Source organism: Dasypus novemcinctus, chromosome 18 (genome assembly GCF_030445035.2).
Source record: "Dasypus novemcinctus isolate mDasNov1 chromosome 18, mDasNov1.1.hap2, whole genome shotgun sequence".
NCBI lineage: Eukaryota > Metazoa > Chordata > Mammalia > Cingulata > Dasypodidae > Dasypus > Dasypus novemcinctus.
This window is the reverse complement of record NC_080690.1, coordinates 54,614,875-54,682,754: the sequence shown is the minus strand read 5'-3', so window position 1 is coordinate 54,682,754 and position 67,880 is coordinate 54,614,875. Positions and strand designations below refer to the sequence as shown.

At 53.4% G+C, this 67,880-nt stretch overlaps 5 protein-coding genes across 6 annotated transcripts in view; 3 read left to right on the top strand and 2 right to left on the bottom strand.

The window, feature by feature from the left end:
• The first annotated feature begins 20,097 nt into the window (after positions 1-20,097).
• On the top strand, positions 20,098-32,722 carry ATP4A (ATPase H+/K+ transporting subunit alpha). Its single transcript, XM_004483294.3, has 22 exons — positions 20,098-20,109; positions 20,199-20,339; positions 20,445-20,504; positions 20,978-21,181; positions 22,352-22,465; positions 22,682-22,934; positions 23,195-23,463; positions 24,057-24,255; positions 24,585-24,694; positions 24,775-24,909; positions 25,451-25,643; positions 26,283-26,458; positions 27,553-27,689; positions 27,775-27,925; positions 28,015-28,183; positions 28,276-28,430; positions 29,524-29,647; positions 30,076-30,221; positions 31,271-31,404; positions 31,761-31,862; positions 31,951-32,042; positions 32,285-32,722. Exons 1-22 carry the CDS (start codon positions 20,098-20,100, stop codon positions 32,311-32,313), a joined length of 3,105 nt encoding a protein of 1,034 aa, XP_004483351.1. The 3' UTR covers positions 32,314-32,722.
• A 3,175-nt stretch (positions 32,723-35,897) lies between these two features.
• Positions 35,898-37,725, bottom strand: TMEM147 (transmembrane protein 147). Its single transcript, XM_004483292.5, has 7 exons — positions 37,505-37,725; positions 37,363-37,432; positions 36,828-36,887; positions 36,613-36,749; positions 36,397-36,481; positions 36,185-36,306; positions 35,898-36,100 (listed from the first exon to the last, which is right to left on the bottom strand). The coding sequence occupies exons 1-7, from the start codon at positions 37,579-37,581 to the stop codon at positions 35,977-35,979; spliced, it is 675 nt and encodes a 224-aa protein (XP_004483349.1). The 5' UTR covers positions 37,582-37,725; the 3' UTR covers positions 35,898-35,976.
• A 300-nt stretch (positions 37,726-38,025) lies between these two features.
• GAPDHS (glyceraldehyde-3-phosphate dehydrogenase, spermatogenic) lies at positions 38,026-48,134 on the bottom strand. 2 transcript variants are annotated; one of them, XM_004483291.3, is made up of 11 exons: positions 48,007-48,132; positions 45,259-45,424; positions 44,450-44,546; positions 44,173-44,279; positions 41,032-41,122; positions 40,831-40,949; positions 40,331-40,412; positions 39,906-40,057; positions 39,562-39,724; positions 38,339-38,436; positions 38,026-38,248 (listed from the first exon to the last, which is right to left on the bottom strand). In XM_004483291.3, the coding sequence occupies exons 1-11, from the start codon at positions 48,071-48,073 to the stop codon at positions 38,176-38,178; spliced, it is 1,215 nt and encodes a 404-aa protein (XP_004483348.1). In that variant the 5' UTR covers positions 48,074-48,132; the 3' UTR covers positions 38,026-38,175. The 2 variants fall into 2 exon arrangements, with proteins under 2 accessions (XP_004483348.1, XP_058135231.1); XM_058279248.2 differs by lacking the exon at positions 38,026-38,248 and having other exon boundaries at positions 38,345-38,651; positions 48,007-48,134.
• A 4,037-nt stretch (positions 48,135-52,171) lies between these two features.
• On the top strand, positions 52,172-57,336 carry SBSN (suprabasin). Its single transcript, XM_058279247.1, has 8 exons — positions 52,172-52,579; positions 52,739-53,160; positions 53,593-53,896; positions 54,221-54,340; positions 54,395-54,790; positions 56,113-56,178; positions 56,285-56,329; positions 57,185-57,336. The coding sequence occupies exons 1-8, from the start codon at positions 52,172-52,174 to the stop codon at positions 57,206-57,208; spliced, it is 1,785 nt and encodes a 594-aa protein (XP_058135230.1). The 3' UTR covers positions 57,209-57,336.
• Positions 57,337-65,289: 7,953 nt separating this feature from the next.
• The window catches only part of DMKN (dermokine), a 13,165-nt gene continuing 10,574 nt past the window's right edge, over positions 65,290-67,880 (top strand). The window contains exons 1-6 of the mRNA XM_058279246.2: positions 65,290-65,652; positions 65,904-66,113; positions 66,214-66,276; positions 66,504-66,554; positions 66,674-66,829; positions 67,448-67,495. Coding sequence (XP_058135229.1) covers positions 65,290-65,652; positions 65,904-66,113; positions 66,214-66,276; positions 66,504-66,554; positions 66,674-66,829; positions 67,448-67,495 — 891 coding nt within the window. The remainder of the gene's footprint in view (positions 65,653-65,903; positions 66,114-66,213; positions 66,277-66,503; positions 66,555-66,673; positions 66,830-67,447; positions 67,496-67,880) is intronic.

Here is a 67,880-nt window from a genome sequence, read left to right as displayed (position 1 = left end):
TGAAATCTCTTTTTTGTTAGGGGAATCTAGGAAATTCACATTCAGTAAAACTGACTTGCTTATTTTCACTTGTTCCATCTTAGTTTATGCATAGAATGTTGCTTCTCTTTTCTACTTTTCATTATTTTTCCTAGCATGCTCAGATTGTTATTCATTTCTCCCCACCCCCTGATCATTTGAAATGTCTACTGAGATATTAAATACCCTGACATTTGCTCTCAATAGTCTATAATTTGTTTAATTAGAAATAACATTATTTGTTCAATCCACAAGTTTGTCAACTATCCTTAGAATTCAGGATTTTGATGACAATATGGCTAGATGTATGTGTGCACATCTATATTTGTAAGAACTCTCAATTTGAATTGAGGTAAGTGAAATTGTCTTTTACTAGTTTTTTCCACTTGCTTTTGGAAATAATGTCTTTTTGTAAAAAAGATTTATTTTTATTTATTTATTTCTCCCGCTCCCCTCCCTCCCCCCGCCCCTTGTCTGCTCTCTGTGTCCATTAGCTGTGTGTTCTGTGTCTGCTTGTATTCTCATTAGGCTGCTCTGGGAACCGATCCTGGGACCTTCCAGAGTGAAAGAGAGGTGATCTTCTCTTGTGCCACCTCGGTTCCCTGATCTGCTGCGTCTCTTATTGTCTCTCCTCTGTGTCTCTTTTTGTTGCATCATGTTGCTGCGCCAGCTCTCTGCGTGGGCTAGCACTCCTGCACAGGGCAGCACCCCTGTGCCAGGCAGCACTTCTGTGCAGGGCAGTACTCTGTGCAGGCCAGCACTCCACATGTGCCAGCTCAGCACACAGGCCAGCTTGCCTTCACCAGGAGGCCCTGGGCATTGAACCCTGGACCTCCTATATGGTAGATGACAGCCCAATTGCTTGAGCCACATCCACTTCCCAGTTTCTTTTTTCTCACTTTCTTGAAACTTTCTTGACTTTCATCATGGGTTTCTCACAATTTCCTGTTCTGTTTTCGCCAGGCCTCCAAAGCCACATCCCCTTGATCTCAGGCCTCTTGATGGGGCCCAAGACAGGAGAGGCACAGCGTAGGGGCACACACCAATTGTTAATGGAAAAGCTTGCAAGAGCCCAGCCAAAATCAGCTACAAAAATTTAAAAATAAAAAAGAGGGGGGAGCGCATGTAGCTTGGTGGTTGACCACTTGCTTCCCATGTACAAGGTCCTGGTATTTCCTGGGGGTGGGGGTGGGGTGGAGATCAGCTACTAAACCAATCAGGAGTTGTAACTCAAGGAAGGAGTGGGATTTAGCTGGAATGATTGCAGAAGGGGGATTTCAAGGGCTTTGGTTCTTAGAGTTTAGAGCCAGTTAGAAGGTAAACAGGAGGGGCTCTGCTTCACCACTGTAACTGTCTAAGCCAGTGACTCGGCTTGGCTTCTCAGAGACATCTTCTTTTCCCCACCCCAACCCCCAGGTCTTCTTCCTGGGCTCCTCTCTCTCCTTTTTAAAAAAATTCCCTTCATAGCCCTTGATCCTCAATTAAGTTATTTCGTTTATTTATTTGGTTGTTTATCTTCTGTCTCCCATCAGCTGTGAACTTCCGGAGAGCCCAGGTCTTGTCTGCCTGGGTCACCACGGGCCCTCAGTACCCAGCGCAGGCTCTTAAGAGCAATGTCAAGAATTCTGCCCGTTGTGCTCAGATCTGGACTATACATGCCAGTAAGGGAAGCCAACATGCAATATCTCTAACCAATCAGATTTTGAAATGAAAAAGGCCAAATAACTGCAATCCCTTCCCCTTAGTCATTGAGAGGGCAAACAGAAAGGGGGGGCACTGGGTAATGCCCCTTACAGAGATTGAGCCAATCAGAAGCCGAGTTTTAATATTTGTGACTTCTCTCTACCAGAGCAGCCAATCACAATGAAGTGGTGGCTAGCAGAGAGGCCACAGCCACGTAACTCGAATCGCCTGGGCAGCCTCAAGCCTGAGGAGCGAAGGGAAGTCCCAGGGCATTTACTGGGTTTGTGATGGGATATCTGGAAAGAGTGGGGGTGTTTTAGGGATGGGGGGTTTAGAGGAGGAAAATGAAGCAGTTGGAGGAAGACAAGGAGGGGATTATGGGAGGCTAGAGGAGGGCTGAGTGTTATAAGGTCAAGGGTATGTGGGCACATAGAGGTGGGGTGGGTTCCCTGTTTTCTCCTGGGTTGGGAGCCAGGTCATCTCGCTATTGGGCAGTGTCAGTTTGCAGTGTCCTTCTAGCCAGAGGGCTTGGTTTGGCTGGTCCCCCTTTCTCGAGAACTCAGAAGTCCCCTCTCCTGGCCCCGTTGCCGCTGCCTGCAGGTTCTGCCTGCCCAGCGTTTCCTCTCACAACAGGGTCCGTGGATACTGTGGCTGGCTCCAGGGACCTGGAGTTAAAGGTCACCCCAACACAGCCGGTCACCCCAGCCCAGGTGGCCAATCCCAACCCGCTGGTCTACCTCATACAGCCGCTCACCCCATTACCACTGATCCATTCAGTGCCACTGGTCTCTGAGATGTCCTTGAACCCCTAGCAAAAGGACTATTTGCTTCTCTCCATCGTGTCTGCCTTCTTCTTAATGCTGCCGGCATCCAGGCCGTCCTCTTCTCTTTCAAGGTGGGGACTGCCCAGTCACCACTGACTCCCGTTGTCCCCAGACCTACCTCCTCTTTTCCATCCTGCCACTCTGCTTCTCCCCAGGGGCATCTGGTTCCTCAGGGATTTGTCCCCTCTGTCCTCACCATCTAGATGTCCTTGCTTCTCTCCAGGACCCCCTCCCCACTCCTCTTCCTCCTATGTTCTGCCCAGGCCCACTGCCTCAGCCTGTCTGCCCACCCCCTCGTTTCCTTCATTGCCCCCTGGGGGAGTGAGCTCTGCCCTTACCTTCCTCACACTACCATCCCTGATGGCACCCTCTCCATCTCTCCCCAGGGATGCCTCTCCCCCACGTGCCTCTTCCTTTAGAGACACTCCTACCAGCCTGCCTTCACTCCCACAGACCCGAGAAGCCAACTTCCTTGGGAGTCTGAGAAAAGCAAAGACTAATTGCAGATTGGCCTTGGGTCTCAGCATCACAAGCATCCTGGTGGGTTCCACGTCGATCATTTCCTCCATCACAGTCAGTTTATTAAAATGGAACAAATGGGGTCACTCTGAGGGCCCATCTTCCACAGAGACTCATGGATCGCACCTCCTGGGTGCCTTGAGCCTTTTGACTTGAACATCAGTAGCTTGCTTGTGCTGGAGAAAGTCTACCCTCCACCAGCAGTTTTAAGAGCAATAAATTTTATGAGGAGGGTTCTGCCTTCCAATTCATCTGTTATATGTATATGTACTTACAACTGCATACCCCTGGGCATCCACTTTGCCAAGGACCACGGGCTTGTTCACATGTTTGAACAAGCCACCACTGTGTGCCAGGCACTTTTGTAGGTCTCGGTGCTTTAGTGCTGAGGTATCTGCCTCCTTCAAATTGCATTATCTTGGGAGGACTCAGAAAATAAAGAGTAAAATGTAAATCAACAAAGTTCTAGGCTAGCCCTGTGTAATAGAACTTTCTTCAATGATAGAAATGTTTTATAATCTCTGTCTAATATGGTAGCCACTAGACACATGTGACTCTCAAGTGCTTGAATGTGGCTAGGGCAACCAAGGAATTCCATTTTTAATTTTATTATTATAATTAATTGTAGATTTAATTTGCCACATGTGGTTAGTGGCTACTGGACTGGACTTCACGGCTGTAGGTCACGGCCAATGTTATGAAACTGGGGGAGCAGGAGGAGGGTTTTATCAGCAAGTGCTCAGGAGAGCCCTCCCTGGGGAGCTAATGTCTGAGCTGTGACTTTAAGTGAGAGAAGGAGAGAGCCATAGAAAGATCTGGGAGGGGAGGGTTCCAAGCAGAATGGCAAGTGCAAAGCTTAAGGCAGAAGGAGCCTGTCCTGTCCCAGGAAGATAAAGGTAGGGGGGGTTAGAGTGTAGCAACGGGAGTGCTAACAGGTGAGTTCAGAGAGGTGGGGGATGGGACCCAGTGCACAGAACTTTGAAGGTCACAGTAAGAAAGTTGGATTTTAAGTGTCAAGGGAAGTCTTTGCAGGTATTAAGCAGAGAAAACAGAAGCTCTGATTTCTGCTTTAAAGAAGCCTGAGTTCCATGTATAAGTTAAATGGAAACGGTCTTCCTCTGTAATAGCTAGGAAAAAATGGATAAATACGAAATTCATATTTTTTTAAGGACAGGAAAGAGCTGTGGCTGCAAAGAAGTCTAAAAGAACTTAATTCTGGAGAATAAGGTTGAATGTAGTTGGTTGGTGGTCAGTTCCTGACTGCAGCCCTTGCTGAATCTGGGGATAGGAAGTGGGGGCTCGGCTTGCCACAGCTGAGGGACCCCGCTGGCGGAGGGCCGAAGCAGTGGAGCTTGAGCACCTGCTGGGGGAGACAGAGACATTAGCATCTGCAGGAGCCCTGAGTGGGAAGCTGGATTTTACTACCTGCCAATTTCCCCCCCACACTCCCCCAGAATTTTGCTGAATTCTGGCCAACATGGGGAGCAGGGGGCTGGGTGGGAATGGCTGTCTCAAGTTGCTTAGTGTATTAGTCAGCCAAAGGGGTGCTGACGCAAAGTACCAGAATTCTGTTGGCTTTTATAAAGGGTATTTGTTTGGGGTAAAAGCTTACACTTACAAGACCTTAAAGATTCCAACTCAAGGCTGTTTTCTCACCAAAGTCAGTTGCCACATGTTGAAGCAAGAAGGCAGGTGATCTCTTCCTGGTCTCTGCTTTCTTCTTCCTCTTAAGGCTCCATGTGCCCAGCTTCTTCTGATCTCAGCTGTAGGCTGGCATAGGGCTCCTTTCTTTCCAGGCTCGCCTGCTGTGCTCTCTTCAGCTGTGAACTATCAGGCAAATGGCTCATCTCTTCCCCGGCTTTCGTTCTCTCCTCTGGCATCCAGGGAGCTCTCTTTCCTCCTGTGTCTTCTGTGTCTTCTGGAGTGAGTGCCCATTTTTATCAACCCACCAAGGGGGTAGGGACTTAACCTGAGTTACACCCTAGTGACATGGCAGAATCAAAGCCCTAATTTTTTTTTTAAGATTTATTTCTCTCCCCTTCCTCCCCACCCCCCATCGTCTGCTCTCTGTGTCCATTCGCTTTGTGTTCTTTTGTGTCCATTTGTATTCTTGTCAGCAGCACTGGGAATCTGTGTCTCTTTTTGTTGCATCATCTTACTGCATCAGCTCTCTGTGTGTGCAGCACCACTCCGGGGCAGGCTGTGCTTTTTTCATGTGTGGCAGCTCTCCTTGCAGGGCTGTACTCCTTGTGCATGGGGCTCCACTAAGCAGGACACCCCTGCGTGGTACGGCACTTCTTGTGTCCACCAGCACTGCGCGTGGGCCAGCTCACCACACGGGTCAGGAGGCCCGGGGGCCCTGGACCTCCCACATGGTAGGCAGATGCTCTGTCTGTTGAGCCAAATCTGCTTCCCCTAAAGCCCTAATCTTAACATAATTTAAAGACATCTCAGCTGAATCTAAAACAATCAAAGGGTCTCAGGCCTGAAGGAACAGACCAGTTTACAAACATCATCTTTATCTTTTCGGGGGTTCATAAATAATCTCAAACTGCCACACTCAGCTGCCACAACTGCCCAGCTGGAAGGATGGGAAGCAATAAACAAAAGATAAGCATTTTTATAGAACAAGAAAAGTTGATTCTAAAATTTATATAAAAATTCACAGCCCTTAAACCAGCAGAACCAAGTTGGAGGACTTACACTACTCAGTTTTCAACTTAACATAAAGCTATAGTAACGCAGACAGTGTGTCCTGTTGTAAATAAAGACCAAGAGATCAATGAAGCACGATAGAGAGTGGACATACACCCGCATGTGGAGAGTCCTTGGCTTAAGACAAGAGTGGCAACAAAATATAATGGGGAAGGGGAAGTCTCGTCAACTAATACTAACAAAATAACTATGTGTCAATATAGGGGAAAAAATCTTGATAGACTGGGGGCTAGTGGGTGACCAGGAGGAAATTACAGGGTCATGGGAAAGTGATTTTTGGGGAAAGGGAAGGATTTATGTGGAGGCATTGAGGAGGTGAGAAGGGAATGGAAAAGGGTTATGGGGAGATGAGGAGAGGGCTATTTGGACAGAGGGGAGGTTTGTGGGATAGGGAAACTGTTTTATGGACAGGGAAGGGATTAGAAAGTAGCTACAAAGAGGTTTTTGGATCACAGGAAGGGGATTTGGGATGGGTAGGGAGAGATTTATGTGAAAAACTGGAGGGGCTTATAGGGCCGGGGGTGTGTAGGACAGGGAAGGAGTTATGGGAGGGAGTTGTGGGCAATGGGGAAGGGTTATGGGGGACAGGCAGGAGGTGTTAGGGAGGGCAGGAAGGGTATTATGGGAAGGGGGTGGGGAGTGAAGCAGGACGAGGACAGAGTTATAGGATGTGGAATATGGGATAGAGCCATAGCGTTACAGGGTTGATGGAGAGGGTTAGAAGGATATGGAGTGGTAATAGTTTGACTCAGTGGTTCTCAAACTATCGTCCCGAGCCAGCACTTCACTAGGGAACTTGTTATAAATGCAGATTCTTGGGCCCCAGCCCAGACCTACTGAATCAGCAACTCTGGGGTGGGCCCAGCAATCTGTCTCAGTAATTTTTCAAGGTGATTCTGATGTATGCAGAAGTTTGAGTACCTCTGGGCTGAAATACTCTTTAAAATGAGCACTTTTTCCGCTGAAGGGGGTGCTATAAATAACTGGTAGGAACAGTTTTAAGTGGACAGCACCGGGAGGCAGTGCGTTGTTGGGGAACAGGGATGGGTTGGGAATGTTATAGACCAGCGATATCGACCAGACTCAGACTTTGAATATAGTTCCAGTTGAGAGCTTTATTAGTCGCGCGGCGACTGTCTCATCCTCTGCAGAGGAGAGAGCAGCCCTGAGTCTCAGGGAAGGGGTGGTTTTATACCTTTTTAGGAAGGGGGGCGTCTACTAATAAGCGAGCAAGCAAGCAGGCACAGAAGCGGAACACTGCGATTAGCTGAAGATGATGTATCTATGTTTTTTTCTTTTTGAAAGGCTTCTTCTTGTAAGCAGTCCCATATTATTAATTGGCACTCTCCTTACAGGCCATCCTAAGTTATTTATTGGCACTCTCCTTGGAGGCTGCCTTAAGTCATTTATCTACCTGAAGGCGCCTGCAATTCCCACCTCCCAATGTAGATCTATTCCTATTTTCCCAATGTGGCCTTACCCTTATAGGAAGACAGAATAAATGGATTTGGTTTATATGGTACTTTGAGGGTGTTACAGGACCAGTGGAGTGTCGCGCGCCCTTTAACCCCGTGGAGGCCGCGGTGGCTGTGGCGCTGTGTTTCTATCGCCCTCTAGCGGTTAGACTCGGTTCTGCGGGTCCCCATTCCTCTGTGTCTGTCGCCCTTTCTAGGTTCTCCTGCAGACCCCATGCCCTCTGATCGTGGTCCATGGCGGTTGTAGCTGACCTTGGAAGCCCAGAGTTCAAGCTCACCACGATGCAGCCCATCTACAAGACTCCCATAAGCATCCCCGTAAGGGACTACCTGCCTCTCCATCTTTACACCTTTGGCTTCTTCCCATTGGAATGGCTGCCAAGGTGTTCTGCTTGGTGGGTGGGGCCCAGCCAGCCCTCCCTGCCACTGGCCCCCTTTCCACAGATGCCCTAGGAGACGCCCCCTGCCCCGTGCCCTCTCCTCTCTAGGGGGCCCCCTTCCCCTGCCACCTTCTCTGCTAACCATCCATTGTCCCCGCCCTGTTCATCCTCCTGCCAACCCTGCGTCTCCCCAAAGATCTCCCCTGCTCCCCTTCTGCCTGGCCCTTCCTAGGCCCCCTCCAGCCCTCCCCATTACTCCCTCCACTCCCCCACCCAGTTTTCCCTCTCCTCTCCAGGGACCCTATCCCCATTTCTCCCTTACCTGGGAAAAACGTCCCACCAGCCTTTTTTCACTTCCACAGGTATGGAAAAGGAACCACCTGCAAGACAGGAACAGCACAAGAAAAACTCCAACTGGCCTCGGGCTTCGGCATCTTGGGCCTCATCGTGGACCTGTTGATGCTCCTGCTCCTCCTTATAACACTGGACGACTCCGAGGGGCCATGACCAGGTGGTCTCGGGAGCGAACCCTGTACCCCCAGAGTGCTGGGAACTGCAAGGCATCCTTGCTCCCCTGGAGCCTTTGCACATGATGTGCACATCCGTGCCCGGCCCCTGGCCCATGGAGGAAGTCTTTTCTTGAGAGCAATACATATGATGCCTTCTGCAGGATGGGGTATCCTGTTTGTGTGGGCGGTGGGCACGTAGATGCCCCTGTGTGATGCTCCTGTAAGTATCCTGAGGCTTCTTTCATTCATTCGCTCATTCCAAAACCCATTTATTGTAAACTTTCTGTGTGCTAGGCACTGGTCTAGGGCCTGAGGATTCAGTGCTGAATGGGAAAGAAAAGAGCATTGCCCCACAGAATTTATCACAGAGGAGCCAGAACATATAAATAAAAATGTAAATGAACAAGATTATTTCAAATTATGTCATAAATAACAAAGGAAATAAAACCGAGATTGGGGGTTGGGAGAGACACTGATGATAATGTGCTCAGGGAACACCTCTCATAGGAGGTGATGTTTGGGCTGTGACCTGAAGCTCAGAAGGAAGGAGCCATAGAAGTATCTGGGAGAAGAGAGTTCCATGCAGACTGAACAGTAGGTGCAACTGTCCTGAGGTCAGGAGGATGGCTTGTTCCAGGAGGAGGGAAGAACCAGCATGCCTGGAGGACGGCCATGGGAGGATTTCAGGAGTCATGCTAAGATGATGAGCAGGGAAAGGTGGCCCAGGACTACGGAGGCCTGATCTTCCCATCGTGGTGAGGAGGTGGGATGAGGCAGGGAAAGCACAAGATCTAATTTCTCTCTTGAAAGTTTCAAATTCATACCTGTACGTCAAATATAGGTCATGGCAGACCATTTTCCTTCCTTCACAATGATAGATAAAGGGGTAAATGAAACTCTATTAAAACTCAACAGAGGGCAGTGAAACACAAGGATAAAATCTCAAGCAATTAAACTCCAGTGAGTGAAGGACCCTTTTTCAAAAAATTGTGGTAACATACATACTACATAAAAATTCCCATTTTAAACCACTTTTAAGCATACAATTCAGTGGCATTAATTACATGCACAATGTTTTGCTGTCATCACCATCATCCATTACAAATTTTTTCCATCACCCCAAACAGAAACTCTGCAGCCATTAAGAGTTATCTCCCCACCCCACCCCCATAACCTGTAATTTCCTTTCTATCTCCATGAATTTGCATATCCCAGTTGTTTCATATAAGTGAAATCATACAATATTTGTCCTTTTGTGTCTGGCTTATTTCACTTGACATGTTTTCTGTGTCCGTCCATGTTGTTGCATGTTTCAGAACTTTAGTCCTTTTTGTGTGAACATATTCCATTTATGTATATACCACCTTTTGTTTATCCATTAAGCTACATACTTTGGTTGCTTCCACCTTTTGGCTATTGTGAATAATGCTGCTAATGAACATTGGTGTACAAATATTTGTTTGAGTATGTCCTTTCAATTTTGGGGGATATATCCCTACCAGTAGGTATATTGCCAATTCATGGTAATCCTATCCTAACTTTTTGAGGGATTGTTAAACTGTTTTCCACAGTGGCTACGCCATTTAACATTCCTACCAACAACAATATATGATGGTTCCTTTTCCTCCACATTCTTGTCAACACTTGTTATTTTCCGTTTTTAAAAATAATAGTCATTCTAGTGGGTATGAAGTAATATCTCATTGTGGTTTTGATTTGCATTTCCCTAATGGTTAACGATGATAAACATCTTTTCATGAGCTTAATGGCTATTTGTTTATCTTCTTTGGAGAAATATCCACTCAAGTACTTTGCTCATTTTTAAATTGGGTTGTTTGTCATTTTGTCGTTGAGTTGTAGGAGCTCTTTATATATTTTGAATATCAAACCCTTATCAGATATATGGTGTTTTAATAAGGGTTCTCTAGGGAAACAGAACTGATGGGAGATATCTGTAAATAGTATGAGATTTTGTAAAATTCTCTCATGTGACCATGGGGATGCATAATTCCAAATTTCACAAGGCAGGCTGCAAACCAGGGGCTCTGATGAAGGTCTTGATGAGTTTCCAGGAAACACTGGCTCTCTGAAGTAGAGATGGGAATTCTCTCTCTCAATGCTGAAATCAATTCCCCTTGTAAGGCCTTCAACTGATTGGACGAGGTATTACTCATTGCTAACGGCAATCTCTTTAGTTGATTGTAGATGTGATCAGCCATCTATGCAATCCACTCATTGATGATTAAAGTCCATGAAATGTCCTTGTATTACAATGAGCCCAGTGCTTGCTTGACCAAATAACTGGGCACCATCAGCTGGCCGAGTTGACACATTAGCCTAACAATCACATATGTTTTCCAAATATTCTCTCCCATTCTTTAGGTTGCCTTTTCACTTTTTGATGATGTGAAGGATCCTTCTTAAGTGAGCAGAAATGGCCAGTTTTTCTCCTCTCTAGGACATTTGACAAATGTTGGCATAGGAAGATAAAGAATTGGGCCTATGACAAAGGGACCTTGTTAGGGAAGGAAAAACCAGCAAGGCTTTTCAAGGCCAGGGACTGAAAACTGGAAGACCCCCAAATGCGTAGCTGAAAAATAAAATATCTGAAATTAAGAAATATTTGCTGAGCTTTTAACATCTTGGGTGCAGAAGAAAAGATTAATGAATTCAAAATAATTTAATAGAAATTATCTAAACTGAAGGATGGAAAGAAAAGAGAGGGGAAAAATAACATGGAGTATTATCAGACATTATCTAATTGTCAAAGTTACAACTGGAGTTCTATAAGTAAAAGGGAGCCAGAACAGAATAGATGCAATATTTGAAAAGATAATGGCTGACAAATGTCCACAAAAATAAGAAACAATAATCCATAGATTCAAGATCAGAAAAGCCCAAACAGGATAAATTAAAGAAAACCCCCTCAATAATGTCATAGACAAAATCCTGAAAACCAAAGATAAAGAGAAAACCTTTAAGGCAGCCACAGGAAAAAGAAGACATCTGGAACTACAGGGGAACAAAAAATTTTAAGACTGTCCTTCAATCAAAAATGATTGAAACCAGGAGGCAATAGAATGATATTTTCAAAGTGCTGGAATAAATAAGTCTGCAAACCTGGAATTCTATACTCTACGAAAATATCTTTAAAAACATTAAGGCAATATTAAAATATTGTCAGCCAAAGCAAAGTGAAACAAAAAAAACTAGAGAATTCCTTACCAGAAAGCTCATGCTACAAAAAAACTAAAGTAAGTATTATAGGTAAAAGGGAAATTTTCATGAGGGAAGCATGAAATGGCAGGCCATTGACGGCAGGCCATTGACTTTTTTTTAAACTTCTTAAAAATTGAAGTTTATCATTCATACATGAACATCTGTAAACAATAAGTGTATAGTAAAAGTTGTGAACTTACAAAACAAACATGCATATCATCATATAGGACTTCCATGCATTATCCCACCACCAATACCTTGCATTATTGTGAAACAAAAGAGCACAGTCAAAACATTATGACCATTCATTTTTCAGAGCAACAATAACAATAATAAATATATGAAATAAAATATATGACAATTTAGGAAGAGGTAAAATACTAAGTCAAGGTTTACCACTGTAAGTTAAGGAGGCATATAGTAATCCCTAGAAAAACAAACAAAAAAACCCCAAAAAGCCAATAAAAGTTGATAAAATGTAATAATAAAACTCTACGTCATTAATCCAAAAAAAAAAGGTAGGAAAGGAAGAACAAAGGAACAAAGAAAAGATGGGACAGAAAATTCATAGCAAGATGGTAGCCTGAAATCAAATAATATCAGTAATTACATTAAATGTAAATGCAATGATCATTAAAAATAAAACGCAGAGATTGTCTAAGTAGATTTTTAAAAAGACCAAACTATATGCAGTTTTCAAGAGACATTTTAAACAAAAGGACACAGAGGTGTTGAGATTCAAATGTTGGGGAAAGACATTACTATGTGCATTGTTTTCCTATTGCTGCCCTAACACATTATCACAAACTTGGTGGTTTAAAACAACACAAATTTGTTATCTTATAATGCTGTAGACAGAAGTTCAGCACAGGTCTCACCGGGCTAAAATCAAATAGTTGGGAAGTCTGTGTTCCTTTCTGGAGGCTCTAGGGGAGAATCTTGTTCCTTGCCCTTTCCAACTTCTAAAGGCTGCTCACATTCCTTGGCTCTTGGACTACTCCCTCCATCTTCAAAACCAACAACTTTGCATCTCTCTGCCTTTCTTCCACAGTCCCATCTTCTTCTGACGCTCCTCTTCTGTCTCCCTCTTGCACTTTTAAGGATCCTTGGGATGACCTGGGGCTCACTTGTCTAAGCCAGCATAATCCCCCCCTCTTAAGGTCCTTTACTTAATTCCACCTGCAAAGACCCTTTGCCATGTTGAGTAACATACTCACAGGTTCTGGGGACACTTTGGGGGGGGGAACTTTCATGTGAACAGTAACCAGAAGAAAGCTGATGTGATTATATTAATATCAAATAGAGTAGACTTTAAGACAAGGAGTGCAACCAGAGGCAAGACTTTTCATAATGATAAAAGTGATCAATTTAGCAGGAAGACAAAACAGTCCTGTAAATTTGACAACTTAAACAAATTCCTTGAAAAGCACAACTTGTTGAAACGGACACATAACATAATAGAACATAGGGATAGCCCGTAATTAAAATCTTTCTTAAAACAAAGCAAACTTCGCAACCTAACTGGCTTAACTAGTATATTCTACTGATCATAGAAGGAAGAAATTATATCAATCGTAGCAAAACTCTTCTAGAGAATAGAAGCTTCCCAACTAGCTTCTGCCATCAGTGGACTGGGTCCCTGAGTTGCTATCATTTTGTGATTTTGGTTCTTTATGGCCAAGCCTGATCATAACCTGTCCTGACCCTGGATATTACATCCAGGAGTCTAATCCCAGGGTTTGAAATCCCTCCAGACAAGGGAGACACAGGCCAATGAGCTGCTAATATGGACTCTTCAACGATGGGGTCCACATTCAGTGGATCTTTCCAGCTAAACTTCATAATTTGAGTTCTTAGAGGCTACCTCATTGTCATCCCCATGAACTTGCAATAGGTGGATAGGAAGGGGATGGCCCAGGGTTATCATATCCTGTGAGATGAGAGGAGAGCTGAGAATTGCACCTTGGGGCCCATGGATATTTCCAGGTACAAGCAAAGGAGACCATGTGAAAGACACGAATGCTGGGTGGCTGAGAGAAGAGCCAGGTGAAAGTGGCTATAATTTAATAGCATAGTTTTAAAAATTATATTGTCTTGATGGTCAGATATATTGTTTTTTACAATTCCTTAGTGATATTAAATTCCCTTTTGAAAGCATTATTACAAAAAAATTTTAAAGTGAGTCAATTTAAAGAGAAGTACTTCATACAAATAGTGCAGGTGGAAATAATGGAAATCTAGACAAGACAGCTCTGTTCCATTTTAGCCCCACATGAATCTGACCAACTCCAAAATTCATACCTAAATAAATAAAAGCATGGATTCAGAGTGGAAATAATGAAAACAACAACAGCACACACACATTTCTGTACTCACACAATGTTAAAGTCAGAAACTAGGACGGTGCTTTTTTTTTTTAAAGATTTATTTATTCCTCCCCACCCCCTTGTTGTTTTTCACGTGCTGTATCTGTTCATCTTTGTTTCTTTAGGAGGCAGCGGGAGCCAAACCTGGGACCTCTGATGTGGGAGGGAGGTGCTTAATTGCTTGAGCCACCTCTGTTCCCTGCTTTGTTGGGTCTTTCATTATGTTTTTTCTCCCTGCATCTCTTGTTGCGTCATCTTGTTGTGCCTGCTCTCTGTGCCTGCCTGTTGAGTCAGTTTGCTGTCTTCTTTAGGAGGCACTGGGAATCTGTGCTCCCTGCTTTGTTGTGTTTCTCGTTATGTTTTTTCCCTTCTTGTGTCTCTTGTTGTGTCAGCTGGCCATGCCTGCCCTTTGCACCAGCTTGCTGTTTTCTTTAGGAGGCACCAGGATCCAAATCAGTGACCTCCCATGTGGTAGGAAGGAGCCCAGTTGCCTGAGCCACATTCACTTACCAACAGTGCATTTTAGTAAAACACTTTCCTGATAATTCTTCTTGAACAACAACCCTGTACTTATGGGGCTACAGGAGTCCAGAGAAGGAAAGTGAAGACCTTGGGGGAAGAAAGACTGGAAGGCTGGGAGTGAGTAAGAGGTCAGGCTGCTGGCTGGGAGGCTCCTCAGCAGTGGGGTCTCTTGGGTGCTGAATTGCTGAGCTGGAGGGTCCTTGGCTGGGTGAGTCATGGCTGGAAGGCCTCTTGGCTGAAGCACCACTTGACTGGTGCGTCCCTTGACCATTGGGCCCCTCTGATACTACATTAGTGCAGTCGGAAGGGATGGAGGCTGAACCAGGGTGGGTTGGCAAAGAAGGGAGAGACGGTTGCATCCTGGCTATGATCCTAAGATCCAGGATAAGGACAGTCTGGCGATTTCCTGAGGAAGCGGAGGGCTCTGCGCCCAGCCCAGGATGGTTGACCTTTCCACATCTGGAGAGGCGCAGATCACAGGAGACCTGGCTGCCAGCTTGGCCAGGCTGGGGCCAGAGCTGGCCCCCCCCCATTTGATTCTGCCTGCCTCCTTGCCCAGCTTGAAGAGGAGGGCGACAGCAAGGACCCTGCCCTCCCAGCCCCTAGCTTCAGTCTTCCCAGGTCCAGAGGTGAGGGAGGGCGGCTGCCCTGCCCAGGCGGCGAAGGGCACTGCCGAGTCCACTATCTTATCAGAGGCATGCAAACACACAAGAGTCACGGTCCCAATGAGTTCTTATGCTCAGCAAACACTCCCCGAGGCCAGTGTAGACTGGCTCTGGGCTGGGCAAATGCAGGGCACATGGTGGTGCCTGAGACATCCCGGGGCCTGTCGTCATGGAGCCTGGAGGAAATGAAAAATCAGCAGAGTGGTCAGCGCTGCGATGGAGGAACCAGGGGACAGCGTGGTCGGGGCTGGGGGCAGCTGGGGGGTCAGGGTTGGGGTGCAGGGGCCTGGGCTGGGGTGGTGGGCACAGGCAGAGGGGTCAGGGTTGGGGTGGGGGGCACAGAGGCCCAACCTGTGGTATGGAGGAGGTCTCCCAAAGGAGGCGATACCTTACCTGGTACCTGAAGGATCAGCAGGAATTAGTACAAGACGGGGGAAGAGGGAAGAGCTTAGGCTGTGGTGCAGAGGTAAGGGAGGACATCAATTCATTTGTTCATTTGCTCAACAACTGTTCCCAAGCTCCTCATCTCACCACCTTGGCGCTCAGCTGTGGTGCCCATCCTCCCCGTCCAGGGGGTAGATGGACCTGTCACCAGGGGGATGAGGAATCCGGGGGGACTGTGGGAGCTGAGAGGAGGCACCTGACCCAGCCTGTGGTGAGGGGGCATCTGTGCAGGCTTCTAGGAGGAAAGGATGGGTGAGCTGGGGTTCGAAAGATGACCGGCAGTGGACAGTGGGGAAGAGGCAGCGGCTGCTCCAGGCAGACAGAACCGCATGTGCTGTGGTCCTGAAATGATAATTTAATAAACAGAAGGCTTGAGGGGGCTGAGTGCTAAAGCAGGAAGGGTGGGAGAAGAGGCATGTGGGCAGAAGGGGGGACAGCCTGTGATCCGATCTTGTCAGGCCCTGTAAGGCGCTGTGAGTCCCTAAGGGTGTGTAGGGTCTCGACTCTTGCTCAAATTCCCCTTTACGTCCACCAAATGTACACTATCTGTATTTTTGTGTTTTTTTCAGGAGGTACTGGGGATTGAACCCTGGACCTCGTACATGGGAAGCAGGCACTCAACCACTGAGTTACATCCACTCCCCAATGAGAGTTGGGTTTTCTGTTTGCTTTGTTTTTAGGTGGTACCTGGGATCAAACCCTGGACTTCGTACATGGAAAGCCAGTGTTCAGCCACTTGAACCACATCTGCTCCCCACCATCCAATTTTAACCTATTTTATTGAGATATATTCATATACCAAACAAATCATCTAAAATGTATGTTTAATGGGTTTTGTACACCGTCCATTTTATGGTCTGTCCCCCACGCCATCTTTCTCAGAAACATGTTTTGTTTATTTTTTTTCAGTCCTCTTAACTGTTCTCAGAGAAGTCTCTACCAGATTTGCAGGCGCCCCAGGCTTAGAGAAATCTTGCACTATGGTGGGATATGGACTGAGTCAGGCTAGCGATCTTCTAGTGAGTTGTGCTAGTTTGTGCTTAATTCGAGGGCAAAGGAAAGAGGAATTTGCCTTTCAGCCTGAACCGGTGTCAGGGTCACACAGTCCACCCGGTCCCCACTAAAGGGTGCCAGTGACTTAGGGACACCTCCCACTTTATCCAGTTCCTGCCTGTGGCAGGAGCCTTCTGTGACCACCTCCCAAAGGCAGGGGTTAGTGCTACTTGGACAGACCAAAAAATAAATTGCACAAGCACAGAACCCCACAGGCATAGAGCCTGGTTACCATCTGAAGGCTGAGTAATCACAGGACATGGTAAAAATATTTAGCCATCTACCTGGCATGGACATTGACCAGTCAGAAAAGCCAAGGCCAGAGGGCTGGAGCAGGGTCAGTTCAGGCCAGGCAGACCCTTTAAGTGTGGGGTGTGGCAGGTCTGAGGTTGTGAGAAGGGGCTGGGGCCACTCAGGGGGCTCCAGTGCATAAGGAAGGGTTTCACTTACCTGATGCCAACACAGCTGAGGGCCAGCCTGGCTGTGATGTCGAATAGAAAATGAAGGGGTCATGGAACGACTCTGACCCTTCCCTAAACTTCCTGATATCCCCAAAGGTCCTCTCTGTTTAAGGAATCAAAAAAGAGGCACATCTTGACACAGTGCTCTGAAAAGAGCACGTATCACCTCTGTGATATCCCCACCCAAGTACATATCCTAAATCTAATCGTGAGGAAACATCTGCAAACCCAAATGAAAGAGCTCTACAAAATAATTTACTATGACCCTTCCAAAAGGCCAAGGACATGAAAGACAAGGAGAGAGTAAGGAATTGGGTACAGATTGGAGGAGACTAAGGAGATGTGACAACTGAATACAAAGCATGATCTTGGGTTGGATCCTGGGCCAGGAAGAGGATGTTAGTGGAAAACCTGGGCAAATGCAAATATATTCTCTAGGTTAGTTAATAGTATTAAATCAATGTTAATTTCCTGAATTTGGTCATTGGTAACTTACTCTCAAATGATTCAGCCAAAATTAAAAGAAAAAAATTCACACATGGAGAGAGAGAGAGTTGAAAATGAAAATGAATGAAGAAATGCAACTAAGAGAAAACAATCGAGGCAGAGAGCAGAGAAGGACAGTGTATTGGCGAAGGTTTGCACAGAATCACAGGACAGGAAATGGACTTGGCCCAGTGGTTAGGGCGTCTGTCTACCACATGGGAGGTCCGTGGTTCAAACCCTGGGCCTCCGTGACCCGTGTGGAGCTGGCCCATGCGCAGTGCTGATGTGCACAAGGAGTGCCCTGCCACGCAGGGGTGTCCCCCACATAGGGGAGCCCCACGCGCAAGGAGTGTGCCCCGTAAGGAGAGCTGCCCAGCGCGAAACAAAGTGCAGCCTGCCCAGGAATGGCACCGCCCACACGGAGAGCTGACACAGCAAGATGACGCAACAAAAAGAGACACAGATTCCCATGCCGCTGACAACAACAGAAGCGGACAAAGAAACAAGACGCAGCAAATAGACACAGAGAACAGACAACCGGGGTGGGGGGGAAGGGGAGAGAAATAAATAAAGAAATAAATATTAAAAAACAAACAAACCACAGGACAGCTGCCAGTGATGGTGCCTCTGTCTCCCCATCTGTAACTTAGGCGTTAGGGTCCCTAATCTGTACATACATGTCCCCCCATATTTGCTCCAGGCCCTGAACACTTTGGGAGGAGAGGCTGCTGGGCAAGGGTGGAGAGCCTGGGGCCAGCACAGGGCACCCAAGGAGTCTCCACTGACCAAGACTTCCTGAGGACCCGTCCAGTGCTTCAGGTTTGTTAGTGAATATTCCCAGCCACCATTGAGACCAATCTTATTCAACTTTCAGTGGTGCTCATTGAGCATCAACTATGTGTCTGAGGAGCACACAGTAGATGCTCAATGTTCATATACAGCAGCGAAGAAAACCAACTCTCTGTCTTCCTCTTAGTGGGCAAGGCAGACAGCTAACCAACCAAAACAAAAGACAATGTCGGGGAGCAGATGTAGCTCAAGTGGTTGCTTCCCATGTATGAGGTCCTGTGTTCAATCCCTGGTACCTCATTAAAAAAAAAGACAATGTCAAGTTGGGATAAGTGGGATGAAGAAGGCAGGGTCAGGGGATGGAACATGTTGGATTACATTATTATAGGGAGACTACTCATACAGGGTGGCATTTGAGCTAAGACCTGAAGGAGGTAAAATGAGCCAGGCTGATATCTGGGGAAGAGGGTACCAGGCTAGAAGGAGCTTTAAGTGCAAAGGCCCCAAAGTATAAATGACCTTGGCCAGTACAAAATGTAGCAAGAAGGCTGGTGCCAGTGGAACTGTTGTAGAGACTGAGGTGGGACAGCAATCTGGGGCCAGATCTTGCAGGGTCCTGGAAACCCCAGGAATGATTATGGAGTTGATCCTCAAGCTGCTTTTACATATGCGGCTTGGAGGGATGGAGCTGACCCAGTGAGCGAGTGCATCCCCTGCCAGGGCGGTCGGCACAGCCTGGCCCCACTGCCTCCTCTCGAGGGGTTTCCTGGAGCAGGCTGGGAGTGGCTAACTGGGTCCCATGGGGAGGTGCTCAGCCGCCCAACAGCTTTGACTTTCCCAGGTGACCTGCCTCAGAGGAGAAGGGCATCGCCGAGGCAATTATCTTATCAGAGATACCCACACCTGCCCCTGCAGGCGCCCACCCCATGAGGCCAGCCCAGCCTCACTGCTGCCCGCAGAGGTCCCTGCCCAGGGGACTTGGAGGGGAGTCCCAAACCACAAGCCCCACACCAAATCCGAGGCAGGACCGTCGGACACATCCCCTCCCACTCTGCACCTCCACTTCCCCTGCATGGGGTGGGGGTAGGGGGTAGTCGAGAGCTGTGCTGTCTGTGCCTGGGTGTGCAGGGTCCCTCTGGGACCCTACTCTGTGGGCCTCGGTTTCCCCTTCTGCACTACGGGAATGATGGTGCCACCTTCTCCGGCGCTTGCTAGAAGGACCGGTAGGGCCCTATGTCAGGCACCCCCTTGGCATGGCTGCTATAAAAGCCAGGCTCTGTGGCCAGACGTGGGCTAGCATTCTGTCCCTGACACTTGGTCATTGCAACCTTAGGCAGTCTTTCCCCTCTCCTTGCCTCGGTTTCCTCATCTCTACAATGGGTGCTAATAGGATATAACTTTACAGAGCTTTTAAAGAACTGATGAAACAAGTTGGATAAAGCATGCAGGGCAGAGCCCAGGTGGCAAGAAGCACTCAGAAAATGCAGCCTGCTGTGAGTGTCCTCCAGGTGACAGGGCATGTGCCCTGTGGCTTGAGAGCGGATACCCTGCTGCCAGCCCACCTGGCTCTAGCTTGGGGACCATGGACAACTGACTTAACCCCTCTGTGCCTCCTCTGTAAAGTTTCTCCACCTGGAAAGGGGAGAAGAACCGAGCCCACCACTAAGGGTTGTTGGGAGGCTAAAGAAGGCTGTGCCCGAAGCCCTTAGCCCTTTTGGTTGTTGAGACTATGGATTCCCAGTACCCACCAGTTCTACAAGGTGAGGGTAAGCCCCCTGGGATCTGTGCAGGTTGGGGCAGCCCAGGAGGGAATGTGGCAACCACCTAGGCCTGGAGGTCACCCCAAGGAACCCCGTGATCAGCTGTAATCAGGCCGGTCCTGCTCCACCCCCACCTGCCCTGGGTATATCAGGGCTGGGCCAGACCCTGGTCTCTGTCTGGGCGAAGGAGGGCAGCAGCGCCAGGCACCATGGGGAAGGCAGTGAGTGGGGCCCGGGGCTCGGGGCTCCGAGGTTGGGGGCAGGGGTCCCAGTGGGATCTGATGCCTCCTCACCTCCACTCCACCCCCAGGAGAATTACGAGCTGTACTCAGTGGAGCTGGGTCCCGGCCCTGGTGGGGACATGGCAGCCAAGATGAGCAAGAAGAAGGCGGGCGGTGGCGGGGGCAAGAAGAAGGAGAAGCTGGAGAACATGAAGAAGGAGATGGAGATCGTGAGCATGGAGGAGGAGGGGTGGGGGTCAGGGGGTGCTGGGCAAGGGGTAGGGGTGGGATGCTGGTGAGAGCCAGAGAGTGAATGCCCTGCCCCCACCAAACAGAATGACCACCAGCTGTCAGTGGCGGAGCTGGAGCAGAAGTATAAGACCAGCTCGACCAAGGTGAGCTGGGGCAGGAGGCAGGGTGTGAAGAGAGGGGACTGGGAAGAGAGGGGGAGAGAGAGCAACACACAGAGAGGGGGGGTGAGTGTCTAGATAGAGAGGCAGAGAGACAGGAGACGAGCGACTAGGGAGAAAGCATTCTCGAGAAAGAGTCAAACACAGCGAGAACGTAAAAAGGGAATGACAAGATAGAGAAAGTCAGATAAGGGAGAGAGAACCAGCAGCAGAGACAACTGCAAGAGACAGAGAGGACGATGAGGGAGAAGACAGAGCCAGGGAGACAGAAAGACAAGGTGAGAAGGAGGAGGGGGAGGAGCAGAGGGATTAGAGCTGGAGAGAAAAGAAGGTGAAGGAGACAGGCAGAGGCGGGAAGAGAGAGAGAGGGAAAGAAGGGGAGACAGGCAGAGAAGAGGAAAAGAGGTGAGAAGGAGCCCTTCTAGTGCCCAGGATGACCCATCCCCACTGCCCCCCAGGGTCTGTCGGCCAGCCTGGCAGCCGAGCTGCTGCTGCGGGACGGGCCCAATGCGCTGAGGCCGCCAAAGGGTACCCCGGAGTATGTCAAGTTTGCACGGCAGCTGGCGGGTGGCCTGCAATGCCTCATGTGGGTGGCTGCTGCCATCTGCCTCATTGCCTTTGCCATCCAGGCCAGTGAGGGTGACCTCACCACCGATGACAATGTGAGTGGTGGGCATGGGGGGTAGACATGGGACCCAGAGACCTGGGGGATGGGGGTCTCAGGACATGGGGGACATAGGGTGGGGATGTAGAAACAAGGAGATGCAGTCACAGGATATGGGACAAGGGTGATGGAGGACTTTGGGGTATGGGACAGGTCACAAGGAACATAGGAGCCTTTGCGAATGCATCTCAGATATGGGGGGCATTGGATAGGGACATAAAAACATAGAAATTGAATACTTAAGATGTAAACTTGGGAAACAGAGGAAATGGGACCCACCAAGGACATGAGGGACCTTGGGACTCACACACGGGACATAAAGACATGAGGATACAAGGGACACGAGATTCAGAACCCAGGACCTGGAGAGATAGAAGATATTAGACATGGAAGCACAGTCATAGAGGATATGGAGATGTGGGACAAGGTGTCATTGGACATATAGCAGTGGTCAGACAGAGGACATGGGGTCCTAGGGACACATTGTGACATTGGGCAGGGGATTGAAAAGTCATAGGACAAGTGGCATGGAGACATTGATGGGGACTCAGGGATATGGAGACATGGGGAGATATTGGACAGAGGGATTTGGACTCAGGGATCCTGATCATGGGGACACAGAATGTGAAGCATGAGGTATAGAGCATGCAAACACATGGAAATGAGGCCACGCGGACTCAGGAACTACTGGGGACACAGAAGATGGCCCACAGATTATACTAGTATGAAACGTAGGACAGAGGGAATTCAGGACATGGGAACTTGTGGAGACACAGGACAGTGGATATGGGGAAAGCAAGACTTGGGGGACACAGGAAAAGGGAACACAAGACCAAGGTACATGGCATGGGGCACAAGTCACAGGACCTGGGACATGGCACATGGGAGCTGTAGGAATCAGGGGCTAGAGGACATGGGATTTGGGGATATAGGGACAAAATACACTGTCTACAGGGCAGTAGAATATGGGTATGAAGAACATTGGAAGTGTGGAGGCAGAGTGGTCAGCTGAGCCACCACATCCCAGGTGTGAGGCTTCCCAGGAGACTGCAGAGACCCAGAGATGACTCTTGAGAACACCAGGGGGTCAAGGAGCAGGCAGGTGGCCTCAAGCAGGGTGATTCCCACCCTGACATGTAACCCCAGCCCCATTTCCTTCTCCCCACAGCTGTACCTGGCCTTGGCCCTCATTGCCGTGGTCGTGGTCACTGGCTGCTTCGGCTACTATCAGGAATTCAAGAGCACCAACATCATTGCCAGCTTCAAGAACCTCGTGCCCCAGGTTGGTCCCCCAGCCCCTGGCCACTTCTGATTCCAGAGACTCGAGCACCTCTCAAGGCCCCCCGCCCATCAGACCTGCCCTGACCTTCCTCCATGGCCCCTGTCTCTCCCCATGGCCCTGTCCTTTCCCATTTTTCCCCTCCGCATGTCCCCATTATGCTCAGCAACCTCTGCCCCCAGCCTCTGCCCACCTCACCTTGGTGTCCCCGCCCCACAGCAAGCCACTGTGATCCGAGATGGGGACAAGTTTCAGATCAATGCAGACCAGCTGGTGGTGGGTGACCTGGTGGAGATGAAAGGCGGGGACCGAGTACCAGCCGACATTCGCATCCTGGCAGCCCAGGGTTGCAAGGTGGACAATTCCTCACTGACTGGAGAGTCTGAGCCGCAGACCCGCTCGCCTGAGTGCACTCACGAAAGCCCCCTGGAGACCCGCAACATCGCCTTCTTCTCCACAATGTGCCTGGAGGGTCTGTGAGGCCCCTGCCTGTCTGCCCAGCTGGCCACTCTGCCTGCACGCCTCCCAATACCAAACCACGCTACCTCCATGGGCCCCTCTTCTGCTGCCCCCTGAGACACAGTGCCTCCCCCTCTACACGACGGCCCCCTCTTCAGGTCACACCGTCTCCCCACCTCCCCCCGTTGCCACCCTCTTCCCGGGCCATGCTGCTTGCACTGCCTTCCACTACTGCCCTCCCCAGCCCTGAGTCACCCTCTTGGCCCCCCGCAGGCACAGCCCAGGGGCTGGTGGTGAACACGGGTGACCGCACCATCATCGGGCGCATTGCCTCGCTGGCATCGGGAGTGGAAAACGAGAAGACGCCCATTGCCATTGAGATCGAGCACTTCGTAGACATCATCGCGGGGCTGGCCATCCTCTTTGGGGCCACGTTTTTCGTGGTGGCCATGTGCATCGGCTACACCTTCCTGCGGGCCATGGTCTTCTTCATGGCCATCGTGGTGGCCTATGTGCCCGAGGGGCTGCTGGCCACCGTCACGGTGAGATATGGAGGCAGACGAGGGGGGCAGGGAGCTGAGGTCTGTCCATCTGCTCATCCAGTCATGCAGGCTTCCACCCATCCCTCTCTGCCTATCTATCCATTCACCTCCCCACTCACCCACCCACTCTCCCATCCATCCATCCTCCCACCCACCCTCTCCTTCCATTCAGTAAGCAGTCACAGCCTGTGCCACACACTGAGGACTCAGAGAGGAATAAGCAGGGGCCCTGACTGGAAGCTTGAGGTCTGGTGTGGTGGCCAGCATGAGCCCAGGCCTCCTACAGCCAAACACCAGAACCAGAGGAGACTCTGGGAATGCTCGTTTTCTCATTTTAATTGCACTAATAAGAGAACTTAAAAGACCAGAGCTGCAGTAGCTCAGAAGGGGCCTGGCTACTCTTGTCTGGGCAGACTGGGGAAGACGTCCCAAGTAGAAAAGACTAGGAGGCAAAAAAAAAAAAGCTTGGTTTGTCTCCGAGGAACGCTGCTCACGCAGTCCAGTGGCTGAGTCCTGGCACTCCAGGAGAGCGGAGGGAAGCCAGTGGGAGACGGGACTGGTGGGGATGCCTGGGTTTCTCACCCCTTCCCCAGGTCTGCCTGTCCCTGACGGCCAAGAGGCTGGCCAGCAAGAACTGCGTGGTCAAGAACCTGGAGGCAGTGGAGACGCTGGGCTCCACGTCGGTGATCTGCTCTGACAAGACCGGGACCCTCACTCAGAACCGCATGACTGTGTCCCACCTGTGGTTCGACAACCACATCCACACGGCCGACACCACGGAAGACCAGTCAGGTGTGGGGGTGGGAGGGCAGGAGCTGTGTCTGGTGTGTGGTGACCTAGAAAGGAGCTCGGGAGGGCTTGGCATTGATGGTGAGAGCGCACCACCACAAATCTCGGGAGGAAGCTGGGTCCTGGGTCCACGGAGGGGGCTCGGAGTCGGCTCTCACAGGAGACTCCACATCGGGTCTGGAGAAAAGTTTCCATCCCCGGGCATGAAGAGAGGGTGGGCCCGGAGATCTGGGGAGGCGTCCCAGTCCGGGATCTAGGGGGAGGGGCTCGATCCGGGTCTGGGGCCTGCGCGGAAGCCCCTCGTGGCCCTAGCGTGGACGCCTGGCCTCCAGGACAGACGTTTGACCAGTCCTCGGAGACGTGGCGGGCGCTGTGCCGCGTGCTCACCCTGTGCAATCGCGCCGCATTCAAGTCGGGCCAGGACGCGGTGCCCGTGCCCAAGGTGAGAGCCGGGGGCGCTCCGGGGGATCCCGAGAGCCGGGCGCGGCCCGGGGCGCTGCTGACACCTGCTCCCGCTCCCAGCGCATCGTGATCGGGGACGCATCCGAGACGGCGCTGCTCAAGTTCTCGGAGCTGACGCTGGGCAACGCCATGGGCTACCGCGAGCGCTTCCCCAAGGTCTGCGAGATCCCCTTCAACTCCACCAACAAGTTCCAGGTGCGCCCCTCGCCGCGGCCGGCCCCGCCCCCGGCCCCGGCCCGCCCCCGGCCCGCCCCCGGCAGAGCCCCGCCCACAGCAGCCCACCCACACGCGGGGGGCGAGCTTTGCCCTCAGTCCCGACCTCTCCCCACCCAACCCACCCACGTCCCCCGGCCCCCCACGGCCTAATCCCACCTTTGGCCAGGCCACGCCCACAGCCCCGCCTCACCCCCAGCCCTTTCGCCCGGGGCCCTCACTCCGCCCGCGCTCAGCTCGCAGGCCCTCCCTGGGCAGGTGCTTACGGGCCAGGTCCCGCCCCCGCCCGACTCCGGGCCGAATCCCGCCAGCCGCCAAGGCTGTAGCTCCGCCCCGAGCCCCTCCCTAACCTCAGCTTCTCGCAAGGGCCGCCCAGCACGCACGCCCCCCTCCAGGCCACACCCTCAGCCTCTGCCCGGCCCAGCCCGGGGCTGCGTCCTCGCCCCGCCCAAGCCCCGCCCCCTCGTGGCCCCGCCCCCTCCTCGTGGCCTCGCCCACAGCACCGCCCCCTCCCCCACCACAGCTGTCCATCCACACCCTGGAGGACCCGCGGGACCCGCGGCACGTGCTGGTGATGAAGGGCGCCCCCGAGCGCGTGCTGGAGCGCTGTAGCTCCATCCTCATCAAGGGCCAGGAGCTGCCGCTGGACGAGCAGTGGCGTGAGGCCTTCCAGACGGCCTACCTCAGCCTGGGAGGCCTGGGCGAACGCGTGCTGGGTGAGACCCCTGGGGGGTAACCGCGTGCGAGGAGGAGCTAGCTAGGCCCCGCCCGGCCTTCCGGTCCTGATCCTGACCTTTCCCATCCCTGGCTGATAGCCGACCACCCCGTTCCACGCACTATCCTCAGTCCCACCTTCCCCTTCTGATATGGTCTGTGATCCCTTGGTTTTTCCCAGCTTATGACCTGCCCTTTTTTTGAGCACCACCTTTCAGAGTCCTCATCTTGACCCTTTGACATCCCCCCTTCCCTGACTCAACTCAAGACTTTCTCTAATCCCTGTCCTGGCTCCTGATCTCCCCCAATTTTATTCTGGTCCCTTAAACTTTCCTACTCCCTGCCTTGACCCTGGAAGGCACAGACCTGTGGTCTAATTCTGGATCATTCACTTGTTGTGTGACATCTGGCAAAAAAGGCCCCCTCTGTAAGCCTCAGTTTCCCAGTCTGTGAGATGGGGCTGCTGACAGCCTTGCAGGATGGTTGCCAGGATGAATTCAGATAATGTGAATGAAGAGTCCAGCACAGGACGGGGCATCCATAGGCACCTGGTGCAAGGTGCTGGCTTTCTTACTCATCTCCTGGCCCCCCTGGGGAAGGGGCCTCGGGGACTCCTTTCTGACTTCCCTGTTTCTTGCCAGGCTTCTGCCAGCTCTACCTGAGTGAGAAGGACTACCCACCGGGCTATGCCTTCGACGTGGAGGACATGAACTTCCCATCTAGTGGCCTCTGCTTCGCTGGACTCGTATCCATGATAGATCCGCCCCGGGCCACCGTGCCAGATGCTGTGCTCAAGTGCCGCACGGCAGGCATCCGGGTATGCCGCCAGAAAGAGGCCCTGGGTGGGGACAGAGGAAGGCAGCATTTGGTGATGAGGAGCCCTGTGACAGAAACCTACCTCAAACTGGCTCGGACCCATATTGGCTCGGAAACGGAAACGTTCTGGTGCATGAAGCTTCTGGTATAGCTGCACCCAGGAGCTTGGTGTCATTAGGAATTTGCTTTTCTCCATGTCTCAGCTCTGCTTTTCTCTCTGCTGGCTTTATTCTCAAGCAGTTCTTCCTTTGTGGGGGGGCAAAGATGACCCCCAACATACACACTCCAATTTACATCCACCTGTTAGGCCACCCTACAGCAAAAAGAGTGCCCCTTCGCAACAGCTCCAGATTGGCTGACAGGTCTATCCCTGAACCAATCACTGTGGCTGGGGAAGGAATACTTTGACCAGGTCTGGGTTCACTTGCCCAGTCTTGGCCAGGGACCTCACTTCAACCAGTGGCCTGAGGGAGAGGGCTGGTTTCCCAAAGACAAATCAAGGGTGGAGGGAACAAATGCAGAACAAGCATCGCCTGTCTTCCCCTGGGCCCTTGGGCCCCATGAGATGTGAGCCCTGCCACCTTGCAAAGCCCACCCCTTAGCCCTCTACCCCTTGCTCACTCCCATCCAGTCAGGCTGGCCTCTTGCTGGTCTTTTCATGGTCAGGCACATTCTCACCTGAGGGTCTTTCCTTTGCAGGAACACTCTTTCCCCAGGTTTCCCCATGGCCAACTCCCTCACCATTTTCAGATCCTTTGCTCAAATGTCACCTTCCCTGGACATGCTTAAAATTGAACCACCACTTCCTTCACTCTGCATTTGCCATCCCCTTTACTAAGCTTTATTTTTCTCCACTTATCACTTATATATACTTCATTTCTTTATTATGTTTGTTTTCTGTCTCTCCACTAGAATGTCAGCTCCCCAAGGACAGGGATTGTTGTCTGTTTTGTCCTTGCTATGTCCCTGGCACATAATAGGAGGTCACAGTTAGTTGAATAAATGACTATTAGCAGAGGAGGACCTCTTACCAGGGAGGACAGGGAGACTGGGCTGAACTGAAGTGATCAAGGATCTCCTGGTCCCCCCGCACAGGTGATCATGGTGACAGGTGACCACCCCATCACGGCCAAGGCCATTGCCGCTAGCGTGGGCATCATCTCGGAAGGCAGTGAGACTGTGGAGGACATCGCTGCCCGCCTCCGGGTGCCCGTGGACCAGGTTAATCGGAAGTAAGCTTCCTCAGCCCTCCCCATGGCCCTTCCCGCACCCTATGCAGATGAGACCCCAGCGGGACCCTCCCACTGCCCTCCCCAGGGACGCCCGTGCCTGCGTGATCAATGGCATGCAGCTGAAGGACATGGACCCGGCAGAGCTGGTCGAGGTGCTGCGCACCCACCCTGAGATGGTGTTTGCCCGCACCAGTCCCCAGCAGAAGCTGGTGATCGTGGAGAGCTGCCAGCGGCTGGTGCGTCCCTGCCGCTGAGGACAGGCGGGGGGGGTGCCCTGGGCCGGCCGCTCGCTGAGCACCCACCCACCAGCACCCACTCCCTGCAGGGTGCAATCGTGGCTGTGACGGGGGACGGCGTGAATGACTCCCCAGCCCTGAAGAAAGCAGACATCGGTGTGGCCATGGGCATCGCCGGCTCGGATGCTGCCAAAAATGCGGCCGACATGATCCTGCTGGATGACAACTTTGCCTCCATTGTCACGGGCGTGGAGCAGGGTCCGGGCAGGGCTGGGGAGGGGGTGGGCAGCACGGACACAGGAGGTAGCAGGCTGGGGGGTGAGGCTGAGGTGCCTGCCGTACCCCTACAGGCCGGCTGATCTTTGACAATCTGAAGAAGTCCATTGCCTACACTCTGACCAAGAACATCCCCGAGCTGACGCCCTACCTCATCTACATCACCGTCAGCGTGCCTCTGCCCCTTGGCTGCATCACCATCCTCTTCATAGAACTCTGCACCGACATCGTGAGTCCATGCCCCGAGCCCTCCACCCAGTGCCCGTGGACATGGCCACAGGCAGGCACGGCGGACAGAGATCACCACGGACACATTTGGGCACAGAATGATATAGACATGGCCTGTGGGTACACCAAGGCATAGTCAGACAAGGACACACAGTGGGGCAGGCAGGTGGGCATGGACAGACCTACAGACATGGACATACAGAAGGGCATGGGCAGAACCGTGGACCCACAGGGACTCACAGATATGGACACCTAGACAGACAGACATGGCTATCTGGCCAAACTTGGATCACAGACAGACATCCCTAAATAGACGTAGATAGATAAAAACCTTCAGACCCCAAAGCAGACAGAAAAGAGCCACAGGTACAGCCACGAATACATCCAGAGGCACAGCCACAATGACAGATACTTCAACCACACATAAATGGGGCTTCCAGTGGGCCAGGCACATATTCATTTGTCCTCATAACCACACTACAAGATGGATTTTATTATTATCATCCCTACTAGACAAGTTGAGTGACTTGCCCCAGGGCACAGAGCTAGGAAGTGGCCTGGAGAAGACAGCTGGACCAAGCCCAGGCAAGCAAGTGCCAGACGCTGCACTCTTAAATGGACTGGAGGGTGAAGTGGGGACACAGGGATACTGAGACCTTGAGAGTAGAAAAAAAAGTTGTAGAGACATGGACAAAGACACACACAGTGGCAGAGACACAGGCACAGAGATTGAGACTGGAGACAAGAAGGAAGAAATAAAGAGAATAAGGGACAGAGAGTGACAGGGAAACAGGCCAAGACTGGAGTGCCCCAGAGACAAAAACACAGGCTGAGAGAGACATGGCAGACACAAAGGCAGACCTTCTGATGAAGATGGACACCAGGACAGATGGGGACACAGATGTGACCTGGACACGCTGACACTTCTGACAGGGGCCAGCCCAAACATAGGCTGTCCAGGCAGGCATGGTCGTGTGGTCACTGCAGGTCCTGCCTCCTGACCACCGTCCTCTTTTTGCCCACGTGGGGACTCCAGGGTGAAGGGGACAGGGTCCAGGTAAACCCTCAGTCCAGTTCCCTCTGCCCTTGGCCAGTTCCCGTCCGTGTCCTTGGCCTACGAGAAGGCGGAGAGTGACATCATGCACCTGCGTCCACGGAACCCAAAGCGTGACCGATTGGTCAACGAGCCCCTGGCCGCCTACTCCTACTTCCAGATCGGTGAGTGCCATGGGGCCACTCGCCTGCCTGGGGCCTCTGAAATGGGCTCTGACTTGTCCGGAACTTGCTGTCTGCCATTGAACCCCGGGTCTCTGCCATTCTCTGTGATCCTGTCTGTCTATGATGGTCTCTCCAGTCCCCCTGTGTCCCGCTCTGCCCTCATTCTCCGTGACCCAGTCTCCATGACTTGCCTCTTTCTTCCTTTTGGGGTTCTCTGACTGGCTGTTTCTCTCTGTCCCTGACTCTGTCTCTTTGTGCTTCTGTCTCGAGGTCCTGGTCTCCATCTGTCTCTTTTCTCTCTGAGTGTCCATCTCTCTATGTGTCCCTGAGCCTCTCTGACTCCCTGTCTCCCTGTCCTTCCATGTCCCTTTCTCTCTCCATGTGACCCCATCTCTGTGTCCTTGCCCTCTCCATGTCCACCCCCCCAGGTGCCATGCAATCATTTGCTGGCTTCACCGACTACTTCACGGCCATGGCCCAGGAGGGCTGGTTCCCCCTTCTGTGCGTGGGGCTGCGACCACAGTGGGAGGACCACCACCTACAAGACCTGCAGGACAGCTATGGCCAGGAGTGGGTGAGCCCCTGCCCGCCCTGTGCCAGGACTCTCCATCCCGATACCTACCTTGTCTGTGGCACATGCTCACTCCTCTGACACCCAGACTCTGCCATGAGAGAGGCCTTGTGCTCTGCCTGCTCTATCTCCAAGCTCCTGCTTCTGACAGCCCAGCGCAAGTGGGTCCTCTCCCAGCACTGACAGTAACACATCGCCTCCGACGTGGGACTGGGCCCCTATTTGATTATTTTCCCTATGGCATCACCCCCACAGAGTATAGTGTATGTGACAGACTTGGTTGACGGTTTGGAGCCTGGAGAGGCTCCATCTGGGCAGCAGATGGGATTTGTCTGTCTTGTAGAGTTACACACCAGGATGTTCCCATTAAACACTTGCTGTAGTGGTTAAGAGTGCAGACCTTGGAGCCCAACTGTCGGGGATTCGTGGCCTGGCATTGCCCCTCAAAGCTGTGTGACCCTGGGAAAGTTGTTTTGCCTCTCTGTGCCTCAGTTTTCTCACCTATAAAGTGGGGGAGAATACTGAGGTCTCCTTCTGTGGGTTTGCAGTGTGCTTCCCAGACCAGCAGAGTCAGCACTGCCTGAGAACTTGCACCAAATGTAAATTCTTTGGCCCCCCCTAGACCTCTGGGGTCATAAACTCTGGGGTTGCAGCCTGGGAGTGTTTGAGTGAGCCTTTCAGGGGATTCTGATGCATGCTGACTCATTTTTGCCAACTGCCTGGTCCCTGGAGTCACTGGACTATGCAAACCCAGCCTCCAGATTCCGGTTCCCTTTTCCCAGGCCCCTCCTTTCAGGTGCCCTGGAAGTTCTACATTCCTCCTTTCAGTGTGAAAGCAAGCTAGCCCACCTGCCTACCCTTGTCCAAGATCAGCTAGACTAAGGTTCTGTCTCACGCTCTAGGGTCCCCCACTCCCACGCCCTACCTCTGACCTCTGGTGTGAGGGAAAGAGCCTATTTAGGGGTTCAAGGCCCAAGGCCCCAGGCATCCCTCTGGCTATGGAGGTCCCCCAGCCCCGCTCAGGTGGCTTTTGTCCCCTCCTGGCTCCACAGACGTTCGGGCAGCGCTTGTACCAGCAGTACACCTGCTACACCGTGTTCTTCATCAGCATCGAGATGTGCCAGATCGCTGATGTCCTCATCCGCAAGACACGCCGCCTCTCTGCCTTCCAGCAGGGCTTCTTCAGGTGTCCCCAGCCGGCCCCGGGCCTTGCCCTGCCTGCCAACCCATGGCCCCAACCCCATCAGACCCTGACCAGGGCTGGCTGAGGCTGGCAAATCCTGGCACTGGATGTGCCTGTGCTGGGGGCTCATGGTCTGAAACACTTCCCTGTCGACTGGCAAATAGCTCCTGCCCTGTCCCTCAACTGACCCCTCCCTGTTCCAACTAATGGGGCAAGGCGGTGTTAAATATTTAGGACACCCTCCTGCCCCGAGGGCATCCGACCTACTTTGACCCAGCACCTTTCCACCTGGTGTCCCACTTCTGATGGCCTATCTCCATGCCAGGCCCCCAATCTGAATCTCACCCACCCACCGGCAGGAACAAGATCCTGGTGATTGCCATCGTGTTCCAGGTCTGCATTGGCTGCTTCCTGTGCTACTGCCCCGGGATGCCCAACATCTTCAACTTCATGCCCATTCGGTGAGGGGTGGTGAGGCGCAGGCAGGGGAGTGGGGCATGGGATGCAGACCTGGGGACGTCTTCACTGCCATCCTGCCTGTGCCTTCAGGTACCAGTGGTGGCTGGTCCCCCTGCCCTATGGTGTCCTCATCTTCGTCTATGATGAGCTGCGGAAACTTGGAGTTCGCTGTTGTCCAGGGAGTGAGGATGGGAACTGGGGTCTGGGGGTGGGGGAATGAAACCCTCTCAGAGCAGCTGCCCTAACCTTTCATCCTTAACATCTCATCTCCAAGCCCTTGACCCTCCAGATCAGATTGCTACTGGTCCGTAACATCTGAGGCTGTGGTCTGGGTCCTAACCTTGACTTTCCACATCTGCCCCCAGCACCCCCAACCCCTTGGCCTGCAACTCCAGCACTGATTTTCTTTCCTCCTCTCTCCTAGGCTGGTGGGACCAGGAACTCTACTATTAGAGGGACCACTGCCTTCAAGCCATTGCTGCTTCTACCACAGCCAGATGGAGGCAGAGCCCGTGGGACCCCTGGGGAGAGCCACCAAAACATGTGAACAACCAGGAGTCCTAGCTCCACTGGCCTGCAGCCTGGCTCCTTAACCTAGGAGGGACCCTAGCCACTCCCCTTTCCCATCCTCAGGGGGCTCCCCACCTGGTGAAGCAGCCCCTTGGCTCGGCCCTCTCAGCTGGCTGAAGGCAGTCCCCACCTTAGGTGGTGGTGGGGTTCGGGGCGGGGGGAGCCAGCAGCTCACAGGGAAGTGTGCCTGTCCTCAGTATTCCAGGCCAGGCAAGAGGGCTGCCTGGGGCTCTTGGTCAAAAGCACACCCATGTTCTGCACGAGAATAATAAACAGCTCACCTTGAGTGTGCTTTTACTCAGTGCCAGGAGTGTTCCTGTGTTTTCCATTAGCCCACTTGATCTCCCACAATCCTATAAGGTAGGGGCTATTTGTTCAGAGCTCTATCTCCAGTGCTTAGAACACAGCCTGGTACATACTGGTACCTGGTAAATGTTGGTTGGGGGAACGAATCCCCATTTCTTTGCCCAGGGTTACAGCTTTTAAAAAGCAGAGCCAGGTGTGACTGCAACTGGCCCCAGAGCAGGTGCTGTAACACTGTGATCTCTGTTCTCAGTGCTCCTTCACCCTCCAAGGGAGAACCTCAACGCAACCATCTTACATCCAGCAGCACCTACCTGCCCCATCACAGCCGTCTACTCTGATGCCACTCACTTATTCCCTTTGCCCTCCAACTCCTGGAGGCTAAAGTCACAGGTTCCATCCTGCCCCCACCTCACCCTTCCAGGCTGGAACCCCCCGCCCCCCCATCCCTTCTCCCCTATCTTAATGTGCCACTTCTTTTTCCAGTCACCTTTGCTTGCCTCTCTTCCCCAAACCTTTCTTTACTATCAAAGTTCTCTGACTGGGGCCTGGGCTTCTCCTCCCTCTTAGCTGCCACCCTCCCACCCCTAAAGCCCCAGTTCTGGGTGCTGGTGATGCTCACGGCTGCCTCCAGCCACGCCCAGCAGGTCTGAGGGAGACTGAGGCCAGGAGGCTAGGGCCGGATGAAGGTGGGACAGGGGAAGAGCAGAGAGTCAGCACTGAGAGGTGGGAGTGATGGGTTTTTATGTTGCCAGCAGGTGGAGGGAAGGGCATCATTCCCAAACCTGCCCTCTTTCCCTGCCCCAATTTCAGTGACGGCTCCACTGTCCCATCAGTGGTTCATTCACTGAGGCTGGGAAAATGTGGTGAGCCCTCAGGGAGCCCCCAACTTGTGTTAACCTCGACTCCTTCACTTTTGCTCCATCCTCGCCTGCAATGTCTCCACTGACCTCCCCTCCTCCCCACTGGCGAAATAAAAAACACACAGCCCTCCCCCCGTCACCACTCCCTCTCCATGCTGTCTGCCTTAAGTCAGTCAAAACCCTAACCTGCCTTCTCTAGGTGCAGTTTATCTGTGAGTCCCCGCCCACTGAAGGGTGAGGACTCAATGTCTTACTGATGTGGCGCAATCAAAAAGCCTTAATCATTATTTAATCAAGTAAAAGTAAAACCTCTGAATCCAGTACACTCTAATATGCCCAGAGGAAAAGACCAGTTTACAAACATAATCCAGTATCTATTTTTGGAATTCATCAATATCAAATTGCTGTATTGCCTGTCTGCTCTCCTCCCTGCCCTACTTTAGTCCAGCCCTGGTTTCCTGGCCTTGGTTTCCGTTGCTGGTGCATAGCCACAGAACAGCAACGGAACTCTTCCTAGAGCCAAACTGACTGTCCTTGCCTGCCTATAACTCTCCATGGTTCCCTAGTGCTCCCACTCAACTCGTTAGAGCAGCCTTCTGTGATCCCGCCCCTGCCAACTTCTGCAGTTTCATGAGCCCCCTGAACTCCAGTTCCAACCAGTTTTTACATTTCCCTGGAAAGGTCAGACCCATTCTTTGATCCTGAGGCCTTTACACACCTTGACACCTGCTTTTCTCCTCTTTATCCCATGAACTCATCCTTCAGGCCTCAGCACACACATCCTGTCCTCCAGGAAGACTACCCTACCCCCAAGCTGGGTCAGGGACCCCCCCCCCTGGACCCCACAGCCATGTGTTTCCCCCTCTCAACCCTGGTCATTGTGGCCTGGGTTCCCCCCACCTCAGCCCTGACCACTCTGGTCTGTCATTATCTGGAGACACGTCGGTCTCCCTGAGACCTACTGGAATCTGGAATTACCTCACAGACAGCTGGTGACCAGCAGGGAGCCTGGATGAGAGTTCCTGAGCAGTAATAGTTGCTAAACTAAGTCATTTCTGCAAACTTTTACTTGTTCCAATCTGATTCCAGGGTTAGGTGGGCATGGGAGGGACATGCGAGGGAAACTGACCCTGTTCTCTATCCATCGGGTGACCCATGTAGACTGGGGGAGGGTCCTCTCTACTCCCTTTCCACCTCAGATTTTAGATCGTTCACTACAGCCCCCAAGACATACCTGTGGGCTGTCCCGACTAAGAGGGAAGAGAAGGGGGTGGGGCTAGAAGATGGCTACCCCATCTGAGCGTAAATGATCCCCCTGGGAACACCAAAACTGTCATAGCTCATAGCAGAGTTGAATAGGGCTGTCCTTGTGCCCTCCTGGCCAAGAGTTCAGTATCATGGCAGGACATCAACAGCCTGGGAAGGGGAGGGAGCAACTGCCCCATCCTGCCCTGGGGCAGGGGGTGTCCCTGGAAGCACCAGGGCTGGGAAACAGCTTCCTGGGTGGGTGGGATTTACAAGGTGAGACTAAGTATGACATTTAATGTCCTGCTTCTGACGCCTGAGAGAGGGAGAGAAAAGGGACAGGGAGTTGGCCCAGCTGGACAAAGGGGCCTTGGCTAAGGAAGGGCTGAGGGAAAGGGAGGGTGGTGTACAGAACATGGGCTCAATTGCTCTGAATTTGGCTGTCTCTGTCCTCTGGCCTTACGCCAGGAACCCAACCTGAAGACTGCAAAACTGAGTCAAAGCACTGAGGGGGCCAGTGTCACAAAAGGCTGCCTCCCCACTCCCTGGTGCCCTATGTTCTAACTTGAATGATGTTAAGAATTTGCCTAGATCAGAGAATTCAAGGCCAAAACCAAGGGTCAGGTGGTTGGACAGTCCCTTGCATGATGGGAGCCATGAATGTCTGTAGGCAGGGGAGGGTGACCTAGTTAGACTGGGGTTTCAAACAGATCCCTTGATGGTAGAGTGGATCAGAGTGGGCAGACTGGGGTCAGGAGTAAGGAGGTGACCAGCCAGGACAGGGCCCAAAGTGAAGCTGTGAAGAGGGGAAAGTCCCCAAGAGGCCTTCATTGGGCATTTGGCTTCCTCTACCACCCATTCCCTGACGGCCCTCGCCTCTGACACCGTTCTGAGATGATCTAGCCCTCAGTGTATCCTGGGAAAAGAGAGCTGGAGGAAATGCTCCAGGAACACAGGACAAGTCAGTGGTTGACTAACCTCCCAGTTCACCTGCCTGGCTCCAAAGCTGAAGTGAGGACAGGAACCCAGTCCAAAGAGAGAAATGGAGGCAAAAACAACTTTCCAAATACTATTTACTTCACTGAATCCTGAAGGGAGATGGAGAACAGGAAGGTCAATTCCTGAGACACCAAGCCTAGGAGTGCACGTTGACAACGGCAACATACAGAGCCAGGGTGCTGAGGGCCAGCAGTCCTGTCACCACCGCTCGGGCCAGCAGTGCTGTCCAGCTGCCCAGGGAGCACAGGTGGACGAGGGTCCTGTGGGAAAACACCATGATGAGGGAAGGGGAAAGAGATAACCCACCTCCATTTAGACCCTCCTTCTCACCCCACCCAGCTCACTCCATGACGAAGGCCTTATAGACGCTAAGGAACATCAGCAGGAGGACTGCCGGCCGGAAGGTGTGGTAGAGGTCGTAGCGTGTTATCATCCAGACTTGGGCAGCTGCCACGATGTAATGGACCTGCGGGGAGGCAGGAAGTCAGGGCCAGGCCTTGGGGAGGAGTATGACCACCAGCAAAAAGGCGGGGCATGGGGGGCCATTGTGGCCTACCAGACTGATGTTGGAGTCAATGCTCATTTGGATGTACTTCCAGTCAAACTCGATGCCCCGGGCTCCGACCCAGAGGGGGATACAGCTGAGGAGGGCAGAGAGAGGGCTTCTCCGGTATCCCGCAACCCTTATCACTCTGAATCCAAGCCCCCGCTCTGTAGAGCAGGACCCATGGGTCCAGTCTCAGATGTCTGGGCTCCAGACTGCTGCACGTACCGGGACATAATGAGTTCAGCGGTAGCCCAGCCCAGGGCAGCCACCATGATCTTGTACTCCCCCTTGCCGGCGTTTCGGGACATGACGAGGTTCAGGCCTATCAGGTCGGCCACATCTACAGTGGCCTTCATGAACTCCTGCGAATTGAGGCTTGAGTAGGTACTGGGTCAAGGGGCCTCACTCCTGGGCTCCCTCCCCTTCCCTGGCCCACTCACACCAATGAAGTCATAGATGCCACCTTCCCAGGTGGGAAAGAAGGTGGCCAGGAACAGCATCTTAGAAGAGAACAGAGAGAGGTCACCTGAAGGTTAGAGGGTTAAGTTACATTGTATTTGGGGGGGGGATCTAGGGACAGTGAAAAAGGGGCACCCAATGGTAGCAAGAATCTGGGGCTGCTGGGAGCTAGGGGGCAGGAGAGGGGTGATCACAGGGGTTTCGGTCAGGTCAGCAGGTACCTGCCGGGACTAGCTGCCTGGGCAGTGTTAGCCCGGAGTGGCGCCATGGGGTTTATTAAGCGCTCTTGTGCCACAAAACTTTTTTCCATACAACTTAAGTTTTTCCCTTGTTACTGAGAGTGCTATGCAAAAGCTGCTTCATGTTCTATTCTTTCAAAAACGCTTCCTCTAAGGAATTCTGGAGTGATCTCCCTGCGGAGTTCCGGGGGCAGTCCCACCCTGGGGACTTAATGCGGGGCTGTCCCTGGGCCTGGGGAGCCTGTGCGCCGACACGTGGGGTCCCGGAGGCTCTCACCTTGCACAGCTGCACGAAGAGGTAGGTGACCCCGGCCTGGACGCATTTCCAGAAGGCGTTGTACTCAGACCTGAAGGAGCAGGTGGTGAGGGGTGGGCCCGGGCCCCGCGCCCTCTCCGCCCCGCGCCTGCCCCGCACTCACAGGCCGCTGCACTTGTACGTGATGAAGTAGGGGAAGTAGGCGAGGGCGAAGCAGTTCCCGAAGTGGAAGAGCGTCATGACGCTGGCCGCCCAGTCCCGCCGGCGCGGGGGTCTCGAGGCGGCGTCTCCGAGCGCGGGCCCCCGCCGCCACCCTCTATCCCGGGAGCCGGGGCCTGGAGCCCACCTGCCTCCGCCGCGACCCGCGCGCGGCCTTCTGGGAGCCGTAGTCCGGCCCGCGGCGTCGGCGCGCGGTGACGTCACGAGGGGCTAGGCGGCGCTCCTATCGCGGGCGCTGCTGCGGCGAGCGCCCCTCCCGGGTCCCGACAGCCCGCGCGCCAGGCCCGGGCACTTTTGGGGATTTCCAGCACCGCTATGGTCCTCGTTTCCCCGAAGAGGAACAGGGCTCGGAGCCGAGGCGGGCGACCCCTTGCCCAAGGGCGCAGGTCGTTTGAGCAAGTTGGGGCCGGGCCTTGAACCCGGATCTGGTCCCGACGTGACCGGCGCAGAGACAGGGGGCGCAGCTATGAGCAAGTTTTTATTTCATCGGCTGGCACAGCGGATCCCGGCCCTCACCAACGGCACCTCTTTCTTCACCCGGACGCCGAGTGCACAACGGGAGATACAGGTCCTGGCCCTTGGGGCACAGGGACGCAAGGGAGGGCCTTTCCGCAATCACTTGTCTTGGCTGAACATGTAACACATGAGGTCGACCACCCGGTGACTGTAGCCATATTCGTTGTCGTACCTGGGGAGGGGAAAGCGTGAGCTCAGGAGGGCGAGGGCTCTCCCGAATCCCCTGTCCACCACCCCAATTCTCTGACCCCTTCCCCCTCACCAGGAAATGAGTTTCACGAAGTTGTTGTTGAGCGCAATTCCAGCTTTGGCATCGAAGATGCATGAGTGGGAGTCGCCGAGGAAGTCAGTGGAGACCACCTGAGTGTCAGAGTTTCAAAGCTAAGTGCAGGTAGCAGAAGAAGGACTGCCAGGAGCCCAGGTGCCACCTTCTTAGGCCTGGTTCCTGTTCTTGGTTCTGCTGTGTATGGGCTGTGACCTTGAGCAAGTGTCTTTCCTTTTCTGAGCCTTGTTCCTCATGTGGGGTGGCGTGAAGGTGCCTTTAGGTGAGAACTGGAAAGTTCCCAGGACTGGACCTACCAAGGCAGATGGGAGCTCTGCCTGCGGGGGACTGGCCGAAGGACCCAGACCCCAAACACCCTCATGCTGTACCAATAAATGCCACTTTCTGGGCTAGTGCACGCTCTTTACACTGGCCAGCATGGGGGCCCTGTCCGAGGGGTTGTGATGAGCCTCAGCCTGACTGACTCAGGATCTGGCTGATTGGGTCCTCAGCATAATGTCTGAGGTGCAAGGGTTGCAGCAAACCCGAATAGTTTAGCTCCGATGTGGCAGGAGTCCATAGGAGGGTTCTCAGCAGGTGGGGAGATGTGACCTGATTCCATTAAAACAAAAGGTCCTGGCAGCAACTGAAGCAGGAAGACAGCACCAGGGTGGGCATGCAGAGAAGTCCGTGCTGGGAGCAAAGAGACCATGACATCCACTCCTCACAGGCAGGGCACTTGGCCAGGGCTTGGCTCTAAGCAAGTGCTGAAACAATGGGAGCTGGCTATGAAGGTAAAGCGATAGCCCCTAAATTCCTGCTTTTGTGTAGTATACATGTGAGTGGGACCAACAGTGAAATTTCAGGTGAGGTGAAAATTTCAGGTGAGGAAGGGGACCACAAAAAGAATCATCTTTTTGAGGGGAACCCTGCTGAGGAGGTGGCGTGAAGGTCAGACTTCAGGAAATGAGGGCAGACAACTCTGGAGTGGGGGGGAAAGGTAGGGGTGTGTGTGTGTGTGTGTGTGTGTGTGTGTGTGTGTGTGTGTGTGTGCGCGCTTTCCAGGCCAAAAGAGTGCAAGTGCAGAGCCCTGAGGTGGGGAGCTCAGTCTTCACCAGCTCTGCTGCTCTGATCTCAACACCCTCCAAGCAGCTTCCTGCCACGTGGAAGTCATGTCCCCTCCCACAGAGGGCTCCTCCCAGGGTCCCCTTTCCTCAGCCTACCTCATCCTCGGTATAGGCAAGGATGCCAGCCATGGGTCCTTTGGCTGCTGCTTTTATGGCCCCCTTGATGGTTGTGTATGAGGTAGGCTGGGCTAGACGGCAGGTCAGGTCCACAACAGACACATCTGGGGTTGGCACCCGGAAAGCCATTCCTGTTAGCTTCCTGGAGAGTCTCACATCAGGGGGTGGGAATCAGAACTTAAGGATTCTCTCTGTTCCCCCTCATCCTGGGGCTTGGCCAGGCCTCTGCTTGCCCCTCAACAAACACCTCAAGGCCTGGGGGCCTCTTCAGTCCTCCTGGGGTGTGCCCTACCACCCAGGTCTGCAGTTTCCTGCCCTCATACCCTTTGAGCTCTGGGATGACTTTCCCCACAGCCTTGGCAGCCCCTGTAGAGGCTGGGATGATGTTCTGGTGGGCCCCCCGTCCATCTCGCCAGGCCTTCTTCGATGGCCCATCCACTGTCTTCTGGGTGGCCGTGTAGGAATGGACTGTAGTCTTGTGAAGGAAGGAGAGGGCTGAGTGAAGCATTCCTGCACCTGAGCTCCATGCCTCTTTCTCCCAGCCCAGACCACAGGATGGGTGTGTGCATGCCAGCATTCAGCCTTGCCTGAGAGCTGCCCAGTGTTTTAAGAGAATACCCCGCTGGAGGGCCTCTCCTCCCCAAACTGGCCTCTCCCTGTTAAAGCCACACACTAAGCACGTCCTGGGGAAGAAGTGATTGGGTTTCCCTGCCATCCCTCCTGTCCCAGTCCCAGGTCCGTGACTCACCATCAGCCCTTCCTCGATCCCAAACTGCTCGTGGATGACTTTGGCCAAGGGCGCCAGACAGTTGGTGGTGCAGGAGGCATTGCTGAAATGGTGTAGGCGTGCAAGGGCATGGTGAAGCGAGCTGCAGAGCCCTCCACCTGTACCCCTCTCTTTGGGGCTGTGCACACAGGTCTGGCTTGTGGAAGGAAGGATGGGGACGAGTGGGAGCACTGGGGGCACAGACTGAAGGAGGCACCAGAGGGGTAGCTGGGGCAGCTCCCTAAGCATGTTCTCCAGAGGTTGTGCATTTCCGTGGGTAGTTTTAGGGTGACATTAAGATGGTGGTGGTTATGATTTGGAGAAGGAGAAGCAGACGGATGTGAAGGCGGCACGAGCACCGCAGGTTGAGTTGCGGGGGTGGCAGGGTGAGCCTCTCTGCTCCCTCCCACCACAGGCTGTGTCCACTCGGCACCACCCATCTCAGAATGCTGCTGCTCCGGGCCCACCCTCTCCCACTCTACCTGACAACGTTCATGGAGCTAGGGTTATACTCCTTTTCATTCACGCCCATGACAAAGGTGGGTGCATCTGGTGAGGGTGCACAGATGATCACACGGTGGGCCCCTGCTGTGATGTGTTCCTAGGAGGGAGCTTGGGCGTCACAGGGTGCTCCGAGCACCATAGCACCCCTGCCCCAGCCAGCCCTGGCCTCTGCCACTCACCGAAGCCGCCTCTAAGGAGAGGTATACGCCTGTGCACTCCACCACGTAAGGATTCCCGAGGGACCTCCAGGGGATGTCTTTGGGTTCCTTGCTGTGGGGGGTGGAATGGGGGGCACAGCATGAGCTAACCCCCTCCCCTGCATGGACCCTGACTCCACAGTTCTCAGCCTTGACAGTCCGAAGGGCTGACCAGGAACCTTCCTGCCTGGCCCCCGACCCATTGGTCCCCTATCTCCTGGTCCCAGGTGTGCCCTGCTGGCCTTGCCTCTGACCATTGCCCACCCCACCACCCCTCCCGGGCCATCTTTCTTTTCTGCACTGCATTGCCCTTGCCATGCCCAGGTACAGCCTGCCTCACCACCCCAAGCCTCAGCTTCCTTAGGCTTAGTAGATCATCCCTGACTCCTCACAGCCAGGCCAGACCTTTCCTGCATGTGCTGCTAGAACGTGAACTCCAGAAGGGCCAGCACTGCCCCGTGGCTTCCCCTTCCTGGTCCCCGGTCTCGCCAGCGGCACCATGAGTCCCGCCAGCGCCCCTCATCTCTAACCACTCAGTCCCTGCAACAGGGAGCCTGCTCTGGCTTCTGCAGGCTGAAAAGTCCCTTCAGCCAGAGGTCTACTCCCATAGAGTGGCTCCCTGGGGAGGGGGCAGTCAGCCCTGCTTAGGGCCAGTGGTGGCTGAGGGTTAAGTGTTGATGTTAGAAAGAAAGGAGGTTCCCCATTTCCTGTTTTTGTATTGACATTTTTGATATTTTGTCAATGATCTGTATTTGAAACATGTTAACATCCAGTATCATCACTGTTTTCTATTTAGCTTCAACAGACAAGCAATAAATGCATTAACTGTGCAGTGGCCTTTGCCTTGCAGGGTTTGTCACAACTGCAGTATTTGCTGGCGTCTGTCTCATCTCCTAGGATGCCCCTCTGTGGCAGCAGGGCTAGGTCTCTTTCCTTTGCTATTGAGCCTGCTTCCCCCATGGGGGTTCAGTCAGTGTTTGTGGGTTGTTTTTTTTTTTTAATTACTAGCTATTCCACAGATGTTTACTGACCATGTGCCATATGCCAGTGCCCTAAGTGCTTTCTTTACTTGTGTTAAACTCACTGAACCCTAAACACCTGAGGAGGAAGTACTGTTATTAGTCCCTCTTTTCAGAGGAAGCAGAGGCAGGGAGGAGGCAAAGAGGCAAGAGGCAAGAGGCAGAGGTGTCTGGGAGCACAGGCAGGCTGGCCCTAAGGTCTGCACTCTTAGCTCTGCTGCCAGAATGACTGAATGATGAAGAAGTGAGCGAGGCTCTCTTCTTCCTGGACCACCCTGCATGGTTATTCCTTCTCTCTGGCCATTGCTTTGCCAGTCCACACTTTACATCATCTGGCCCAATGAGCTCTTCTCTGATGCTCCCCATTTCCTACTTACCAAGTTAGTGGATACTTTTCCAGCAAATTCCTCTGCAGGAATTGCTGAGTTGACAGGGGAGAGTGTACCCCAGGAAACCCCACAGGTGGCCTTCTCCTCCTGCCCATAGGGCTGTTTCCAGGATTCCATTAATTCATTCAGAAAAAAAAACCCAAAAACCAAAACTGAATATCTACCAAGGGCCAGGCAGGTTTTGGCCCCAGGTGCCAAAAGAGCAATGGTGACTGCCAACCAGTGGAGGCCTCCCTGCAAGGAAGGGGGAAGTGCCCTTCCAAGTGTCCAGCACACACCTGTAAGTCCAGTCATTCACCAGCTACCTGCTGCACTGGGCATGAGCATCATTGCCCTATACATGGGGAAATTCTACCAATGCCCAAGGGTCACCCTTGCCAAGGAAGGGGTGGAGCTAGGTAAAGTGTACATAGAACAGCATCGCTTTTGCTGGGTGCCTCTAGGGCACCAACAGTGCAGTGATGGAGGGGAGGAGTGGGCTGCCATGACCTGAGAAGGTGACACCTGAGTGGGGGGCACCATTCAAGAGGTAGGACTGGTAGGGCCAGGGAAGAGGTGGGAAAGAGCACGGTACGCCTGAGTGGTGACTGCTCTGCTGGAGTTGCTGATGTCACAATTTCAAACTCGGGTCTAGCAGCTTCTACCCTTCTCACTGACACCTTGGCCCTGCCTCCTGGCCCCTGCTCCCTACACCCACCCCCGACCACCTTACCATAGGACCCCTGTCCTCTCTACCAGAGCTGCTCAGAGTGGACGAGCTCAGAGAAGAGCACTTGGAAAGTAGCAGATTTTGCCTGGGGCTGGGGAGGGGTTAAATCCAGGTGGGATGTGGAAGTTTTTTGGTCTTTTTTTTTTGATACCTTGAAAATGTTTGTAAACGTCTATATTTGAAGCATGTTAAAACTTGTATTACTGCTTTTTGACTTATGAATTCTGAACATAATCTCTAACAGAAGGATGAATGTTAAAATCAGTATGAACTCCCTGAAATGGGTACTAAGAAGCCAGCATTTCCTGCACGTGATAGGTGCTGGCTTAGGGTCCTAAGAGACTGGTGGCCAGTGTGGCTAAAGTGACATGAAAAAGTTGTGGGGTGGGAAGCATAGTACTTGGGGACTCCGTCAGGAGCTGGGGTTTTATTCACAGGGTGATGGGGATAACCTGGTGCAACTGATGTCTTAAAAAAGATGCCTGTGGCTACTATGCAGAAACAGCTTGGAAGGAGGTGGCTAGACAAGATGCCATTTCCTAGGAAGGAGTGGGTTTGGAGGGTGATGGGGAGTTGAGTTTAAGGCTTGTTGAGTTGATGTCCCTGTGAGAAAATGTGCAAATGCATGTTAAATAAAAAGTATTCCTGACTATTTCAATGATGTTCTTTCATCATTTGTAGCAAATGTTCCACAATGATGCAAGGTGTTGGTGGTGGGGTGATGTATGGGAATCCTGTATGTTATGCATGATTGTTTCGTAAACGCACAGCTTATCTCTTTAAATGAAAGTACACCTGAGCACAGTGGGCCATCTTTCTAGATTGGTGCTTCTTAATTATTTTAGGGGTCAGGGACTCCTCTAAAGCCCCTGTCCAGACCACTTCCCAGAGGTCTGCACATACAACATTTGGGGGGTTATCCATCCCATTTGAGAGGCAGGAATTCCATTTTCATCCTCTCCACATCCCTGCCTTAATGTGTCACAGGCATGCCTGGTGTCCTTACCACTGGAAGACCTTGATCTCTCGGTTATCCACAAACAGCTGTCCGTTCTTGCATTCCACACTCCCCTGGTATCTGCCATGGGTGGAGTCATACTTAAACATGTACACCTGCAGGAGACAGAAGGGCTCCTGGTCTCAGGGGAAGTGGGGCGGGGGGAGGGGGAGCAAATCCCCACCGTGGTAGAGGTGGGGCCTGCTCCATGCTACAGCTGGAGGCTTCATGGAGCACCCCGCTCCCACTCCCCACCCTGATCCCGCCCCTCCTGCCTGCCGCTCACCATGTACTCTGCGTCAATGAACGGATCATTCACTGCCACCACCTTCAAGCCCTTCTTCATGCAGATGCGCATCACCAGGCGCCCAATACGTCCAAATCTGCCCAGGGGCAAAGGTCGTGGGGCTGTGCTCAGGGTCATCATCCAGCAGGCAGGGGAGGGGCCAGGGGAAGGAGGCCCCCACAAGGGACAGACCTCCCCGGACTCATCACTGCTCTCTGCTTCCTCTCCCCATCCATCCCCTACCTGCTATTTTCACCCTTGCAGCTGGATGGCTCTTTAAAACTGCAAGTCAGATGATACCTTTCCACTACTCCCCATTACTAAAACAAGATCCAGACTCCTTACCCTGGCCTGCCGGGCCCCTGCTGGGCGCCCCCTCCTCTCCTCCCCCTTGCTTGCTCCACACGGACCTGCGACCTCCGGGCTGTCCTGGAATATGCTGAGCTTGCTCCCTTCCCCCAGAGCTGTTGCTTGTCCCTCTGCCTGACAGACTCTTCCCCTGCAAGCTGCACAGCTGGCTGCCCTTCATCACTCAGATTTCACTCCAATGTCACCTTTTCCCAGAGGTCTCCCTGAAACCTGCCCTCTCCGGTATTATTCAACTATCCATACTGTTTGTGACGTGCGTCACGGAATTATTTTGTTTTTTTCTTTTATTATTGTTGTCTTCCCCACCAGAATATGAGCTCTCTGAGGGTGGGGTTCTGTCTGCCTTAATACCTGCTGGGTCTCTAGGCAGAATGAAAGCACTGACAGTGGGAGACAGACGGCTGGGCCCTGAGGCTTCAGAAGCCGTGGCCTTGACTTACCCATTGATGCCCACAGTCAACTCCCGAACCTTCTTGGGTGGTGGAGGTGGGGCTGGCGCACTCTCAGTGACTGGCTGTGGTTCCGGTTGTGGTGGGCGCTGGGGCTCCGGCTCAGGCGGGGGCTCACACTCAACCCTGGGCTCCGGAGGAGGTGGTGCTCTGGCCACTACGGGGAGGAAGCAGTGCCGGGGTGGGGGTGGGGTGTGTGGGGGGAGACAAATGAGCTGTCCCACTGCAGTGGATGAGAGTGAACCATCTTTGCCATCCAGTGCCTCCTGCTGGTTCCTGGCCCCAGGTGGCCGAAGCCCTACCCCAGCATTTCCCACACTTGCCAGGTACACAGAATGAGTGGGTGGGCAAGGGCCCAGATAGTGGTGCTTGTTTCAAAGTAGGAATGCTAGGGCCCAGGCTGGGGAGATCTAATTCAGTGGGTATGACTTTTAACAACTGCTTCTCTGAGCCTCGGCTTCCTCCTTGGTAAAATGGAGATAGCCCTTATTTCTGAGAGCCGTTGTGAGGCTTAAATGAGGTAATCCACGTGGTGCTTGTGATAGGGCCTAGGAGATATTTTACACATGTTAGCATTTTAGCTATCATTCCCCACTTTTTCTCATAATTGCTGATCTTGCCCCGTGGTCCCCAACTGTTCTGATGATAATCACCTGGGGAGGCCTCTTCCTGGGAAGGAGGTCTGCTCTGAGGCCCAGGAATCCTGCTTTACTCAGCACTCTGGGTGATCTTATTCTCAGGGGAATTCAGGAAAACGGGGCATATCATACCATGTGAAACGGCTGGAAACCCATATCAGCCTCTCTGAACACACTCCCACGCCCATTCAGTGCCTGTGCTGGGACATGTGCGTCTGCCTGAATACAGAGCAGGGCTGGGGGCCAGGAGGGCAGAGGTGGGGCCGGCAGCCCCCTGCAGAGCTGAGGGCCAGGGGCCTGGGTGGCATAGGAGTCTGGCCTGGATGCCAGCCCTGGCTCAGTCACCTGCCAGCTGTGTGGCCTTGGGTATCTTAAGGAACTTCCTGGCCTGTTTCTGGGGGTCACTTCTGTCCCTCTGCCTGGGCACTGCTGTGAAGACTGAGATCTCAAGACCTGCAGGCAGGAGTTGTTTCTATTCCAGGAGAGGAATAAATTAAATACTAAGAGGGCTGGGAGAGAAGGGGTTGGAGAAAGGCTGGAGGATGAAGCTGGGGTTGCTTTTGGCATCGGAATCAAAGGCCCCAGGGAAGTGGTGAGACAAGAGGGAGGTGGCCGAATCGGGGGTCTTGGCCAGCTGGCCTGTGTGACCCCCTGGCTGCTCCCTGCTGCCACAGACCTCATAGCCCCAGGCTGAGCTGTGGGTGTTTCCAGTAGCCCTGCATGTTCCTAACAGTGTCCGTGTATACTGGTGCCAGTGACCTGTGGCTATGGGTGACCCCGAGGATGTTTGCATCCCTGGGGGTTCTGCTCCTGCCATCCTCCAAGGGGAGATCTCTCTCCCTGGTGAAGGTGGGGCTGTGAGCGGGAACTTGGCACCTTTCAGAAAACCCGGCTGGTCCTCTTTCCCCCCTTGCCCAGCCCTCTCCTCCCTCCTCTTCCAGGGTGGAGTACAAGGGTTGGCTGCTGAGCCAGAAGGGAAGAGCAGGGAGGAGCTGCGGTGATGGAGCGTCACCTGGGAGGTGACACAAGGGTACAGGCATGCTGCCTGGCAATTACGGTGATGCTCCAGTTACTGCTACTCCCAAGGCCCAGGTGCTGTGCTGAGCCCTCCAGATGCACCCTCTCACCGAATCCTGGGAGGCACATCCTATAAATCCATTTTTCAGGGTGGGGGCACTGAGGGCAGAGGTCACAGAGGTCACAGAGCAGGTGATGAGCAGGGAAAGCGTCAAGCCCAGTGGCTGTTAAAGGGGCTGTTGGGTCTTCTCAGCCCCACCCCGGCCACCCTCACCCCTGCAATGCTGTGGTGAGCAGGCAGCCAGGGCAGGTCTGCCCAGAGACTTGGGCCTTCTGGCTAAATGCCCAGTGGCTGGGAACAGGGACCCGGGTCTGGGGGCCCCAAGCCAAGGTCAGTCTCTGCCATTGGCTTCCTAAGGGACCTGCGGAAGTAGTTTGCTCCCTCTTACCTCTGTTGGCCACCCTCTAAAATGGGACAGTAAACACACTGGCCTCACCAGCAGGGTGAGAAACGTGAATGAGCCCACGCCCGCACTGATGAGCAGGTGGCAAGTGCCCTTGCTTTGGGCAATACCGGGGAGGACAAAACCCACCAGCACCCAAAGCGGCTGGGTACCCGCTGCTCGCTGCCAGCACTGGGACATTCCATGTGGACACCCAGCCTACCTAGGTCACCGGTCCTCACAAACGCCCTTCGCTTACCTGCGCCAACCTGGCCACCTGCTCAGCTTCCATTCCGCCTTTCCACAGGCGCAGGAGCTGCCCAAGGCCCACCCAGCCCGAGAGGCAGCGGGTCTCCGCCCCCCTGCCCTTTGCCACAGAAACCACTTTGCAGCCCACTGGGGTGAGGGGGGCGGGGCTGGAGGGAAGGAGAGAGGCGGCTCCAGGACTCAAGACCCGCGGCTGGCACGTGCGGGACCCGCCCCTGCGCCCCCTGCCTCTCCGCGACGTTACACTCAGCGCGCGTTCTGGGAGGAGGGACTCGGGATGGGGAATACGCCCAGTGCCGGGACGCGGAGGGGGCGCGGAGCGTCTCGACCGCCCTCTCTCCCCTTCCTCCGGGTCGCCCCGCCGCCTCTCTCACCCGGACATGGCTGTCGCAGCAGCTGGACAACAGTGACGTTGGTGAGGACGATGTCGCGTTTCGACATGGCCTCCTAAGGTCTCATGGCCTAGCCGACCCGGGACCTACGGTGATGTTACTGAGATGCCCAGGACTCGAGGTGAGCCCGGAGCGTCTTGCCGTGACGTCACAGTGCCCGGTGACGTCACAGAATGGTAGGCGCGCTGGCCGGAGCCTCTGGGCCTTGCGTTCCCTTCGGGGTGTGTGACTTCTGCGCCCAGTGCACCACCTTTCCAAGGCCGCCCACTGGCGCCTGGAATGGAATCCCAACTCCATATCCTGGTCCTCAGAGTCCCCCTGGGGGACTGGCTGCGTGCTCTTCCTTGAACTTTTACCTCCAGCTGTTTCCCAGCCTGGAAAGCCCTTCCCAGATCTTCCCTTGGCTGCCTATGGGTTTCCTTCAAGTGTCAGCCACCCTTTAAGAGAGACCCTCCTGGATTCCCTGTCTGAAATCCCTTTTCGAGTCACTGCTGTTCCCCACCCGCCTACTTCCTCTGCCTCTCCCCAAATCTCTACCCATTTTCCAGAAATCTCTACCCGTCTTCCAGGTTCCCATTGGAACCCTGCCTGTGTGCCAATGTGCAAAACCACTCTCAGGTTATACTCTACATTTTTAAATTTTCAATGAAAAATCCACTTGTTTATTCATTTTTTAACTTGCCGGTGGTCTCCACTCACAAGACTGTAAACTGAGGGCAGGGTTCTTACCTGCCTTGTCATGCTTGTATCCCATTGATTGGTTGGCCCCAACCAAGAGCTGGCTCAATGTCACCTCTTCAGAGGGGTTTCCCCTGATCCCCAATCTTAAGCAAGCCCTGGGTTATGCCTTCCCACAGCTCCCAGTACTTTTCCTTGTAGCTGTTCATGTAGCTCGGCCACGATCTATTAATCATTATTGGTTTACTTGTTCACTGTCTCCCCAGTGGGCTGTAAGCTCCCCCCCCCCCCCAAGCCTGGGCCTGGGTCTGCTTTGCTTATCACTGTGCCTCTAGCACCTAGAACAATGCCTGGCACAAGCAGGCTTTCCATAAACTTTTGGAAAAGAACAAATGGACAGTGGCTTCCCTGCCCCCAGCACTGGGGTTGGGGGCTTGCCTTGCACATCTGTGACTCACAGGCAGGCAGCTTCGCCTGCAGGGCTGGTTGACACGCAGCTGTGACCCGTTGTAGGGGGCGTAGGGGTTTGGGTCAGGAAGGCATCATCGTCCTGGGGCGAGGGGTGGAAGCAAGAAAGGGCAGAATGACATAAGCTCTCCCTTCACCTCCACAGGAACTCAGGTGGCCAAGCACCTGCCTGTCATAGGGCAGGGTAAGGGTGAGGTTCTCCTGCCCAGATGACCTGGGAGAGGTGGAACTGGAAAGAAATTGGGTGCACAGATGTGGAGATTTCAACAAACCAATACCAAAAACATGACTGACTTTTAAAATGTTTTTTAACATGTATGATCAAGGAAGGAAGGGGGGAAAAAAAAAAGAGCACCAAGAATACCATGATTGATAAAGGGACTGGATTTGTACAACTTTACAACAGATTTGAAAATCTAGATGAAATTTCAAAATTTTCTTAGACAATATAAGAGATCAAAACTGGTGCCAGAAGAAAGAGCAAACCAATAATGAGAGAAGAAACAGAAAGATTCAAGGTCTGTCCTCCAAAGGTTTCAGGTCCAGATGGTTTTATGGGCAAGAGCTACTAAATCATCAGGGAACAAATATTTGCCATTCTACACTAACTGTTGCAGATCATCACCAAAGCCAGGCCAGCCAGTGGCGGCTCCTCTGCAGAGGGGCTCCAGGCAGGCCCTTCTACTGATGGGCAAGAACATTCTGTACTTACATGGCCAATTCTTCAGAAAGTCCTTGCAGGGAGCAGGGAAGGCCATGATGGCCCATCTCCCGAAACCTCTCCTACTCTAGGAAACCAGCACCGCTGTCTTATCCAGACAGCTGGAGACGACATAAAGAAAGACAACTCCAAGCCAACCTCAGCTCTGAAGATAGATGTCAAGGTCCTGAATCAAACCAGAGCAGGTGGGAATGGAGAGACTAGAGGAGAGCGATTGAGGCTGACAGAAGATAGAAGCCTGGGCAGGGGGTAGGGTGGAAAAGAAGTGCTGGAGGATAGTTCCAAAGGAAAATCCCTGCCTCTCAGTCTTGGGGTGGGTTAAGATTTGGTCACTCACCACCTATCCTTCCCCACCCAGCCATCTCCTGGCATGGGAAACACCCTCCATTAGGCCCCGGACAAGGGCAGAAAAGCCACACCTGAGGTGGCCCAGGAATTTGGCTTTGCCCCTGGACTGTGACCCTGGAAGCCAGATTTGATGAAGCATGGCTTGCAGGGGTGGCACAATTAGTCACTGTCCCTAGGCAGAGTCTCAAAAAGGCGGGAGCCTTGGGTCTGGGAGGAGACAAGTGTCCAGGACCTGGGGTGGCACCATGGGTCTCCCAGGGTGAGTGGGCCTTTTTGTCCTGGTTTGAGCCAAGTGTGCCAGCACGTGCTAGGCTTGGGCACCCACACACATAGCTCTGCCACCCCCACTTGCCCACACCCTGCACATTCCTTCCTACCCAGCCTTCCCACCAGTAATCCCACCCCACCCCTGCTCTCAGTTTCTCCCTTTGGCACCAGAACCTAAATATCTTTCATTCCTGCACCCAGCTCTACCCACCCACAGGTTCTCAGCCTTCCTCCAGACTGGCTCCCAGGTAGAGAAGTTGCATGGCCACAGACCTACCCCCATTGGCCCCTCCTGCTAATGTACCTTCTTCACACTTGAGACCACTCTCAGCTCTTTCCCTCTCCAACTTGTGCCAAATGACAACACTGGGGTTTCAGGGTTGGGGCTTAAGAAGCCCCAGGGGGAGGAGGGCAGGAAGGATGAGCTCCTGGCCCCCAGCCCAGGCTCTGACTCCAACAGTCTCCTGCTGTCACCGGTCTTCGGCCTCTCCCCATGGCTGCCTCAACCGGCTTTTCAGGAGACACTGCGTCCTGTCCCAGCTCATGGCAATCAGCCCCCTGCCCTTGCCCAAGGGCTGGGAGGCAGGAAGCCTGGGTTCTGTGATGAGAATAATATCCGTGTTCCTAAATCTGCAACCCTCCCCCAGGAGCCTTTACTGTTCTGGGTACCAGGTTCCCTTCCCTCCAGCAACCCCGGGGGGACTCAGACTCAGACTTGGACCCTCTTCCTTTGGCTTCTAATCCATCCATTTTCTCCAGTCTATAATTATTTACTGAACCCCAGGCAATGTTCTAGAAGCCAGGGATATAGCAGTTACCAACACAGACAAGGACCCTTGTACTCTGGGAGCTTACCATCTGGTAGGTGAGACCATAAAAATAAAGGTAGTTTCAGATGGTGACAAGTGACATGAAAAAATAAACAAAAGGATAATCTTATAGAGTAAGTGTGTGTGTGTGTGGGGGTTGTGTTCAGGGAAGGCGTTTTTGAGAAGGTGACATCTGAGCTAAGAACAGAAGGAAGAGAAGCCAATCAGGTGGAACTCTGGGTTCTGCATTCCAGGCAGAGAGAATGATAAGAGCAAAGACCACGAGGCAGGGATGGGCTTGGTGTGCTAGAGGAATGGGGAGACCGTGTGGCTGGAGTACAGGAAGTGGGGCAGAGCAAGGTCTCAAGACTCCCCCAACTCCCCTGAGTTTCTCCCTACCCTAACTGTGCCTCCAATCCTTGTAGATGCTCACTGCTGGGGAGCTGAGTACTTAGCTCCCTTGAGAGGCGTGAAGGTGCTAAAGAACCAGGCCTGATCCCAGAAATGGAGGGTGCTTGAAGGAGGGGTTGGGAGAGAGGAGACATGGCCAGTGGGTGAGAAATGAAAAGAGGTGGTGGTTGGAAGAACAGACATCTAGGCTCTGGGGTGGAGAGCCCGAGTGGGGCAAGAAGCAAAGATGTCGGGGTTCTTCTCCATTCATGACTCATCCTTTCTTCCTCCTCCTCATTGCTCAACCCCAAATCTCCCTGGGAAATACCTCCTTGACTGGGGACCAAGTCAGTGCCTTACAGGTGTGACTGAGTCATGAGGGGTGGAGGAAAGGGAGGGAGGCTGAGATAAATAGCAGCCTTGTTTCGCTGGCTTCTCTCTGCATCTTCCCCATCTTCCCAGCAATATGCATCCTGCTACTTTGGCCAGCACCTGCTTCCTGCTACTGCTCTTGGGGGCCCTGCCTGGATGGGCAGCCAGCAATGACCCCCTTGAGACAGTCATCGAAGGCATCAACCGAGGGCTGACCAATGCAGAGAGAGAGGTGGGAAAAGCCCTGGAAGGCATCAATAATGGAATCACTCAAGCTGGAAGGGAAGTGGAGAGAGTTTTTAATGGACTTAGCAACACAGGGGCCCATGCCAGCAAGGAGCTGGACAAGGACATCCAGGGCTTCAACAGCGGCTTGGACAAGGTGGCCCATGGGACCAACAATGCCATTGGACAAGCAGGAAAGGAAGCAGAGAAGTTTGTCCATGGGGTCAACAACGCTGCTGGACAGGTTGGGAAGGAGGCAAACAAAGTGATCCAGGGGGTTCACCATGGGGTCAGCCAGGCAGGAAGTGAGGCGGGGAGGGTGGGCCAGGGGATCCACCATGGGGTCAACCAGGCAGGAAGAGAGGCAGGGAGGGTGGGCCCAGGGATCCATCATGCTTTCGGGCAGGCTGGGAACGAGGCAGGGAGGGTGGGCCAGGGGATCCACCATGGGGTCAACCAGGCAGGAAGAGAGGCAGGAAAGTTAGGCCAGGGGATCGACCATGCCTTCGGGCAGGCCGGGAACGAGGCAGGGAGGGTGGGCCAGGGGATCCACCATGGGGTCAACCAGGCAGGAAGAGAGGCAGGGAGGGTAGGCCAGGGGATCCACCATGCCTTTGGGCAGGCTGGAAATGAGGCAGGGAGGTTGGGTCAGGGAATCCACCATGGGGCCAACCAGGTGGGAAGCGAGGCAGGGAGGTTAGGCCAGGGGATCCACCATGGGGTCAACCAGGCAGGAAGTGAGGCAGGAAAGTTAGGCCAGGGGATCCACCATGGGGTCAACCAGGCAGGAAGAGAGGCAGGAAAGTTAGGCCAGGGGATCCACCATGGGGTCAACCAGGCAGGAAGAGAGGCAGGAAAGTTAGGCCAAGGGATCGACCATGGGGTCAACCAGGCAGGAAGAGAGGCAGGAACGTTAGGCCAGGGGATCCACCATGGGGTCAACCAGGCAGGAAGAGAGGCAGGAAAGTTAGGCCAGGGGATTGACCATGCCTTCGGGCAGGCTGGGAACGAGGCAGGGAGGGTGGGCCAGAGGATCCACCATGGGATCAATCAGGCAGGAAGTGAGACAGGAAAGGTAGGCCAGGGGATCGACCATGCCTTTGGGCAGGCTGGGAATGAGGCAGGGAGGTTGGGTCAGGGAATCCACCATGGGGCCAACCAGATGGGAAGCGAGGCAGGGAGGTTAGGCCAGGGGATCCACCATGGGGTCAACCAGGCAGGAAGTGAGGCAGGGAGGTTAGGCCAGGGGATCGACCATGCCTTCGGGCAGGCTGGGAACGAGGCAGGGAGGGTGGGCCAGGGAATCCACCATGGGGTCAACCAGGCAGGAAGAGAAGCAGGGAGGGTAGGTCAGGGGATTGACCATGCCTTTGGGCAGGCTGGGAATGAGGCAGGGAGGTTGGGTCAGGGAATCCACCATGGGGCCAACCAGGTGGGAAGCGAGGCAGGGAGGTTAGGCCAGGGGATCCACCATGGGGTCAACCAGGCAGGAAGTGAGGCAGGAAAGTTAGGCCAGGGGATCCACCATGCCTTCGGGCAGGCTGGGAAAGAGGCAGGGAGGGTGGGCCAGGGAATCCACCATGGGGTCAACCAGGTGGGAAATGAGGCAGGGAGGTTAGGCCAGGGGATCCACCATGGGGTCAACCAGGCAGGAAGTGAGGCAGGAAAGTTAGGCCAGGGGATCCACCATGGGGTCAGCCAGGCAGGAAGTGAGGCAGGAAAGTTAGGCCAGGGGATCGACCATGCCTTTGGGCAGGCTGGGAATGAGGCAGGGAGGTTGGGCCAGGGGATTGACCATGCCTTTGGGCAGGCTGGGAATGAGGCAGGGAGGTTGGGCCAGGGGATCCACTATGCCTCTGGGCAGGCTGGTAAGGAGGGAGACAAAGTGGTCCAAGGGGTCCATCATGGAGTTAGTCAGGCTGAGAAAGAGGTGGAGAGGTTTGGCCAGGATGTTCACTATGCAGCAGGGCAGGCTGGGAGGGAGGGAGACAAAGTGGTCCAAGGCGTCCATCATGGACTTAACCAGGCTGGGAAGGAGGTAGAACGGTTTGGCCAGGGGGTCCACCATGGGGTCAATGAGGCCTGGAAGGAGGCAGAGAAGTTAGGTCAGGGGGTTCACCAGGCTGCTGGGCAGGCTGGGAAGGAGGGAGACAAAGTGGTCCAAGGGGTCCATCATGGAATAAGCCAGGCTGGGAAGGAGGTGGAGAGGTTTGGCCAGGATGTTCACCATGCTGTTGAACAGGCTGGAAAGGAGGCAAACAAAGTGGTCCACGAGGTCCACAATGGGCTCACCCAGGTCGGGAAGGAAGCAGAGAAATTTGGCCAAGGTGTCCACCATGCTGCTGGCCAGGCTGGAAAGGAAGCAGAGAAACTTGGTCAAGGTGTCCACCATGCTGCTGGCCAGGCCGGGAAGGAGGCGGAGAGGTTGGAGCAGAATGTTCATCATGGGGCCAACCAAGCCAGCAAGGAGGCCAACAAGCTGCTGAATGTAGGTGAACTGATATGGGGACAGTGGGGGCAATGGGGATGCAGGAGGAGAGGTTAGACCCTTGGGAAAATTTGGGGAATCCATCTAGCCTTAATTTGGTAAAAGAAGAGAAGCTTGGCTGGCTCTATTGTCTCTCCTTGTTCCTTGCCCATCGCCCCCACAAAGGACTGGCAGTCAGCTGGCCAGATGGATTAAACCATCTTAGGTGTCAGTCCCTGTATCAGACAGTGTGGAAGGGGCCATGTCCTGTAGAGAAAGGGCAGGTATCTAGCTAGTTCAAGGAGGTCTGAAGTGGGAAACGTGGAGCCTCTCCAGGGGAGCAGGAAACAGTCACTGAGACCAAAGTCTATTGCAGCATCAACGTGAGTGTTGAGGAAATGCAGAACTGAAGAGTGAGTCTGAGGAACAGCATTTGGAGATAAACCCTAATCTGTTTAATCTTCACAACAACCCTCTGAGGTAGTCTGAGCTAGTGTGCTGACTCCCTGATTCTCAGATAAGGAAACTGAGTCTCAGAGAGGGTGCAGGGATCTGCCAAGGTCATGTGGCTAGAACCTAGCTTTGGCGCATGGTGGGTTGAGCTTCTCTCTCTTGCTCCACACTGCCAGATCGTGGAGGTTGCCTGGAGGCTCTGCTTTCCATTTATGTAGAGGGAAGGTTCAGGTATGGAGGTAGGGAGAGGTAAGTGGCACCATTCTCAATAGAGCAGGAGCCAAGGTGGGAGCTAGGGGAGCAGGTGAAGGCCGACTCCTGTGTGCCTCCATTCCCTTTCTCCCATCTCCACAAAATCTTGGGGAACAGCAACATGCTATACTATCTTGAGGTTTGACCCAGATCTCAGAGCCTAGAGCCAGATCTGCTTTCAGGCAAGGAGCCAGGTAGGGGTGGGAGTGGGGGAAAGAGACCACGGAGAAGGAGCGGGAGGCAGAGATGGACCCAGTGGAGGCCAGGAGAGGGCAGCTGTTATGGGATTGGGGACTGGCAACAGTGGCTGGGGGCTGGGGGGAGCTGGGGAGGCACTGCTGAGTACTTTCTAGCCAGGCTTCTCGGTGCCTGACAGCATTTCATTAACTAAAATTAAAGGAAGTCAGGAGATGTCAGAGGCAGACTTCCGTCCTGGCTTTCCCTAGCTGGCAAGAGTTCCCTCAGCAACACTGGCTCAGGTGTTCTTTCTGGATGTGTGTGTGTATGTGTGTGTGTGTGTGGGAGGGGGTAAGGCCCTCTCCACCCCTCTCAGCTCCAGTCACACTAGAGGGGAGAAGAGCCTTGGGAGACCTTCAGGGCTGAGGGCATTGTAACAAGGGCCTGGGCTTTCTTCACAGAGCAGTTATCAAGGCGGATCCGGTGGCCAGCACGGAGGGGCCGGAACCACCACACTGACATCTGGAGTAAGTCTCCCAGCGTGGATGTGGCCGGGGTGTGGTGGTCACTGGGACCCCTGGGATGGTGGCGGAATGGAGGCTGGTGACTAACGCTCTTTTCCTTGAATTCCAGGCCTCTGTCAACGAACCCTTCATCAACTTCCCAGCTCTGTGGAGGGTGAGTGCGCACATGGAGATCCTCTCCCCTCCACTTCCTGCTGCCTGCTCAGGGGCAACTTCACCGTGGGCAGGCTCGGCCTTTGCCGGCTCTCGTCTTCTCTTTCTCAAACTACTCTTTTCCCTTCACATTCTGCTTTTGTCTTTTGCGTGCTTTCCTGAAGCAGGTGCCAGCTGGGAGAAAAGATCTCCAGGTACCCATGTAAATCTGGGAGCCAACGAGGTAGGAGGGGGCTGCAGACCTCTCCCCCCATGTGCCTGCCATCTGTCCTTGTCATCTCTCCTCCAATTCTGAGTGTCTGGCTAGCTTCCCTTCCTTCCCCACGCCACTACCGGTACCTCTGCTGTTCTCCCCTGCTGCCTTGCACCCATGCACGGGGTGCTGGGAACCTGTGGCTCTGTCCTTTCCTGAGTTGAGAGGGTCCTTCCCCCAGCCTGGAGGCTGCTTTGGATTCTGGTCCTTGCTCTGGGCCCACGGTCAAGCCTCAGCTCTTCTTTTTGCATTTAGCACATCAGCTGCTGGAGATTAGGGCCGGGGTAAGTGGGTGTAGCAACCCCACAGAATGTCACCTGGACCCGAAAGGCTCACGTATGCCCGAACCCGGGCTATAGTGGTGGGCAAAGCAGACAAGGCTCCTTGGTTCCTCCAGAGGCCCCACACCTCTGCCTGGAGGGCCGGCTCCTCATTCCTCCTAGATCTGGGTGCTCCTCTCCCTTAGTGATTCCCCAGAACACCAGCAAATCCTGAGCCAGCGTGGCCCGATCTTCCTCTCAATTCTCTCAGAGGGGTCTGTGTGTCTTGGCCCCTGGTGACTGTACACCTTGCATTCACTCTCTCTCTCCCTCTCTCTCCCAGGGCATCACCAACATCATCCCCTAAGCTGAAGTGCTGGCTTTGTGGAGCAAACGGATGTTCCTTTTGTCCTATCAGCGGCAATGACCAGGGGGTGGGCGATCGTTTTCTGGATTCCCTTCAGAGGGCTAAATGTGAATAAATGTGACATGTACTCCCTTACCCTGGTCCACTGTGCTCCCTCAGGTGGGAGATACACACACACACACACATATATATATATATATACACACTTTGTTTGTTTGTTTGTTTTTTTGTGTGTGTGGGTCTCCTTACTTCCCTACTGAAGAGCTGGGTGCCTTAGGCACAGGGTGGGCCAGTCTCAGCTGGAGATTTCAGACTGACCCCATCTAGGAGGGCAGCCAGGGAGAGGACAGGGGTGAGCCGGGCCTCACTAGTGTGCAGGGTTGTGCTTGACACTGGAGTGCTGGGCAGGGGAGCCACCTGTGCCAGGGCTGGGCCCAGAAGCACCAGAGTGAGGACAGTGGGAGCCGAGATGGAGCCCAAGGAGCTGCCACCTCAAGGGACAGTCAGAATCACTTGTATTTATGGTGCAACGAAGGCCTGCCGGCTCTCTGCTGGGTGCGGTCTCCAAGCACCCAGTTGGGTGGGAGGACTGAGACTGGCCCTGTTTTACAGAGAGGCGCCTAGAGGCTTGCGCAAGTGAAGAGACATGGCCCGGCCCAGCCCGTCGCAGGCAGCAAGTGGAGGGAGAGAAACAGCCTAGGAGCTACCAAAGATATTCTGAACACAGGGAGGGAGGGGAGTCCGTGAACAGGCACACGTGGGCAGTCTGTGCAGGGGAAGAGGGAGAGGGCCGAGGGCTCCCGCGGGGGGAACAGTGACGACCAGCAGGGAGGGCTCTTTACCAACGACAGGGTGGAGACCCAGGAGGCCCAGTTTCGGGACCTGTGGCCAGAGGAATAATGGCAGCAGCTACTGCGTATTGACACAGGGTTCCAGCTCCTGTGCTCTTCTGTTTAAGCCTCCAACAGCCCAATGGTCGAAGTCCTCTTATTAGCCCAATAACATGGATGGGGAAACTCAGGCTCGGAGAGGCCAGGGCACTTGCCCGAGGCCCCCTATGAGAAAGTGGCAGATCTGGAGCTGATTTCCCTGTCGCCAGAACCACAGCTCTCCCTGCTGCCTACACAGTCTCTCTACAACCCTTCCCAGGCACTGGTCCCGGGGTGGGGGTGGGGGGATCTGCCTCCCAAACAGGAACAAGTGCCTGTGGGCAGCTCACTTCCCCTCCAGGGGCCGACTTCCTCCTCTGCTGCCCGGGTGGCGTGTCTGCAGGGCAGGACGACAAACATTGCTTCAAGCTCCAAAATTCCATCTATTTGTGGGACCGAAAATGAGAGACAAGATCCTGCCACCAGGGAATTTATAGTCTCCCTGGGGAGAGAGGCATATGAACAAAATAAGAAAACAACTACAAAGCAGTGCATCCCAATAAAGGGGATGTCCTCAACACCTTTATTCACTGTGTTTCCCTCTATTTATAGGCTACCATCATTTTATTGCGTGTTTCTTTTCCCCCATACTTTATTTTGAAAAATTTCAAACATACCGCGAAGATGAAAGGCCTTTTACACTGAACAACTGTATACCCACCATCTAGAGCCTATCACTAGCATTTTACTAACTTGCTATCACATACCCACTCACCTATCCATGCCTCCATATATTTTTAATGCATTTCAAAGCAAATTGCAGGCATCTACTGCCTGCATTTTCCTAAAACCAACCATTTGTTCATCACCAAGAATTTGTTGAGTACTTCCTCTGTGCTGGACATCATTTCACATGCAGTTGAGGAATCCCTCCTTAAAGGAATCCTACAGCGCATGCTTTTGAAGAGGGAATATTTGATGGAATATATATTTTTTAATAAAGTAAAAGTTTCCACTTTTATTTTTATGCACATTTTCTGCTGGGCTTGCTTGGATGTGGGTCCTGAAAGTGCCAGAGATATGTGATTATTGATATGTACCTAGGGGTGGGGTGGAGTCAATCCTTGGGGAGTCTAGAAAAGTCTTGAGTGGGCTTGAAAGGGTGGCAGAGGTGCGGCTCCCTCTTGCCTCTGGGCCAGTTGTGCCATCGCCTCTGCTAGGAACACTCTCCACACCCCTCCATCTGTGTGTGGCACTTCCTTGCCCTTCAGATCTCAGTGCCCTTGACCGCTCTTCAGATCTCAGCGACCTTGACCACCCCAACCTGAACATCAGCAGCACACCCTTGCTATTCTCTCTTGTGGCTCCCTGATCTTTTCCATCACAGTGCTTATGACAATTTATAATTCTACATTTCCTTGTTTAACATTCATTTTTCCCCTAGGCTAAGAGGTTTGAGAGGGGAGGTGGAAGCCAGGCACAGATGTATGGCAACAAGCAGAGGGGAGGCCATGGGATGGAGCAGTCTTGGGAAAGGCCGAGGAATAAGTGTGAGCAAGAAACAGGCGGCTCAACAGGCCACTCAAGGGCTATGGGTGGAGCTGGGTTAGGGAGGAACAAAGAGAGGAGTGGCCAGTTTCTGCAGGAGCTCAAGGGGAGGGAGAGGAGTGTGGGCGGGACCCTCACAGCCACCTTTTATTGGCCGGGCATTAAGCATTCACCGACATGATTCATTCCATCCTCACAACCATTATACCCCTTAAGGAGGATGAAGGTAGAAACTCTTAAAGCAGGGGAGTGGCCCAGGTGGGTTCCCTGCTGGTAATCCCTGTGCTGTGACCCTCAAGGAGGGGCAGGCGGCTACTTTAGAGAAGTCCTCTTTAAGAAGCAGTTGCTGAGAATTTATAATTAGGCTGATTGTAATGGTCTGGAAATAGAGGTGATGGTGGCACAGTGATGTGAATGTAATTGTCAGGGCTGAAGTGTGAGTGTGAATGTGGTTGAAAGGGGAAGCTTTGGGTCTTACATGTTGCTAGAAGGAAAGCTAGAGGATAAAAGGGGGAGACTAACACAGTGAACTCTGGGTGGCTGAGGGTTGTGGGTAACAAAACAAGTATAAGAAAGTTCTTTCAGGAGTTACAAGAAGGGTATGTTGTCACTAATATGGGGTGTTGATAGTGGTGGTATATGGGTTGAAAATGCACCTAAAGCATACATCTATTGGACATAAATGTATTCTTTTTCATAGGTATATTTTCTCAGAGGCCAACACAGTAGCTAACAAAATATTAAACTTCCATCCTGGGGAAGTCCTGCAACTTCTCAAATAAGATGGCAAAAATCTCTGGAATGTATAAGCCTTGCCTAAAAAAAGAAAACAGGCTGATATGTGAAGCCCTTGACCTTAGTGCTTGCCTTTATGAACCTTATTCCTGTAATAATGATGCTTAGCATAATTATAATTAATGCCTAAAAGTTACCTTTTGAAAACCTTGTTACTCAAATGTGGCCTTTGTCTAAGTCAAACTGCAAATAAACTCAATACTTTCCCCTCAATATGGACATGACTCCCAGGGATGAACCTTCCTGGCACTGAGGGATTATTACCAAGCATTAATCAGTGATGCATTTGGAGAAAGACTTTGACTGAAAGGGGGAAATATTAAATAAAATAGTTTTTATGACTAAGAGATTTCAAAGTGAGTTGGGAGGTCATTCTGGAGGTTACACTTATGCAGGTGTCTGGCAGATTTCACAAACTGCTACAGTAAACCAAGTCTCAAACAAAAGTCCTCCTGAGGGGTCTAGGGACACCCAGACACCATAGGCAAGCCACACAGCCTCATAAAATCAACACCCTCTTGGCAGGCTCTATTTGGGAACTATGTTATATTTCCCTAATATAACATAATTATACTCATTTCTAATTCCCCTAATCATGATTCTTTGACTCCTTTTATTTGAACTTATACTTTTCAATATACCTATTAAATATATTTCTCAGAAACTTCAGTCTTTGGATTGTTCCTATGCTGGTTGAGCCCTGAAACCCAGCAGAGTTGTGGTCAACTCCTATTCTTCAGGTGTTTGGGCTTACCCTGGACAACTAACAAAAAGATGATGATGGACTAGTCCCATCACCAAAGCTGCTGCATTTGGCCTTTTCAGGAAAAGTGTGTGTGTGCGTGCATGTATATGTGCATGTGTGTGACTGAAAATTGAACTGCTAAGAAAGCACCCCAACAGTATGTCCAATACTACCAAGAAAATGTATTGCGTGTCCTGTGTACCAGGCACTGTCCTAAGCTCTTTACACACATCACTTCACCATGATCCCCCTTTACAGCGAGGGAACTGTTGCACAGATGGGTTAAGGTCACAGATAGTAAGTAATGGAGCTGGGAGGTGACCCTGTAGATGCCAGGCTGAAGCCTGAGGCCCCAGGGCAGGAAGCAGAGACACCCCTAGGCCCAAGGCCTCATCTCACCACTGGACTTGGGGCAGCCTCCTTCCTCTCTTGCTGGATTCAACCTCCCCTCTGGGCTTTCTTCTGTCCCCCCAGAGTAGCCTTTTAGCACCAGAGTCAGATCAGAGCCATCCTCAGCTTGAGTAAAAGCTGCAGTCCTCACAGTGGCTCCCCATTACCCCCCTGACCTGGCCCTGTTACCTCTTTGGCTTCAACTCCTCCCATTTTCCCCCCTGCTCCAGCCACCTTGGTCCTTCAATAAACCCAGCAGGCTCCCACTGCAGGGCCTTTGCACTGCCACTCCCTCTGCCTGGAATCCCCAGATACCCTCATGGCTCACCCTCTCCCTTCCTCCAGATTGTAGCTCAAAGGTCCCATCAAAAAGAGCGCTTTCCTGACCACCCTATTTAAAGCACCTTTCTGTCCTCTCTATTTCCTTGTCACACTACATTTTGCTTCATAGTGCCTGTCACCACCTGATGTTTATCTCCCTAGACTTAGCTCCCTGAGGAGAGTGATTTTGATGATCTGGTTTGGTGCTGTATCCCCAGTGCCTAGAACAGGTTTGGCACAGAGTAGACAATCAATATTTGTTGAATGAATGTGTTGTAGATGTTGAGAGAGATTCAATTATTTGCGTATGAAAAGTCCAGGACTCATAATAATTCTGGGAAGGAAAAAGGAATTTATTTACGGCCGGCCAGACTTGAGAGCTTTCTGTTCAAAACCTTAGCCTCCAGACTTGGGAGCTTTCTGTTCAAAACCTTAGCCTCGAACAAGATTTTTAGTTCTTTTTAAACAGAGGAAGGGCCAAATGATTCTTTATTTCAGTGCTCAATAAGCTTGAATTAACATATATCTTTTACATTCTAGGTAAGCTTTTAGCATGGACTTTATACATTCCATGTAAGCTTTTAGCACATTTGGTCTGCATTTTCCCTGAATATTTAAAGTTTATTGAGTTTGCATTGCTAAATTGTTTTTCTGGGACTGGAGTATTTGCCATGGTTACCAAGGGCAGGGCTGCAGCTCTTACTGTTCCACACACACCTCAGGCCACAGACAGTTCAGGTTATCTACGAAGAGATGAACTGCCGCCACCTATAGCCTACATCAAATGAAGTAGTGAATTTAAGAGAAAAACCAGAGGAGTCTGGGCATAATGTGGGCATGCCAGATTTGTGGACCCTGTTATGTACAAGAAAAAAGGAGGTATGGCTATCCAGGAGATAAAGTCCTGGACCAGGGGTTGGGCAGACCTGGTCAAATTCTGCCAGCTCCATTCTACCATGGTCTTTTTACATATGATCTTGTGCATCATGTTCACCAGCTCTGGGCCTCTGTAAAATGGGAATAGTATCTACCTCTCAAGGTCATAGTGAGGACTAGATGAGATCACATATGTGAAAGCACGCAATATTCTATTTGGTTCATAGCAGGCATTTATCAAACATGCCATAAGTCTGATTTAAGGTGGTTCCTCAGGGCCAGAGATATCTGTGAGCAGCTGATCCCAGGAGGTAGGATGTGGAATCCTGGTGGTGGGAGAATCTAGGTGACCTGCAGACACGACTTTGAATGATGCTGAATCAACAGGGAGAAACGGATGCTCACCTCCATCTTTCAAGCTTTCTCAGTATGAAGAGGAAGCCTCAGTTTCTGTACTGCTGTGCCTTGAACTTGCTCATCTCCCATTTAACTGAGAGACTGCTGCGGCCAGCTCTAGGGTAGTGCTGTGGTTTGCTTCTCATTGTGCCTTTTCGATACTTCTCATTATGGAAAATGTGATCCTGGCTTTCCGTGCATGGTCGTGAAAGGAAGTCTTCTCTTAAATATATTGAAGTAAGAAAGTAAGCTGGGTTAAAGAAAAAAGTGGGTAGCAGAGAAGGGGGAGGGCAGGTATAAAATGCTGTGCAGGGGGTCTCCGTGAGGGAGGTTTGGGAAGGGTCCCCCATATACTCCCCTTCCCCCCAGCTCTGTGGTCCTGACCTGGGGAAGCAGCAAGGCCCTGGGGCTGGGGTCTCCACCAGCATCCCTGGTGGGCTCACATTTCCTCCTGCCATCCCACCCTCCTCACCATAACCGTTTTGCCAGAGGACAGCCAGGGGGCTTGAAAAGGCAGGGGGAGGTATGGCACACTGAAATGACAGAAAAGGCTTGGGAGCTGGGCCTCAGGAACGGGGCAGACCTGGGCCTGGCCCTCGGCTCCCCCAGATGCTCCCCGTGCCCTCACTGAGCCCCAGTTTCTCCGTCTCTAAATGGAGTGAGCCTGAAAGTGCTTAGCCCAGCGCTGGGCACACAGAAGCCCTGGATAAACTGGAGCTGCAATTATTGTTGTTATTGCCATCACCACCATCATTATTATCATCACTAATGAGCCAGAGATGGACTAACAGGGAGGCAGGGCTGAGGAGGACAGACAGGGACTGTGTTTACATGGTAAGAAAGGCTGGGGTGTGGGTGCTGGGGTGGAGAGGGAGGGAGGGAGCGACTGAGAGGCATTGGGACAGGCAGGTGGAAATCGGCCCCTCCTAACTGGGCAACAACTCCCAGGGACAGTGCCAAGGGGGAGGACCTGGAGCTGCTGGCACAAAAATAGCACCCAGCCCTGCTGAGGATGCTCGACTTCCACGTCCTGAGCTGGGGCTGCAGGGAGAGGAACACGGTGCTGCTGCTGGCTCCTGCCCTCTGGCTGACCCTCTTCCCTTGCCAGTGCTGCTCAGGCCGCTGGGGGAGGCCGAGGGGTGGGTGGGGTGAGCTGGTACCACAGGAGGCTGTGAGCTCATGCACATGCCCCCTCTGGGGCTGGGTAAACAGGTCCCACGCCTGGGTCAGCGGCTCCCTCCCTCGGTCCTTCCTCCCACTCACTCCCCTGGGCAGCTGCCTGCCCAGCTCCCCTGTTCGTGCCCAGCTCTCTCAGCCAAGAGCACCCTGCATGTGAAGATGTGAAGCCCTGATGCCCACTCTCAGGGTAGTGGGCACTTCATTGCTTGCATCTTGGGGTGTCCCTGCCCAGGGCTTTCCCCAGCACCCTGAGCACACCCCTGTGTCTTCCAGTCTCCCCCCTGAGGGCTGGAAGCAGCCGAGAGGAGGGAGATGGGAGACGAAGGCTGACTGCAATGGAGAGCAAAGTCAAGACAGGGCACCTGCCTCTGTCCTGTGTCCTGGTGTGCCCCGCCCAGCCTGGCTTGCTTATGCCTAGGGTGGGTCCCGTTCCATTGGGCTTCCCTCTCCCAGCAACCCTGGTGGGTCCTGCCTCCCAAGCTCCCACCCTCCACCCCCACCACCCCCAGGAGACACCATCTGCCTATCTCCTCAGATGCCCCTATCCCCACCCTGCGCCCCAAATTCCTGGGGTTGGGAAACTGAAACACTTGTGCACTGTCTCACCCTGTGCCTCCCTCTCTCGCTGATGCACAGGCTCCCTCTCTGTTTCAACACAGACTCTGGGACTCACAATTACAGCGTATTACCTACGGTGGCTGGGCCCTGAGTCACTGGGGGAGGGACTCGGGCTGCCCAGCCCTGGCACCTTCTCCTCCCAGTATAAGGAGAAGTGACTGGGGGAGGACTCTGGGACGGCCGGGGAATCTGGGGTAGGAGAGAGAGGGCTGCGGAGCCAGAGGGAGGGAAGAAGAAGGGGTCCGAAGGAAGAGAGAACGGAGGAAGAAGGGAAAGGTCAACCAGAAGCAAACTTGGGTGGAAGGGGGGAAAGTCACTGGGGAGAGTGAGGAAGCCAGGCAGAGATGGAGTCACGGGGGTTCCTGGGCTGCCTCCTGCTGGCCCTGTGCCTGGGCGGCGGGGTGGCCAGCCCCCGGCCACGCGGGGCGCGCAGCGCTGGAGCAGGCGCCTGGGAGTCCATCGGACACGGCATGGGAGAAGCCGCTGGCCATGCCGTGGGGGAGGCCATTGGCCACGGGGTGGGAGAGGTCAGGGAGGCCATGGGCCCCGGGGTGGGAGAGGCCATCGGTCACGGGGCCGAGGAAGCAGCCCATGCTCTTGGGAACGCTGGGGGTGAGGCCGGCAGGCAGGCCGGGAACATCATCCGACATGGACTGGATGCTGCCCACGGCTCCTGGCAGGGGATGCCCGGCAGCCACGGTGCTTGGGTGAGTGGTTGGGAAGCGGGGTGTGGAAATGGGAGGCTGGGGCAGCTCGGCTGAGAATCTCCGGAGACATGGGGAAGGATGAACGGCCTCCACTTCGTGGCTGTCCGGGGCACTTGCATTCCGTGTTGTGCGCCTCCCCCACGCACCTCGGGGGCTCGCTCTCCCTGTCTCGCTGTCTTTCGGCTGTTTGCTTGCTCGTGGCCTTAAGTGACAGAGATAGCCACCCTAATGCGGGTACCATGTCCTTGCAGGGGACCAATGGCCAGCCCCCATCTGGAGGCCATGGCATCGCCGGTCCTCAGGGGGGTGGCCCCGGAGGCCACAGCCAGGACAATCCCGGAGGCCCCTGGGGCCAGAATTCCCCTGGTGGCTCAGATGGCAGGTACGGAATCAACTCTCAGGGAGGTTCCTGGGGTCAAGGAAGCAACGGAGGCTCATTCGGCTTTGGGAGCAACGCTCAGGTACAGGAAACAGCCTGAGCCCCGACTCGGGCCCCCGCCCTCCCCCACTCCCCATCCTCGCTGTCCTTCTGGAACCGGCTCACCCTCACCTTCCCTGCAGGGGGCCGTGGCCCAGCCGGGTTATGAGTCAGTGAGAAGCAGCAGCAACAACCAGAACACAGAGGTAAGAGGGATAAGGTGGGGAGGAAGAGCACATCTGGGTGCTAGTGGGTGTGTGACAGAAAGTGGGGGAGAGAGAGTGGAAAGATGGGGTAAGAGGGAGATGGGCCAGGGAAGGGATGAGGTGGGAGGGGGCTAGGAAGAAGAGGGGAACGTTTAGGGGAAGGAAAGCCCAGTGGCCGCTGGAGACGGTGGACGGCAGATCTCTAACTGTCCCCTTCCCTCCCACAGTGCACCAACCCCCCGCCCCCCAACTCCGGTGGAAGCTCTAGCAACTCTGGGGTAAGAGGAGAGGGCCCCGCCCTCAGGGAGAAAACAGAGGGAATGTGCCTGGGGCCCTGGAGGCCGGGGAGGGAGGGAGGTTGGGCCTTCAGTCCTCCGCTCCTTTTCCTGTCCCTCAGGGAAGCAGCGGCAACCAGAACGGCAACCAGAATGGTGGTGGCAGCAGCAGCAGCGGCAACCAGAACGGTGGCGGTGGCAGCAGCAGCAGCGGCAACCAGAACGGCAACCAGAACGGTGGTGGCGACAGCAGCAGTAGCAGCTCAGGGTCCAGCCGGGTGAGTTTTGCGCCTTAGGTAAAGGCCAAGGTAGGGATGAGGCCCCTGGTGGTCCCTGCTGATGGGACCCAGGGTTTTCCTGAAAGTTGCTGCAGACCCGGGGTGGGTGGCATCACTGGTGCTTGTCCTCCTGGGGCCCTCAGCCTCCATGCCCTACCCTCCCAGCCCCAACCACACAGCGTCCCTTAGAAATGCACTGTGCATTTTCCCAGTCCCCGTGGAACCTCTATTACTGCAGTGCATTTCCACTTGACAAGTCTGAATAGAGCTTGAGAGGGTGGTGGCAGGAAGAACAGAGATGGACACAGAAAAATATGACACTTGTTTGGGAAGCTCCCAGGAGAAGGGGGCAGGACTGCGCAGATGAAGTCTTAAGGGCGTTAACAGAGTTGTGGTGAGGCTCCCCCCAACCCCTGTGAGGGGATCCCCGCGCACGTGGCAGGAGGGGAGCCTCTGTCTGGCAGCTGGACTAAGTAGAGTCCAGGAGAGGGAAACACACCTGGCCTCCTTAAGGACCTGGGAAAGGTCTCAGGCAAGGGGAGGGGAGTAATTGTGACCAGCCCTACAACAAGCTGCTCAAACTTACTGCTCCTTATTACCTCTGCTTCCCCCATCTAGGACCGACCCCCAGAAAATGGGAGGAATTATGATCGAAATGGCTACCAGGTAAGGACCTAGGGGTCCCAGGAGTTCTGGGTCGCAGGAGCAAGGAGTGAGAGGCAGGGGGAGGGCAGAACCAGCACGTGCCGCCCCCTAGCGGCCAGGGTCACAGCTCCTGTGCAGGGTGCCCCCAGAGGCCCCTTCTGGGTCCCTGGTAGGGGGTGGGGGTGAGGCGCAACAGCTCAGAATCCCATCAAAGCACATTTCCAAACACACGTCATCATACCTGGGCTTCTCTGTGCTCAGAATCTTCCCTCAGTGAGCAACTGGCTAAGGACGGGGACGGAATGGAGGTTGGGGTCAGAATCAGACGGGATTAAAAAACTTCCGGCACAACTGGGAACCGCCTGGTCCCTTTCCACGTCCCTTGAGACCGCACAGGAACACTTGC

Excerpts from the sequence above, each read along its gene's own strand:
- ATP4A (XM_004483294.3), top strand. Across the intron at positions 24,256-24,584 it reads CACCACGGAAGACCAGTCAG|GACAGACGTTTGACCAGTCC; the intron begins GTGTGGGGGTGG and ends CCTGGCCTCCAG. Across the intron at positions 32,043-32,284 it reads AGTTCGCTGTTGTCCAGGGA|GCTGGTGGGACCAGGAACTC; the intron begins GTGAGGATGGGA and ends CCTCTCTCCTAG.
- TMEM147 (XM_004483292.5), bottom strand. The coding sequence starts at position 37,581 with ATGACGCTCTTCCACTTCGGGAACTGCTTCGCCCTCGCCTACTTCCCC. Across the intron at positions 36,888-37,362 it reads TCTTCGTGCAGCTGTGCAAG|ATGCTGTTCCTGGCCACCTT; the intron begins GTGAGAGCCTCC and ends TTCTCTTCTAAG. Across the intron at positions 36,482-36,612 it reads GCTGAACTCATTATGTCCCG|CTGTATCCCCCTCTGGGTCG; the intron begins GTACGTGCAGCA and ends TGCCCTCCTCAG.
- GAPDHS (XM_004483291.3), bottom strand. The coding sequence starts at position 48,073 with ATGTCGAAACGCGACATCGTCCTCACCAACGTCACTGTTGTCCAGCTG. Across the intron at positions 44,280-44,449 it reads TCATTGACGCAGAGTACATG|GTGTACATGTTTAAGTATGA; the intron begins GTGAGCGGCAGG and ends TGTCTCCTGCAG. Across the intron at positions 41,123-44,172 it reads GAGATCAAGGTCTTCCAGTG|CAAGGAACCCAAAGACATCC; the intron begins GTAAGGACACCA and ends CACCCCCCACAG.
- SBSN (XM_058279247.1), top strand. The coding sequence starts at position 52,172 with ATGCATCCTGCTACTTTGGCCAGCACCTGCTTCCTGCTACTGCTCTTG. Across the intron at positions 53,897-54,220 it reads TCCACCATGGGGTCAACCAG|GCTGAGAAAGAGGTGGAGAG; the intron begins GTGGGAAATGAG and ends GGAGTTAGTCAG. Across the intron at positions 56,330-57,184 it reads ACTTCCCAGCTCTGTGGAGG|GGCATCACCAACATCATCCC; the intron begins GTGAGTGCGCAC and ends TCTCTCTCCCAG.